The sequence below is a fragment of the Solanum stenotomum genome, chromosome 7 (genome assembly GCF_019186545.1).
Source record: "Solanum stenotomum isolate F172 chromosome 7, ASM1918654v1, whole genome shotgun sequence".
Lineage (NCBI taxonomy): Eukaryota > Viridiplantae > Streptophyta > Magnoliopsida > Solanales > Solanaceae > Solanum > Solanum stenotomum.
Genome location: NC_064288.1, coordinates 60,188,304 through 60,259,352, shown reverse-complemented (window position 1 = coordinate 60,259,352; position 71,049 = coordinate 60,188,304). Strand labels below are relative to the sequence as shown.

The following is a 71,049-nucleotide window of genomic DNA, read 5'->3' as shown; positions in this document are numbered from 1 at the left end:
AAGATCTTATACATAAAAAGTAAAAAGCACATACAAAATTGTTGGAAACTTTAGCTACAAGGTTAATGCTTCATTTCACAAATCTCCAATTCATTCAAAGGAAAATTGGGAGGGGAATTGGGGTACAGAGACAGCCCGTGAACCATCAAACATATTATCCCTCCTATTAAGAAAAAGGGCTTGGGGAACTAAGATATTTTCTTCAAAAGCCAAGTTGAGATGAAATGAGGAAGAACTATTAGTATATTTAGTGCACTAACGAAAGAAAGAAGGAAAACAATGCAGGACTTCAAAGAGAACTATAATTGACAGGGTCGGACAAATATCTCCTTTGCATCTTCTTAAAAGGAGTTTATAGTAGCAAATTGTTTTCCTCCATTTAATATGCAAGAGAATTCAGAACTGTTGTGGTATTTTCAGAGATTTAGGAAACCTTATTCAATAACTCAACTCTTATGAACTGATCAGATTCCTTTTCCATTTCATAACTACTCGTTATTACTTATTCCATTGAGAAGTATGAATTCATTGTTCTCTAATCATGAACCTGAGAGGAATCTATAAAGGTCAAAGAGAATTTCAAATTATTTTCTCCTCTCATCTTTCTTCTGTTTCAATTTGACAGGATCACTCAGAGTAAATTTAGCTATATATTCAACTGTGGAAAGCCAGTTGTGTTAACTGGACCTCAGCTTTGTAAATTTTCTCCACTTTGGTGATTAATACAAGTTCAATTACCAAAAAAAATTAGTTATAAATTGGAGAAGAATTGAGACATAGTTGATAAATTGATTAAATGATTGATAGAATGACAACGGAGCAGGGATAGCAAAATAGAAACCGCACCTTTGTGAATTGGTCGTGTTCCACTCTTTGCATTAGGGCCCTGACAGGTTCCTGAATAAGACCTGGGTAACATTTGCACTCTCTTAGTTATTCGGTGATTTGGAGATCCAAGAAAACAACAGATGGAAAAAACAGCACAGAGTATGCCCCAATAAGATGTAGAGGATGGCTTTATTACACAGAGAACAAAAATGATTTGGAGTAGTACTTTCACATTCATAAGTTGTTACAGTAGGTACTGAAATGCTTGATCAACTCCAGTATTTGCACTCATTACACAAGGACAAATATGAAGGAACCAGGTAAAAAGCTAAAAGTACGTAAAAGTAAGCACAAAGGGAGTATGTGAATGAAAATCAATCGATTTACACTTTATAAAGATATGGCCTGTAGGCCTTCCTCAACCCCAAAATCTTAACTCATGAGGGAGGATTGTCAAAGTTCATATAAGTAGACATCAATCCATTGCTCAACCAATGGGGAACTCTAACCCACTCTAACACCCCTTTCACACCCAAGCCAAACTGGAGCAGTCAAGAGCCCAAACAAGGATGAACTTGGATTTGATACCATGAAAGAAATGGCATTTGGGCATAACTCAACCCAAAAATGCTAGTTCATGAGGGGGATTGCCAAATTCCATTCCCAACCAAAATGGGACTCGAACACACTTCAATTCCCTTTTCTTCTCATAAAAATTCTAACCATAGTCAAATTCACTTATCCACACATTCTTTTGTGTTTGGCACTTACTCCTTCACAAACCTACAGCAGAAACTTCAACCCAAAATCTATGCCTCTTTAACCATTACACTAAGACTCAGACATCCAACAATCACCACACAAAGTGCATAGCTCATCACACATACTAAATATACGTGCATCCAATCCATTGGGGAAAAAAATGACTTGGCATATGCACTTGACATGATATAAAGAAAAATGCCACATTTTTAGATAACAATAGAAATTGAACTCACCAGTAGAATATCCCTTAACCTCTAGCTTCTTAACCCTTTCATCTTCAACTCTGCATATCTTAGCATAAACCCTCTCACCGTCCAAACCAGTCACCGGTGTACAATCCCCATCAATCTCCAAAGCATACTTAGCTAAAATCTTCTCTTCCGGTTCCTGTTCCAGTTCCTGCTCAACCACCATAGGTTCCTCCTCCTCAGGCTGCTTGGGAGGCGAATACCTAAGCCAATCCTCATCATTATCCTCAACTCTACTCCTCTTCTCCTCAGTGATGACTACTGCATTTCTATCATCCGACGACAACTCCGGATCATCGGGAAGGAATCGTTTCCTACTGTTGATCGGAAGTTGGGGCTTCGGTACTGAAGGTTTCGGGGGAAGTGAGAGAGTTGGTTTCGGGTCGGGTTGGGATGCAATTTGTTCGGATCCGGGTGGTGATGGAGGTTGTTGAAGAAAATCGTCTTCGAACTCGAGGTCATCTTCTTCTTCATCAGGATAAGTAGCGTTGGCTTCGAGCCATTCGAGCTCTGCTGCATCTGGAAACTCCATATCCATTGCTTCTCCGATCTCTCTCTCTCTCTCCCTTTCTCTCTCTAAAGTGTTCTTTGCTATATTTTTGGCGGGAAATGGGAAGGTGAAAGGGGCGGCAAAGAAGAATGTGAATTTCCATAATTACCCTTCTGCAAACATGCAACTTTTGTAATTTCTTTCTAGGGGTAAATAACAATTTTAGTCCTTGTATTATTTATTTAATTGAAATGTATGATATTGATCCTTCAAATTAACAAAAGTTAAATATTTAACAGAATGATTATTTAAAATAAATAAATTATGATGCTATGTCATGGAAATGTGATGAGACAAGATATGACGTAGCTTTAAATTATCGAAGATATGATTCTAGATATGAGGGTATGGAGAACTCGTATTAGGGTAGAATGGTAAAAGGTAATGTAGTATTATTTTGCTTAGGGTGGTTGGTATTTGTGACAACACTGGTTGTGCTATTATAGTTCCCTTTTTTTTATCATGGTTTATTATTACTATTCGTTAATAATAATCTACTCTAGTATGTTGTTTATGAAATTTCGATTGTCGCGTGATTTTATTGTTGATTTGGCTACTTTTGTGCTTTATTTTTGTTTCAATTTTCTCTTCATTGTATTCTTCTTTACACAGAAGTTTGTTACACTTGAGTCGAGGGTCTTTCAAAAACAATCTCTCTTCTTTATAAGGTGGTGATAAAATTTACGTACATTCTATATACGGCAGACCTCACATATGTAATTTCATTGAATATTATTATTGCTATTTTAATTCTACCAAAATAGCAGCTTCTCTGATGCATTGCCAATCAAAAAGTTTTTCAATAACGATGCCCCATTGCGAGGTTTTCGTGATGTTGGGTTCATTTCTCATGCCTAATGACATGTTAAAGGCCCAATAATGATATCGCTATAAGAGGTTTTTCGAGATGTCGAGTGCGATTCTAAAGCCAAGTAAGATGTCAAGGGGCATATGGATCTATGTAGGCAACACAGGTGTTCCACGTCCAGGGCAAGGCGGCATTAGCTAAGGCATGCATCCATCGGACAAACGACGTTGGCCAACGGCAGACTGCATCAGCCAAGGCTTGTACGGATGTGGCATGTGTGCATTGGTTTTGGAGGTCTTGTTTGCTATATCTAAAGATGAGCATAACTTTTCACTTTTTCACTTTTTGATGATGCTTTCTCAATTGTACATCCATATAAAAATGATTTATTAAGAATTATAATTTCTTTATTTAAATTTGTTTGTCTGATTTTTACTTGAAATGAAATTTTAAAAAAATAACTTTGAATTTTATGATTTTAAAAGGAAAAGTATATTTAATTGTATCAAATGCTACGTCGAAAGTTAAAATTAAAGAACTGTCAAAAATGAAAATAAACATTTAAAAAAAATGGACCTAAAAAACAAAGTAGTTAGACCAAATAAATTAAAACAAAATGGACATAAAAGAAACACTTAGAATATAATTGTCAGTCAATCGACATAAATAGTTTAGAACTAGTGGCTCCTTACCAACATAATTATTTTTGAAAATTGAAAATAGTTGTTTGATGAAAAAAAATAATTTGAAGCCACGTCAATAAAATGTATTGTATTGGAATGACTATATTGGGAGGGGGGAGGGAGGGTCCAAAAGTTAATCGCATTTAATATTTATATCAATTTAATAAATACATGTCATGATTTTATGTATATTAATTATGTCTCAAGTAAAATGTAGGATTTATTTGAAGGAAATTAAATAAGAAAAAAAGAAGAGGAAAATTCAATTTATGATTTTAGGCAAAATTGAAATATATTTTTTTTAAAGAAACAGAAAATAAGAAAGAGCAAAGAATCAAAGTCCTAAATTAAATCATTTACAAATAAGGAAAATTAAGAATAATTATTTTAATATATTTTTAATAATTGATTAAGAAGCATGAGGAGTCAAGTAAAATGTAGGATTTATTTGAAGGAAATTAATAAGAAAAAAAAAAAAGAGGAAAATTCAATTTATGATTTTAGGCTAAATTGAAATAATTTTTTTTTAAAAGGAACAGAAAAGAAGAAAGAGTAAAGAATCAAAGTCCTAAATTAAATCATTTACAAATAAGAAAAATTAAGAATAATTATTTTAATATATTTTTAATAAGTGATTCAGAAGTATGAGGACTGAGGAGTTAAGTTAAAACAAAGTAATTAGGCCAAATAAATAAAAACGAAACGGACATATAAGAAATACTTAGAATATAATTGTCAGTCAATCGACATAAATAGTTTAGAACTACTAGCTCCTTACCAACATAATTATTTTTGAAAATTAAAAACAGTTATCTGATGAAAAATATAATTTGAAGTCATGTCAATAAAATGTATTGTATTGGAATGACTATATTGGGAGGGGGTCCAAAAGTTTATCGCATTTAATATTTATATCAATTTAATAAATATATGACATGGTTTTATGTATATTAATTATGTATCAAGTAAAATTTGGGATTTATTTGAATGAAATTAAATAAGAAAAAAAGAAGAGGAAAATTCAATTTATGATTTTAGGCAAAATTGAAATAATTTTTTTTTTAAGAAAAAGGAACAGAAAAGAAGAAAGAGCAAAGAATCAAAGTCCTAAATTAAATATTTACAAATAAGGAAAATTAAGAATAATTATTTTAATATATTTTTAATAAATGATTAAGAAGCATGAGGAGTTAAGTTAAAACAAAGTAATTAGGCCAAATAAATTAAAATGAAATGGACATATAAGAAACACTTAGAATATAATTGTCAGTCAATCAGCTTAAATAGTTTAGAACCACTAGCTCCGTACCAACATAATTATTTTTGAAAATAAAAAATAGTTGTCTGATGAAAAAATAATTTGAAGCCACGTCAATAAAATGTATCGTATTGGAATGACTATATTGGGAGGGGGTAAAAGTTTATCACATTTAATATTTATATCAATTTAATAAATATATGACATGATTTTATGTATATTAATTATGTCTCAAGTAAAATGTAGGATTTATTTGAAGGAAATTAAACAAGAAAAAAAAGAAGAGGAAAATTCAATTTATGATATTAGGCAAAATTGAAATATTTTTTTTTTTAAAAAAAAGGAACAAAAAAGAAGAAAGGGCAAAGAATCAAAGTCCTAAATTAAAGTCATTTTACAAATAAGGAAAATTAGGAATAATTATTTTAATTTATTTTTAGTAAGTGATTAAGAAGTATGAGGAGTTAAGTTAAAAGGGAAGCACATAGCATCATCTCAAGTTACATTATTTGATATAATTTAATTTAACATAACTTATATACTTATAAGGTTTTTGATTTAGTAATTGTAATGAAAGTTAATATAGAATTTAATGGTTATTTTTTGTGTTTCATGTTGTAATAATGTAACTAAATTAATATTTTGAAAAATATTTTTGAGTAATAGTTAGTGTTTCACTAATTGCAATGGGAGAAAGGGCGAACACAACAAGAAATTTGGCAAAAGAACACAAAATAACGCGACGGTTATAGTCAAACGATGATTTTCTAGCAGGCAAAAGTAGGATACACGTGCTTAAACATAAGAACCTTCTACATGCAACCAGAAACATGTGAAATGACTATCACTATTCTCTTGAAAACACATATCAGACAAATTGGCTATTGCTTTACTAATTGCAATGGAAGAAAGGGCGAACACAACAAGAAATTTGGCAAAAAAACACAAAATAACGCGACGGTTACAGTTAAACGATGGTTTTCTAGCTGGCAAAATTAGGATACACGTGTTTAGACAGAAGAACCTTCTACATACAACCATAAGCGTGTGAAATGACTATCACTATTCTCGTGAAACAAATATATTGACAGAGAGAAGTTTAAATACTCCTCTTGCAGAATAACAAAAGCTCAAACTCAAAACACTATCCAGAACCTATCAGTTTCTCAATCCAAAAATCTTCAAAAAATGCCTAATGATATCATCCTTAACATTCTTCTAAGACTTCCTGTCAAATCGCTTTTACGATTCAAATGCGTCTGCAAATCATGGCGCTCTTTAATTGAAGATCCCCAATTCATTAAGCATCACTACGATATGTCTAAAAGTGATGTGAACCGTCATAAAATATTTCTAACAGGAGGTATATGTGACAACATGGACAATTATTTCTACTCTGTAGATGCTCCACTTCAATATGATTCTGTTGTCTCTGTTCTCGAGACTCCGATACCCGGAATCAATACCTTAAGTAGAGTAAGTTTTATTAGTTCTTCCAGTAATGGTATAATTCTTATAGTTTTTCCTTATGATTTAATCATTTTGTGGAACCCGGCCACCGGAGAATCAAGAAAAATTCCTAGCCCAATTCCTAAAAGGAAAAAGTTAGAAAGAAGACAATTTCCTGCTATTTATGGTTTTGGATATGTTTCATCTATCGATGATTATAAAATAGTTAGGGTAGGGGGAAAAGATAACTCACATGGACATTTTGAGATCGAATTGTTTTCGACGAAAAGTAACGCTTGGAAATTGCTTGGCAAGTTTCCTCCTAACAGCTTTTACTTCGAAGGGGGCATTGTTACCATCAATTGTATCGTTTATATGATAGAGATGGCGGATTTATCTAGAAATATTAATAGATCTACTATATTAAGTTTTTGCTTGGAAAACGAACAATTTCAGGATGTTTTGTTTCCGGATCAAATTCAAAAGTTCCAAGATCCTATTTTGTATGTTTTAGGAGAAAATATTTGTTTGACTAGGATGAAGGATCTAGCTAGAGGAGAATTTGAAGTTTGGCATATGATAGAAGATGGATCAATGAACAACATATGGAGTAAGATCTTGACGATTCCATCGATGCATTGTGGACGTTGCTTGAGGCCCGTGAGTTTAATGAAAATTAATGGATACATAATGCTTCTGAAGCATAAGGGTGATTTTGAGGTCTATAACTCAAATGGAGAGCAAATCGAAATAGTTGAAGTTCCTGGGCTTGAGTCATCACTTTTCTTCAATTGTATTGTACCGTATGTAGAAAGTTTGTTTTCTCCTAAACGGAAACGGATTTAAGATTTCAAGAAAATGGATGTAACGCAAGGAGAGACATTAGAGATGGGCATGGTCTAGTTAACTTTTGTCTAGTAATCAGTTACTTTATCTTTTGTATTGACATGATCAAATCGTCTTGTACTATTTTAACTTTCTTTTTTCGTTGATGTTTCTCAAAATTAAATTTGACAACTCTTGATGCAGATATATAAAAATATACTTTTCAATCTTCGCATCTTAGAATGGTCAAAATTATTGGGTTTCAGGGCATAGTCTGATGGAGTAGATGCTTCGATTTTGAGTTGTTTATTTAATAAAGAAGTGAATTCATTACACAAATTTTAATTTGACAATTGAAAAAAAAAATTAAAAAATTTAAAGGACCTAACATAATCTTTTTTTTACACATTTGTGACCATGGGTTAAATTAATTGTCATAACGTGTGTGAGCAACTGAGCATATACTTGTTTTTACTCATATAATAAAGTATGAGAAGGCGGACCAAATCATATTTGATACCTCTAGTTATGCCCAAATTTAGCTCAAAATTTTAGAAATAATAATAGTTTGAGGCCTTATTATCAAATATAGTTTACTTGATTACGATTCATAGCTATTATTTTGAAGTTATATATATATACAAAAAATTTAATCAAAGACTTTGTATTTTTATTTTATGAATGTGCTTTTTATTTTTATTTCTTACAGAAAACACTTGACCCTCATGAGTCTTGCACGGTGCAAAATAGAATTAATATGCCAGTTAATTCTAATATTTATGACTTAATTAGACACCCGATACTACGAGGGCAATCTTGTCATTTCATGTGCTTCACGAGGATAATGATCATCATTCACGAGTTTCGATTTAATTCTAATATTTATGACTTAATTAGACACCCTCGAAATCACCCTCATGCTTCAAAAACATTATGTATCCATTAATTTTCATTAAGCTCACTGGCCTCAAGCAACATCCGCAAAGCATCGATGAAATCGTCAAGAGCTTACTCCATATGTTGCTCATTGATCCATCTTTTTTTATATACCAAACTTCAAAATTTTGACTTGCTAAATCGCGTATCCTAGTCAAACAAAGATTTTCTCCTAAAATATACAAAATTGGATCTTGGAACTTTTGAATCTGATCTGGAAACAATATGTCATAAAATTATTCCTTTTCCAAGCAAAAACTTAATATAGTAAATTCATTCATACTTCTAGATAAATTTGTCATCACTATTACATAAATGATACCTTTAGTGGTAACAATGTCTCCTTCGGAGAAAAAGTTATATGGAGTAAAATTGCCAATCAATTTCCACGAGTTACTTTTCGTTGAAAACAGATCGATCTCAAAAAGGCCAATTGAGTTATGTTTTTTCCCTACTCTAACTATTTTATAATTCTTGATAGATGAAACATAGCCCAAATCATAAATAGTAGGAAATCATTTTCTCTCCAACTTTTTCTTTTTACGGATTAAGCTAGGATTTTTTTTCTTGATTGCCTGATGATTGGGTTCCACAAAATGATTAACTCATAAGAAAAAACTACAAAAATTATATCATCACCGGAAGAACTAATAAAATTTACTCTACTTAAATGATTGATTCCTCGTATCAGTGGCTTAAGAAGAGAGGCAACAAAATCATATTGAAGTGTAGCGTCTATAGAGTAGAAATAGTCATCCATGTTGTCACATAGATCAACAGTCATAAAGATTTTATGACGATTCACATCACTTTTAGAAATATTATAGTGATGTTTAATGAATTAGGGATCTTCAATTAAAGAATGCCATGATTTGCAAATGCATTTGAATCGTAAAAGTGATTTGACATGAAGCCTTAAAAGAATGTCATTAGGCATTTTGAAGATCTTTGGATTGAGAAATTGATTGGATGTGGGTAGTGTTTTGAGTTTGAGTTTTTCTTATTCTATAAGAGGGAGTATCTAAGCTCTTCTCTATCAACATATTTGCTTCATCACGAGGACAATCTTGTCATTTCATGTGCTTCACGAGGATGATCAGTATCCTCGTGAAGCACATGAAATGACAAGATTACCTTAGTGATGGAGCAAATATGTTGACAGTGAAGAGCTTAGATACTCTCTCTTATAGAATAAGATTAACTCAAACTCAAAACACTACCCAAAACCAAGTAATTGCTTAATCCAAAGATCTTCAAAATGCCTAATGATATTACCATTAATATTCTTCTAAGACTTTCAGTCTAATAGCTTTTACGATTCACGTTTGTAAAATCATGACGCTCATTAATTGAAGATCCCCAATTCATTAAGCAACACCAAGAAGTGATGTAAATCGTCATAAATTTTTTATGACTGGTGGTCTATTTGATAACAAGGACGACTATTTCTACTATATAAACGCTACACTTCAATATGATTCTGTTGCCTCTCTTGTTAAGCCTCTGATACCATGAATTAGAGCTGTCAAAACGAGCTTATCCCATGGGGACAATCCGATCCAACCCGTTATTGGGGTTGGGTTGGGATAGAATTATTCAAGCCCATTTAAAATTTAGGGCTTATAAGTCCGACTCATATAACCCCTTGACCCTTGAGGCTTGACGAGGGCCGAGTCGGAGTCGGCCAAAACTTTTTATTTAAGGGTAACTTACAATAATCTCACTAGTTTATAGTCTAATTACTTAAATACAACATATGTTTTTGATATTATGAATCTTATCAGATTTTGGTACGTCCAGATACATGTATCTCAGAATATATGGACTCAAAATTAGGTTAATTTGTTCTAGATACACTCTATCCAAGTAGATTCGCATGTATCCAGGATACATAGACAAATCTCGCGCCCTCGCTTCCCTCCCATCTTACTTGTCACTCTCTTATCTCGCTCGTGTATCTGGTATGCGAGATACATGCTAATTACACTAGATTTTTTTATAGTGTTATTGAAACAACACCATTGTCATGTCAAATTTGATTTGAAAATCTTCTCATTTTCTTGATATTATAGAATTATAAAAAATAAAAAAAAAAGGCTAGCCCGCCCTAACCCTCGGCCCTTCTGGGGTTGGGTTGGGTTAAGCATTTTCAGTCCCTTACAAATGAAGGGTCAACCCGCCCTAGCCCTTCAAATTCCTTGGCCGCGAGCTTGGGCCTGATGGGGCTGGTCCAGCCTGATGGGGCTTGTCGAGCCCTACCAAGAATCAATCATTTAAATAAAATAAGTTTTATTAGTTCTTCCGGTAATGGTATAATTCTTATAGTTTTTCCTTATGATTTAATCATTTTGTGGAACCCGACCATCAGAGAATCAAAAAAAAGCCTAACTCAATCCCTAAAAAGAAAAAAGTCAGAGAGAAAACGATTTCATACTATTCAGGAAGTATTGTTTCAAGATGAGATTCAAAGTTATGGTTTATTGAATTGTAAACCATAAATTCAATTCCATATCTTAACAACACCTAATCTCCATTTTTGGATCCAACAAAGTTCATAATAATTTGTATAGTTTATTAATTCAACCATAATCTTACTCCATGATGCATTCTTTTCCAAATACCAAACTTCAAAATATAAAACTGAGTTTTCGTGCAACTTAGTCAAACAAAGATTTTCTTCTACAACATACAGTTGTGGATCGTCCCCAAATTTAATTCTATCTAGAAATAACAATGTCTAAAGATTTTTAAAAAAAATTAGACTAAGGATTTTTTTTTTTTGATTCTCTAGTAGTTGGATTCCATAAAATAACTTCATCATAAAGGGAAAATTCATGTATACTTTACTTGGATCTGTTTTTATGCTATTAGTTATTCTGTTGATTCTTCTCCAAACAGGAACAACCGATTTACAAATCTCATTAACCACAAAATTTAGTGAGCGGCGCCAAATCTTTCTATGAAAAGTATTATGACATTGCAAGAAATTATACATACCCTACTAAATTGATCATAGTTGATTTCAGGGATTACCTCAACAAGAGAAACAACGGAATCACGTTGAAGTGGAGCATCTACGGAGGAGTAGTAGTAATGATCATCCTTCTTGCAAAACAAAGACACCAAGAATTTTCATCTATTTATATCACTTTTGCATAGATCGTGGCAAAGATTGATGAATTGGCCATCTTCAATTGAAGAACACCCTGATTTGCAAACGCGTTTGAACCTTAGAAGTGATTTCACAGGAAGTTTTAGTAGTACATCAGTGATGATATCAAGGGGAATGGTATTGTTTTATGCATTTTGATATGTATTGCGGCTGCTTGTTGCTAGGACTAGGGTTTTATATAAGATGGGGAAAAACAACTAGGGTTAGGGTTTAATATAAGATGGGCCATCAATTTTTGGACCATATTGACACCCCTTGTTGTGCCCAAACAAAGCCCAAATTTCATACACAACAATAATTTGAGGCCTAATTATCAAACATAACAATAGTTTGACTAATTACAATTCATAGCTATTATTTTAGAGTGATATATGTTTGCTCTATATTTGGTGTATCTATTCACCCAATCTCGTTATATTTACATATAAAATTTCACTAAATACATTGTGATTTGTTCGCTTGACCTAGTTATATCCACATTTACATAAACTAGAAATACAAACAAAAGAACAAATGAGTCAACATTTTCAAAAAGAATACATATATGTATCAAGAAGTTTACTTATAATACCTAAATTGAGTATTATAATAGAAGGAAGTAAGAAAGTGAGGGGAAAATCAAATTATACTGAAAAACAATGAAGAAATTGAAATAATTCATACTAGAAATTTATAGAATATATTTTGGTTGGGTTTTGTCACACTTAAATTTATAGGCATGGTTTATAGAATATATTACACTAGTATATAGTTTATAATAAAGAAGGCATTTGTGTATATAGTTTATAGAAACTAATCTAATATCATATATCTAATATAAATGCCAAAAATCTCATAACTCAATTTCTTCCCTCAAATGTATATAGACGAAATAAGAAAAACTAAAGAGAATCACACTAAATAGCAAGCTGAAACTATGAAGAAGAAAATAACTTGACATACACAAAAGATTACAACTTTATACCTTTTAAATTAATAACAAAATAAAAACATCATACCTGAAAATTCACCCACCCAAGAACATCATATATAATCATTGGAATTGAAACAAAAATTGATTCCGGACTTGATGAATTTTCAACGGTATCCTGATAATTTGTCAGTCATGCCGGCGCGGCATACACATTCTCAGTTGGTAGGGTGGTGTACATTGAAGTAGCTCAATGCATTACACACATTTTTATCCCTACATTATGTTGTTCAAAATCTTTGTAATTCAAATTCTCTGGTTTAATGTAAGTTGGTAAATGAAAATTAGATTGGTTACCGTAAATCTTTTCTTTTTTCTAAGGAGATGTTAATACACATCCCTTTAGCTCGTGCAGATTTTCCTATGGAGATGTTAATATAGATTTGTATATTTATATTAATTTTTATATAATTTTTAAATATAGAAATTTTGTTTCAAAAGCTAGTAGCCTAGTATTTCCAAATTCACGATCTAATTAAGTTTAAAAATTTGAATCTCGAAATTGTAAGTGTGCTACATAAATTGAAAAAGGAAAAACAATAAATTTAATTGAAACTTTAGTTTGGATATATATGTAAATATAAAATAATATTTTAAATGAGTTTCTACTAAAAGAATTAGAAAAGAAGGTTATATGCAATTACATTTCTCCATTTCCTCTAAGTAGGTCATCCGGAAGTTTGAAAAAATAATTCATAAGGGGTTAATTTTTTCATAGTTTCATAAGTGAATTTGGAGATTTGAAACTTTTGATTAGAATTTTCACACATTTTCTATTAAAATAAAAAAAATTTAATATACATACATTGAAATAAAAAAGTAGCAACACATTTTATATACCTTTATTTTATTTTTTTAAAAAGGAAATTACAAGTGGACAAGTTAAAGAAATAACATTCATATATACCAACAACTTTCCTTTAATTTATTTTTGCATGCATGCGAAATTATATTATCCCTATTTCTCTCATCTCCATTCTTCTCCTCTTTTCCCCTTCTTCTCTTTCTCTTTCTCTCTAGAATCCTCCCCCCCCCCCCCCCCCCCCCCCCCCCCCCCNNNCCCCCCCCCCCCCCCCCCTTCCATCAACACAAAGGATTCAAGAGAAATCGAAAGAGGGGAGAGATGGGGCAACAAACGTTGATCTACAGTTTTGTTGCCCGGGGAACGGTGATTTTGGCTGAATATACTGAGTTCACAGGAAATTTCAATATCATTGCCTCGCAATGCCTCCAGAAATTACCTGCATCCAACAATAGGTTCACCTACAATTGTGATGGACACACTTTCAATTTTCTCGCGGAGAATGGATTTAGTGAGTTTCCTAATTTCTTTCTCATTCATGATCATAGATTCTATAAATAAATGTTTTTTTTTTGTATTTTTAAAATGGAATGATATGAATAATGAAGATTCAAATTGTTGATCCCACCTTGTTTGTTTTTTGATCAATTGGATTTATTTATTTGTGAGGTGAACGCATCATGAACAATGAAGATTCATCAATCAGATCCATTTAGAGTTTTTTGTGTTTGTTGTAATTTTGCATGCTTGTGCTTATTAATTGATTGGTTATGAGGTGAACGCGACATGAACAATGAAAATTCATCAATTGGATCCATTTAGAATTTTTTATGTTTGTTGTAATTTTGCATGCTTGTGCTTATTGATAGATTGTTTGTAAATTTCATAATGGATAATATATTTGTACGTCCTATTTGTCATTTATAACCTGACTAAAAGAAAAGTTCGCTGATGTGACAGAAGTCATTTTTCATAAAGAAACTATATTCTGATGTTTGATTATTGAAAAATATATTTTTCATGAGAAAAACATGCTCTCGAACATTTTCTTGAAAAATGACTTCCGTCACAATAAATTGTTCAAGATTGTCTCGAAAGATTACTTGGTGGCGAATAAGAATATGTAAATAATATTGGTAAATTGAGTTTTGCGATATATATTACTATAGTTTTGGGTAATTTTTCGATATTTGTTTGATTTTTCTTATATGATCAACCAAATATTGTATAACTTATACGAAATTTTTGGCTATTATTGTAGCCTATTGTGTGGTTGCTACTGAATCAGCAGGCAGACAACTTCCCATTGCGTTTTTGGAACGTATTAAGGATGATTTTAGCAAGAAATATGGTGGAGGAAAAGCTACTACTGCTGCCCCTAAAAGTCTAAGCAAAGAATTTGGGTACCTACTAAATTGTCTTTTTATTACTTCGAGTTTAACTTATATATACTGATCGTATAAAGATACGTTAACAGTATCAAGTCATTTGAAATGTATCTATAAGAGTTTGACTTGTATATATTAACGACAATATAGATAATTTGTTTACTATTATATTATTTATATTTGTTATAGTAAATAATCTGACTTATTTTTAAGATTACAGATCACACGAATGTTGGGATTACCTCATAATTAATTAATTAATCTCATGTTGTTGTAGGCCAAAATTGAAAGAGCACATGAAATATTGTGTTGATAATCCTGAAGAAATTAACAAACTTGCTAAGGTGAAAGCTCAAGTTTCAGAAGTTAAGGGAGTGATGATGCAAAACATTGAAAAGGTAAGGATTTTTTTTAAATTTTTGTAAGTAAGGAGATTATAACAAGACAAATATACAAATTAGAAATAGTTTGAGTTGAACGGATTGAATTATGATTTATTTCATATTTAGTCTGAACCAAATAAATTTTGAATAAGTTCTGAGTTGAATTATGACGCACTCCTTTTAGCCCAAATTAACTCAAAACAAATTTGGATGGATTATAGCCTAAACTATTTATCAATTCAACATATTTTAACAAGGTCAAATTTAGTCCAGCTCGCCTATTTGAGCCAAACCACGACACAAAAAAATGTTACGCTTGAATCATTTTCCATCTTTATTTGGCGGTTCATATTTTTGTTTTGCGTGTTCTTTGGAAGGAACTCTTATTTTAGAATACTATCTTAGTAAGTATGGTAAGAGAGTCAAATAAGTCGGAAAGAAAAGACGATATAGAGCTTTTGATTACCCTATGAATAATGAATTTGCTTAAATCATGTTCATTTTTTTTTGCAGGTTCTTGATCGTGGTGAGAAGATTGAACTTCTAGTTGATAAAACAGAAAATCTTCGATCACAGGTTAGCTTAATGCAACAATACATATGTTTAATTTCTTCTATTATTGATCTTTTTGAGCTTAGAAATTTTCGGTGTTTGGTCCTATATTGGGTAATAGGGGTAAAGAAAATTTAACTATGAAGATATGATCCGCCTAATCCGTCCCAAGTAATTTTAACTCGTACAATTCAGATCATCAAAAAATTAAGCTGATATATATAGTTCAAATTGATGCATGAGTAATCTTGTCACGATATGTTATATATAGTGACGATAAAAGATAATTCTTTTATAAGTAATTAAACAAATGATAAGAAAATATTTTATTTTAAAAAAAGAAAACAAACTTGATAAGAGTTAGCTGGATTGGGTTTTGACATACTATTAAGCCCATTTATGACCCAACCTATTTCAATCCTTTTGGGCGGATTAATGACAAATCTATTTATTAGCTCAATATATATATATATCGATATATACAAATTCAGTCTAATTCGTCCATTTGATACCCGATAATTTATTAATTTTGTGTGATATTTTCAGGCTCAAGATTTTAGGCAACAGGGAACCAAGATAAGAAGGAAGTTATGGTATGAAAATATGAAGATTAAACTAATTGTGTTAGGGATTATCATAGCTTTAATTCTCATTATCATTTTATCAGTTTGCCCTGGCTTTAAATGCATGTCTTGAATAATTAATTTGCATCAAATTCAAAAAAATAATAATTTATTTTTACCTCAAAATCTACTACTTACCACTCAATTAATTGATTTTACTTTCATAATGGTATATTAGTACACAAGAGGAGCTGGAATTGGCCTATATTATGATGTAGATTGTATATTAATCAGGATTAGTTTGTCCTAATTACTTTTCTCCTTTTAGGGGAATTGTTTAAATTGTACTATGTTAAATTTCATTTAATGTTGTTTCTCTAAATGAGATTTCATAATTCTTATGCAACTATTTATTTTTCATGTTTGGAGATTATTTATATTATATTTTTTTCAAAACGAGATAAGTCAAAGAAAATACAAGAGATAAGTAATAAGATACAAGATCCTTTGATTTTTATTTATATTTGAGTTGTAAATGGACAGAAGAGATGATTAATGTTTGTGGACAAAAAATATTAATTATTCCAACTTATATGTTTGACAAAATAATAATAGGCGAAACCAACTCTCCTAAACATCGCTACTAGTTTAGTGTTAGCACCAAATTGTACCTTCTAGACATCGCTATTAATTGAGTGTTAGCACCTATCTGTGTTATCAATAATTTTTTTAAAAAGTAATTGCTACTAATTGAATGTCAACACCTACTTTTCGATTTTCCACACGGTATTAATAGTGATTTTAGAAATTATGTTCTTTTAAGTTTTTCGACATATGAAAATTGACTATAAACACTCATCAAAGAGGCAATTCATGTACTATAACTCATTATACAAGGAACATAATCACTCTTCAAAAGCATACTATGTGTCTCATACAACTGACACTAATTATGTGACGCTTCTTTTTGCCTCACGAAAAAGTGGACCCCATTGTCCGCTTTTTTGTGAGATAAAAATGAAGCCTTAGACAACTAATGAAAATTTCAACAAAAATATATGTGCATATGCTAACATTTTAACACACAAAAAAGCTAATACCTACACTAAAAGTGCCTATATTCTTCATTAACAAGTATGATTCTAATACTCAATAACTCAAACATGAAAGATCAACAAGCTAATTGATCTCTACATGGTGAAATTTCTTCAAAAATGGGAAGTCGTCTCGATCGAAACGGAGCATACTGGTTTATCAACTGATCAAGACCATCAAGAAATGCATCTTCTAAGTTCAGTTGAGGTGAAGGAGAAGTGTATCCAAATGAACCAAATGGTTCCAATTCTTTCAACAGTTCCTCTACGCGATTCTTTGATTTAGGATCATCTGAGCCAGAGATTTTACCTTGTAAAACGTCTTCAACGACTGATCTTGCTTCACTATATCGCGATTGTTTTTGTAGACATGTGCATAGATTGCACGCCTTATTGACATCAGGATCGATTTGTTGAGCCTTACGATAAACAACTTCAGCAGCTGCATAGTTGGATTGTTGCATATATGCCCAGCCCAGATTACCCTATACAATCATCCATGTAGAGAACTGTCAAAACACTCTAAACACAATGTCTTTTAACCGCGAAAAGTGCAAGTACCAACAAGGTCCTTATATACTTCGACAGTATAAAAAGAATAGCTACACTACAATGTAGCTTTCAACCAGTTATAGCAGGTAACATATCTTGTTTTCCACGTTATCAATTCAACCTTTGTATAGACGATTTAGATGAATTCGTTCATTCAAACACAATGTAAAAACTCATACGAAAACAATGAAAGTACCAGTATTCTTGAGGTTTCTTGCTTGATAGTAACTTGAAACTTCCTTCCATGGGAACGAGCCGTCTTTGTAGGTTTACCATTGAACACTTCTCCTTGGTAAATCATTCGTAACTTCTGCTTCAACAGTTCAATCTGCTCCTCTAATTTTCCGCATTTCTGCAACATTCATCATATCGAATTAATTTAGTGCATTGATCAAGAGAAAACACTCTGCCTTTAAACTAGCCGTTAACATATATACCACGAATAGGAAAAGAAATGCACTCGACTATTCTACTAAGTACCTACTATCTCTCATCAGCACAGATAATGGATAACTCTGTCCATCAAAACATAGACAAATACGAAAAAAACACCTAGATGTTCATATCCTCTTTAACACATTCAAAGCTAAAGGCAACTTCTCCATTGTGTTTTAACAACTTAAAACACAAAAACAACAACAATGTCTGAGTCTCAACAAGTTGAGGTCAGCTATATGAATCCTCACTTCTTCGTTTAACCTCAATTACTCATATCATTACGACATTAAAACAACAACTAATGCAAATCGATGTGTTTATGCACCTTGTATAAATCGATGAGGACATTGTCTAATGATTCTTGTGCTTGTTTAGAGCATCGATCTCTAAAGGACTTAATAGCTTCAATAGCCTCTTCAGCGCGATCTTGTTGTTTCATAACGACTGCCATGTCTTTCAACGCGCTATCCACTCTATCTCCTGCATTAATCGCCTTCCAAAACAGAACTATAGCTGCCTCTGCATCTTTCTCTACTAGCTACAAGTAACACGCGGATAAATTAGTCTCACCATATTTACTTATAGACTCATTTTTGCACTATCGATCAGTATAATTTAACTTGTTATAGTATGTCGTTCATCATTTTCACTAAGTTGCCAAAAAAAACAATACCTTATAAGTTCAACTTCAATATACTGACAATTCAAAAAAAATAAAAAAATAACAAAATTATTTTTCTTTATTTGTAAACAACAAAAAAAGTCAAACAACCATTGGAATCACTTTTTTTAAAAAAATTGTAAGAGAAAAATCATTTTGTTATATTATTACTATTATATCACATCAAATATATTATTAGCTACCAAGTATATTTTCGATAACGTGCCACACACTTTTTGAAGCAAAAAAAATAAAAATCAATCATTTTAACCAATTTNATTATTATTATTATTATTATTATTATATCACATCAAATATATTATAAGCTACCAAGTATATTTTCGATAACGTGCCACACACTTTTTGAAGCAAAAAAAATAAAAATCAATCATTTTAACCAATTTGCATACTATGCATCCCCCCTCCCACCCCCACCCCAACCCAAAACAAATCTGGTTCAATTTGTGGTAAATTATATAAATCTCTAATTTAACATCACAAGATCCAAAAGTTTTTCCGACTCTTAAGAGGTCAATTGAACATTCAAACCAAGACACAAAATAAAATATTGTCCCTGTTCCATTTTAAATGTCGCTTTAACTTTAAAAATTCATCCCAAATTAACTGTTATTTCAGAAATTCAAAACTTGAAATTGACAATTATGTTCAAATTTATACCTTAACATTAAACAATAATTCACAATATTTAAGATAAAACAATGAAAATCTACTTTGTAACTATATATCGTATTAAAAGAGCTAAAACGACAGTTAAAATGAGACGTAGAAATTACCTGAGCATATTTGGCTCTAACATAAGGACTATCACCAGGAGGAAGCTTATGAATAATATGATAATTACACTCTAATGGCTCCTTCTTTGTGCATCCATTATTATTGTTCTTCATAATTATAAATATATAAATGTATCAAATATAAAAAGTAAGAAAATTAATATAATTAAACACAAAAAAAATGGATCCTTTTTTTCTGGGTTTTATACAGAAAAAACTTGAAGATTTGTTCTGTAAATGGAGAAAAAATTGAGAAAAGTAAGAAGATTGAATAATTAAAATATAGTAATATAATTGGATTGTGTAGAAAATGAACCTGGCTTGGAATGTGTCTATGTTCATTTGTTTGTTGGCGTTCTAGACATGATTTTTCAATACGTATGTAATCTGGACACGTGTCAGTTTCTATTACCATTTTCCTATTAATTATAACTCTCTTCGTCTATTTTTATTTGTCTGATATTGACTTCACATAGGGGCGGAGCCACCTTGTGGTTAGGGGAATCATTTGAATCCTCTTTGACGAAAAATTATACTATCTATATAAGAAAAAAAAAATTATGTATATATAGTAAATATTGAACCTCTTTGGCTAGTTCGTGTGTCTACTTATTCAAATTTTGAACGTTCTTAGTGAAAAATTCTGGCTTCGCCACTGATTTCATACATTCGTTAAGAAATGATACTTTCTTTTTTTCCTTTTTAGCTTGTTTTAGAAAAATATCTCTAATTTTTTTTTTATAATTCCTTAATTTCAATTTTTCATGTAAGTTCATGATATATTTAAGACTACAAGATTAAAATATATTTTGATACTTTTTATATATCTTTAATTTAAGATAATCAGATTCAAAAGTATTGTTTTTACTTTTAAAAATTTCATGCCAATTTAAACCTGATACACAAATTGAAATGAAAGAAGTATGTACCGAATAATCGTAATAGTTTAATTGATTGATTAACTGAATTGTTACGTTGTCCCAAATTTTCCACCTTTTCCAATTTTTTCAAACTTTTACCTTTTCGTCTATTTAGGTTCTTAATTAGTTTTCTAAATTGCAAATTACGAAAATGAATTATGTTTTCTTTTTCTTATTAATGGGATTGAATTGACCTAAAGATTTATTGGACTTTAACACCTTCACATTTAATCTATAATATTAATTATTTTTTGGTGTTCTATCCGATGTTCAATGCTTGGAATTCTAACTAAATTTAGATTGCCAACGATGAAATAATCACATTACTGCACCACAAGTCCACAACACATATTAATATTATTATATTAATCATTAAACCAACATCTTCACAACAAAGAAAACTTTGCTTCTAATAAAGAGTTCAATATGTTTTCACTTTTTTCATTATTAATAAGAGATCTCGAATGTTAGTAGTTGAAAATAAAAAAAACATCATGTTGAAATATCATCCTCAAGAATAAATCTTACCGTGTGAATCTAAATTTCATTGAGTTCTAATATGAATACGAATATTAAAATAACAGTGGGAAACAGAGAAACATACTACTATTCCTATAGATACCATAATTTATCTTACACTATAGATATCAACTATGAGACAATTTTTTGTTGATTCAACTCAATCGTTATCGAAAATTCACAATCTCATGAACCTAAATTCATATCTATCGATAGACGAGAACAAACTGCTATTGACTATTTTTCACCTATCTATTTTATTATAACCGACTTGAAGACATCAAATGTAGACCATCATCTCCATCTGATCACAATCATAGCTTCTTTTATTCGTCTAACCTTAAGGATCACCATTAGCATTCACACAAAAGTAAAGTCGTCCTACCAAAAAATTCTCCATTCTCAAGGCTCAAACTCGAAATTACTACAATGAAAGGGAGGTGAACAGTCTATATACACTGAAAAAAAAATGAAAACTTATTACATAACATCAAAATAAATGAATCATATGAGAAAACAAGAACCGAAAAAATGGCTCTCCAACTAAGCAAAAGAAACCAACCAAAGTAACAAAACCTTTTGCCAAGTAACATCAAACAAAACTGCATGAAAATTCACTCAAAAGAGTTTCACACTATGCCAAAGGTTGTGCAATATTTCTAGCTATCAAGCTCTGACAGTAAACTCTTCTTGCCTATACTGGTTTCCACCACCCCTTCCTCCTCGACCACCCATCCGGCCTCGTCCACGACTATAACCTCTGCCACCACCCCAGCCTCCGCCTCTGCCCCTTCCGTATCCCGTGCCTGTTGAGAGTAAACAAAAAGGTCAAAAGTAAAGAGATGTAGAGCATATACTTTCAGTCCTCAAGCATAAATTCACACCAGTAAAGAAAGAAGTTAATTTTTTATTTTATAATGTAGGGATAAAGAAAGAAGTTAATTCTTCTTAGGCATAATATATAAACAGACACTCAAACTTGGGATCAACTAGAAAGTAAGCACATCACTCCAACTTTAAGAGTGCACATCTTAACACCTCATCTTGGTCTCAACTGACACTTAACATTCCAACTCATCCCCACTGTGTCTCGCGGAGACTCGACGCTGACGTGGCACATAAATTTTGGAGGTGTCTGGATAATCATTTTATAATCTAGAGTGTTCAACTGACACAGTACAGACGAGTTGAAGTGTCTAGATGTGCATTCTCAAAGTTGGAGTGCTTACTTGTCAACTAAGCCCAAGTTTGAGTGTGTGTTTATGTATTATAAGTTCTTTTGTTGGAGGCTATGTCAAGGTAATGTGTTTTTTCTGCAACTAGGAATAGAATCACTTGCTGACAAAAGATGGAGAACAGACATAAGAACTAAACAAAGAGACGTTACTTAGAGACGTTACTTTCATGTTGGCCTTGACTATGAAGGGAACAACTAAACTAACTTCTAACATGAACTGATATAACAAAGACGCCTAGAGATCTGTGTTGTGTAATCTTTCTGATTTCTCCTCCAGCCAATGTAGCTGACAAGCTTTGTTGTTTACAAAAAGTGCAAAATATTCAACATAATTTTCATAAGCCTCAAAAATCAGAATTTCACTGCAAGTTTGAACCACAATGTGACTTCTTTATAAAACAAAATATGAACTCTATTTTAACTTTTTTCCTTAATCTCAAGATAATATGGGAGCATAGAATATAAACTTACCACGGTATCCCCAACCTCTGCCTCGACCACCACCTTGACCTTGATTATAATATCCACCATTATCTGCAAACCCACTGCCTCGACCTTGATTATAATATCCATCATTATCTGCAAATCCGCCACCTCGACTTGGGTTGTAAAATGCACCATCATCTGCTAATCTACCACCTCGACCTGGGTTATTGTATCCACCATCATCTGCTAATAGCACGTATTAGTTAGAGTATTAGTCAGAGCACACGACTGGAAAAGAACCTAACATCAAAAATAAAATAAACATAGAATTGACTAAAACTTATATCCCGGTGGTACTGACTAAAACTTATATTCCGGTGGTACTGGTTGCATGGATACAAATTTCACTGTCTCCCTTCCCTTTTCTATTCACAGTCCCACTATGGCCAAAAATAAAAAAAGAATAAAAAGAGGATTGAAATTCTATGTTGCTCGGACTCTTCAAAAATGTCAAGGGATGCATGTTGGATTCGCCAAAAGTTCTGTATTTTTGGAGAATCGGACACGTATGCAACATCGAAAGTGTAGGGTCCGTGCAATTTAGTTGAAATCAGCTATGCAGAGAACTTATACAAATCAATACCTTGGTAGTAGTTTCCATAACCACCCCTGCCGCGTCCCCTTCCACGCCCTCTGCCTCTGCCCCTACCTCGGCCTCGACCACGGATACCATAAGAATCTGAATATCATGTTTTGTAAGAAAAAAAATAACATTGAAATGGCTGCAAAGTTTTGTTTGCAGTGTAGTGATGAAACGTAAACAAACACCAACAACTAAGCTTCAATCCCACTCATGAACATAAACGATGAACTTCACAATTGATATGGACCATGCTTGAAAATTTAATTGCTGAATGGCCAAATGGAATGCCAATTATCCATGTGTTAAATCTCAAGAACTTTTCAAAAACAATCAAAAAGAAAAATAGGGAAACAAGCAGCAAAATTATGGGTAGTATGTAGTCTAACTCAATATTAACAGATTCACCTTGATTAAAATCAGAAGGAACATAGGCTTGTTTTCCTTGCTGCAGTTGTTGATTCTCTGCTCCTGACTGATCAAAACGAGACGGAGCTTGGTAGCTAGATACACAGCACTTACCCCAGGTTAGAGAATATATATATTCAGATCTTTCCATTCTAAATAAGAATGAGAGTTGTTCAACTAGATGTGCTCCTTTGGTCGGGTTTGAGAGAGTTAAATGTTTCTCAAAAAAATGGAGGGAGGAACCATCCTTCAAAATAAACATATAATGTTTGCAGAGCTTACCCGGGAGAGCTTTGATTCAACTCAGCAGTCGACAAAGTAATTGTTATCAGCGAGACCTGGCGAGTCATCTCCAAGCTACTCAAGCATACATAAGAGGTAAATCAACTGCCTGACTGAAGCACATAAAAGGAGGACTGGAAGCAAGAACAACATGAACTTACGGTTGTAGACCCTCTTCAAGGGGCTCATATGCATCAGTTATGGTAGTTGAGCTGATAGATGTATCTTGATGCAACCCAGGAATTCTCTTCTGTTTTACACATGCAAATCGTGCAAATAAAATCAGCTGCCACTCCTTTGCTTAGCAAATTAAAATGGCATAACACTGATAATACCTTTATAATCTCTGCAATGGCAACTGTTTTACTGATAGCCTGTCCCATTGCCTTCAAAACAATTTCATTTGTTCGTTGGTCCTGAACATGACGGTAGTGGTATGTTAACAAATTTCATGCAATGCATAATAACATTTATTACATACCTCATAACATTGAGATAAGGCAAACACTTTCAGGCTTTCAGCAGCATTTAAATTTGAGGAGAGAGAAGGAAAAATAAGACACTTTCTGATCGAAACAAGAATGTATAACGAGAAAATTGCACAAACAGGCAGTGTACAAAAGTTTCATAATAAATATAATGTCTAGGTAGAGAACTAGGGACTTCTCTCCCCTTTACTGTCATTGTTTTTGAAACAAGACAATTGCCACATGATTACAATTGATGCAAACATAACTAAATGAAGAAATGTCATTTTAGCAGCCTACAAATAGATATTGATAATGAGCAGTTCCTCTGATAAACTCGACAAGGAGAACCTGACAAGCCAAGATTTAATTCACTTGACCAGCATCTGTGTGACTAAAAAAGTTTACAAGGGGATCAGGTTCACAAGAAGGCTATAGAGAATAATTTATGCAACCCATGCCCAATCCTAGCATTAGCATTCACGAACATGCAATTGAGAAGCCACATAGACAGATGAAAACAAACTTGTTTGATGAAAATCAGAGAATGGAATTCCACCACCTGCTTCAAGGCCTAATAATAACTTTCAATAGTTATTTTCCACAACTAGTTTTCAGTTCAAAGTTTCTTTTTATCATCTTCACCTCACTTGTGAAAAGGAATACGATGAGTCGATGAGTAATGAAACGACTACAAGCTCCCAAAAGAATTCATTACTTTTCCCCAATTTTCAGAGCAGATATAACATCCCACGGCGCCAGCCACAAAAACTGAAAGAAAACATCATCAATTTGAAATCTTTCCAAACCCCCAGATGAAGATATACTCAAAGCAAGCAAAAAAACAACAACTAGGCTCATATTCAATTAGCCACAAGCATAACCCCAAAAAATATTTTTTTATCTTCTTCACCTCATTTGTGAGAAGGAAAAAAGACAGTAATCATACCACTACAAATTCAATGTAAAACCTTTTCATTACTTGTCCCATTTTTTAGTGCAAAAACAACATCCCAAGAGCCAAAGGACTGAACAAAACATCATCAATTTGAAATCTTTTCAAAACCCCAGATGAAAACACACTCAAAACAAGATTAGCCACAAACATAGCCAAAAAAGAAGTTCCTTTTTATCTTCTTCACCTCAATTGTGAAAAGGAAGAAAGACCGAGCAACCATAACACTACAAACTCAAATACTAAAGAACTTCAATACTTTCCCCCAAATTTTGTAGCAAAAACAGTATCACCACAAACAAATCCCCCAAAACATCATCAAGCTTAAATCTTTCCACAACTCTACATGACAACACACACAAAACAAGCAAATAAACAACAAAACTAGGCTCATACTCAATTAACCACAAACATTTCAGAACAAACACAACATCACAACAAACAAACCCCCCAAAACCAAATCAAAACATCATCAAGATGAAATCTTTCCACAACCCCACATGAAAACACACTCAAAACAAGCAAAAAAAAAAAACCCATCAAAACTAGGCTCATACTCAATTAACCAAAACATAGCCAAATAAAATTTTCTTAGAATTTCATTACTTTCCCCTAAATTTCAGAACAAAAACAACATCACAACAAACAAACCCCCCAAAACCAAATCAAAACATCATCAAGATGAAATCTTTCCACAATCCCACATGAAAAACACACTCAAAACAAGCAAAAAAAAACATCAAAACTAGGCTCATACAGTCATACTCAATTAACCAAAACATAGCCAAACAAAACTCTTAGAATTTCATTACTTTCCCCCAAAATTTCAGAACAAAAACAACATCACGACAAACAAACCCCCCAAAACCAAACCAAAACATCATCAAGATGAAATCTTTCCACAACCCCACATAAAAACACACTCAAAACAAGTAAAAACACATAAGAAATGAAACAAAAAAACACAAAAAGATTATACAAATTACCTGAAGAAGAGTGGTGGCATAGCTAATGTAATTACGAATAAGACCTTGTGCAGTGACTCTGATCTCATTCTCCTTAATGGGTTCCTCTGGCCTTGGTTTCTCCACCTTCTGGTACCTATCCATTTTCTTCTTCTCAACAAAATCACTCACTCTCTCTAGACCTTTCTTTCTTTAGGGCCAAATGTTATACTGAAAAAAGAACAGAGACACATGGTGTAGAAATATAGGAATTTCAGAATTTATATTCAATAATATAATAAACTCCTGAAAAATAAAATGATTTAAAAAAAAAATAGGAATATTGGTAAATGCATGCATAAAAAGGTTGTACTATGTGCATCAAAGTTTTGTACTTTTGTGTTTATTTAGAAAAAAGCTAACCCTAAATTTATTTCTATTTAGAGCGGCATGACTTAGGTTATGCGTGAGAGTAGCTTAATAATTGGCATTAATTGGCAAATAAAAACAAAAGTTTGTACTTTTATATTTTTTTTAATTGGGATAAGGCCGTTATACACGGTGAACAAATTAGCAATTACACATTTAAATTATGTAAAGGTCTTATAATTTTCTGAACTTTTTTGTTTGTATTATTTATTCGATTCATAACATAGAATCAGTTGAAGCCCAACTCTTTTTTTGCCTTAATCCAAACTTTTAACTATGTGAGGTTTTACGATTTATAAATTACGACAGTTAATATATATAATAAAAAATATGATATATTTTAAGCGATCAGTGATTAAGAACACATATAAATTTTTTATCTAAAATATGATTAAATATTATTATTATTATTATTATTATTATTATTATAATCCCTAATATGAGTCTAAATAATTGAATGGTACTAACATTTGTAGACGTATTTCACTAGTCTCCACTTATCGATGGAAATAATAATAATAATAATAATAATAATTCTACTATATAATAAAAGGGGTTGATGATGGGACATTCTACTATTTACAAATGACTTAAAAATTATCTTAATAAATTATTTACAATTTACAAATTACTTAAAATATTTAAAAGATATATAATAAAATAGGTTGACTCTCATAATTCAATCAGGATCACATATATCGGGACAGAAAAAATAACATATATCATTTTAAAATTACCAAAAAAGTATTATAAATAATAATAATTAACAATTTAAAATATATGAAAGACATTTTAAAAGGGTTAATTTTTTATCCATATCACATAAATTATGACAAAGTGACCAGTAATGTAGGTTATTTGAAAGTTACATAAAAATATTATAAATCACAATAATTAATAACTTAAAACTTTTTTTAAAAAAAAATGAAAATTTTGATGACTCTCCAAATTTCATTTGTGTCACATAAATTCAGACAACAAAAATAACATATATTGGGTCCATTTTAATTTATTTGTCATAAATCATGATAATTGACAACATAAAATATGTTTTGAAAAAGATACAAAAAGTTCCACTGATTCTTGAAGTTAATCTATCGTAAAAATATTATAAATCATGATAATTGACAACATAAAATATTTCAAAAATAAATACATATAAAAAAATTCGATTGATTCTTGAAATTAATCTATCGTTTTCTATTCTACTATATAATAAAAGGGAGTTTATGATGAGACATTCTACTATTTACAAATGACTTAAAAATTATCTTAATAAATTATTTACAAATTACTTAAAATATTTAAAAGATATATAATAAAATAGGTTGACTCTCAGAATTCTATCAGGGTCACATAAATCGTGACAGAAAAAATAACATATATGATTTTAAAATTACCAAAAAAGTATTATAAATAATAATAATTAACAACATAAAATATCTTAAAGACATTTTAAAAGGGTTAATTTTGTAATTTTATCCATATCACATAAATTAGGACAAAGTGACCAGTAATGTAGGTTATTTGAAAGTTACATAAAATATTATAAATCACAATAATTAATAACTTGAAACATTTTTTTTAAAATGAAAATTTGGATGACTCTCCAAATTTCATTTGTGTCACATAAATTCAGACAACAAAAATAACATATATTGGGTCCATTTTAATTTATTTGTCATAAATCATGATAATTGACAACATAAAATATGTTTTGAAAAAGATACAAAAAGTTTCACTGATTCTTGAAGTTAATTTATCGTAAAAATATTATAAATCATGCTAATTGACAACATAAAATATTTCAAAAATAAATACATATAAAAAAATTCGATTGATTCTTGAAATTAATCTATCGTTAAAAATTATGTATAGAATACAATAAATCATGATAATTGACAACTTAAAATATTTATTAAAAAAACACAAAAAAATAAATTGACTGATCTATTTAGAAATGACTTAAAAAGATAAATCATTTACAAATGACTTCAAATATTTAAAAGATATATAATAAAATAGGTTGACTCTCAGAATTCTATCAAAGTCACATATATTGGGACAAAAAAAATAACATATATCATTTTAAAATTACCAAAAAAATATTATAAATAATAATAATTAACAACTTAAAATATCTGAAAGACATTTTAAAAGAGTTAATTTTGTAATTTTATCCATATCACATAAATTAGGACAAAATGACCAGTAATGTACGTAAATTTAAATAACTAACTATATTTTATCTGTGCCACATTCATTAGGACAAAAAATAACACACATTGGCGCACGGGCTCTTCGTCACTAGTAATAATAACATAGTTGTGTTTCTGTATTATTATTGCGTGATATAACTAACTCATAGAAGCAATTAGGTCTACAAAGTGTGTAACTAGCAAAAGTATGCGAGAAATACTAAAAAAATTATGTCATTTTATTGTTTTTCTATTCGTATTAAAGTCTAATTACATTTATGAAGAATCTCAAACACACCATCACAATTCATATGGATGTCGATCTATTATTATTCGATAAAATGATCAAACTTTCCACAATTGTGTATTGTAATATTGCTTCAAAAGTTTTTAAAAAGCAATTTCATTCATTCGACTAATCAGCATCTCATTTCATGTCATAATAACAACAACAACAACACATTCAATATAAATCCACATATAAGACATAAAAAGAATAATATATATACCAACCCTACTTTATAAATTCATAAAAAATGTTTTTTACATTATAAGTAAACCATAAATAATACTATTAAAATTTGATAACAATAACGTCCCACTTCCTTTTAGATAGTTTAATTATATCAATCATCTTTATCAAAAATGTTTTCAATACATCTTATCTATCACTAGAAATTCTCTAATATATTACAGCAAAACCTCTATAAATTAATACTCGGTAAATTAATAATCTCTCTAAAATAATATTTTTCTTTGGTCCCACGTCTTGGGTCAACGGAAAATATCACCAATTTCGATAAGATAATAAGATAATATATTTCCAAAAGACCCCTATATAAATATATGGTCCCATTAATATCATAAATTAATAATTCTTTAAAAGTACAAATATATCTAAGACAAATTAGTGAAATATAATTCTATTGTGTTTGTTTTTTCTTTAAATTTAAATCTAGTTGAAGCTCATCTCTAGTTTTTCTTATTGAATCCAAGAGCTCCGGTGTTGTCTTTTCGAACTACACCATAAAATCGTGAAGAGTTCTTGATGTGATAAGTGTTTACTTAGGCGTAATTGGTTCCAAAGGTATAATATCATTTTCAACTTCATCATCAACATTGCTTTTTCCGATGGTATCCACAATTTCTCCTAAGCTCTAGACCTCTGAACATGTATCACTTTCACCCCGATAATCCAACAGGTTATTGACATCTATTTTACCGTGGTAATCGAGATCATTAATCACAACCTCAAGTTCATGAATGACGTTTTCACAAGTGGGTTCATTCAAATTCTCTGAGATCGCATCCCCAGAATGAATTTTACAGTGTCGAAAATAATTTGCTATTGTCTCTTGTTGAACATTTGTTGTCCAATCAGGGATTGCAAAATTGATAGCATCCAAACATTAATCTTTGTTGGATCAGTTTGTCCCACTTCATAAACTTTTAATATCCTACGATAAAATTTGTTACGATAATACATCTTAAAAGTTCTTATTAACCCAGCATCACAAGGTTGAATTTTGAATGTCATGTTGGGTGGCAAGAAAAACAATTCAACATTTTGTAGTCCTTCAATATTTCTATTATGGGTTGGACAATTATCTACCATAAACAAAACTGGTCTACCATACATTTTGTAGTCAAACCAACAAATATATTCATCAAAAAGCATACTTATCATCCATTCTCTTTTGTTTGCACGATAGTGACAATTCAATAAATATGATACATAAATTAGTAAGATACAATGATTTTGATGTATCCGTTGTACTTTATGTATAATATTTTTTATGTGAAATCAATAAATATGATTCATAAATTAGTAAGATGCAATGATTTTGATATAATCAAAATTAACCTTCATTAAATCTCAAACCATTCATTAAATTAATAAATATTAATTTATCGATTAAATAATATCTCTATAAAATAATAAAATTTCATGGTCCACTTATATTAATTTATAGAGATTTTACTGTATACTAAATATTTTTGTAATACACATCTTATCTATGTCTCTTTAAAATAAATTCTTTCAATGCAATTTTAGGTCTTTCTTTATATATATCTTTTAAGCACACAAATATGGAGATTTTTTTTTCTTCTAATTTCTCATTTACTGTTTGACACATACATTAAAATCTCGATTAAATTTGAATTTGAATTCAAATTCAAGACTTTTGAATAAAAATGAAACGGTCTCATTACTCTACGATAATCTACGTTGGTCACCTATGGAGACATATAATTCTTTTATTTAAACAAAACAAATCATTTAAAGCCGTAAATTGTCGCTCACAAAAAAGTATATGGCACAAAAAGATCAGGGTACTAAAATAACAATCAAAATATAAAAAGGGACCAAAAAGCAAATTCACCAAAATAACGAACGGCACATAATTGTGTATAGATCCCGCCAAATAAAATTTCATTATAGTCCCTCAAGTCCAATAAATTTTACTTGTTCCACATTCTTCCACGTATCTTTTCAATTTCCATAATACTCCTTACAAACTTCATCTTCTTCTTCACTCTTCACTGCAACTCAAAAGCTTCACTCAAAAACCTATACATACATACAATTTTGTATATATATAAATTTTTTGAAGCTTTGATTTCGCTATAATGGATGCAGCTGCACAGTTGGTTTACTGTGGAATTGATCCTATGTGTCGCTCTTCATTGCCGTATCATGGTCTGTCTTCTTCTTGTTCTTCATCATCATCGTTGAAGAAATTGAGGATTCGGAGGAAAAACGGCGTCGTTCGGGCAATTGCGACTGAACCTAAGCCGTCGGAGTCAAATACAACTACTAAGCCGGTTAACGGCATTCCTAAACCAGTCAATGGTTCTTCTATGGTAGGTTATGCTAATTCAATTTTTGAAATTTTTAGTCAATTTTTGGGTGAATTGAATTGTGATACTAATTTGTGCTGCTGTTCGAAAAAAAGGGATGATTTTTAGAAATGTTTCTGAATTTTTATTGGTTAAAGGGAAAATAAGCTGCAAATTGGTTATTTGAATGGGTTTGTTGGTGTGATTAGTATACTGATGTTTGGATGATGGCTGATTGAGTTTTTGTATTTGTGGGTTTGCAGAGAATGCAGGATGTATCACAAGAGATCAAGAGAGTGAGAGCACAAATGGAAGAAAATGAGGACTTAGCTATACTCATGAGGGGGCTTCGAGGTCAAAACCTGAAAGATTCGTTGTTTGCTGATGATAACATTAAGCTTCGCCTAGTAGAGGTTCGTTTGTTTGACTTTCTTATCAAAGTATATCAAGAACTTTAGCTTTTGGCTTGGAAAAGTATAAATGGATATTCTGTTCTATCTAAAGATCTTTAGCTTTTGGTTGGCTTGGGAATAACTGTCCTTTGGCAATTACCATATATTTTAATGTTTCCTATCTTTGAATTCTTCAGGTTGATGAGAGCAGTGAGTTCTTGCCCTTAGTTTATGATCCTGCTAGCATTTCTGCATATTGGGGTAAACGGCCGCGTGCTGTTGCTACCCGTATAGTCCAGCTAACATCTGTTGCTGGAGGTTTTCTTTCACGTCTTGCCTGGGATGTGATAAATAAAAAGGTTAAAGAGGTAAGCTGCACTGGATGCTTATCCGCTTTTGCTGAAGTTAGTGAATTGCAAGTAGACCTACATACAATTAACTTTTGAAATCCTATGCCTATGGGTTCTGTGTGGTTTGCAGTCCTGTAAGATGGATATTTTGGCTTTCTGTAGTATTCCTGATTGAATGATCAATAATGAGCTATTATTTCGAACTGATTACCATTTTCTTCATTTCAAATTCAAGCATTTTAGGCTTCTTTATTGATCTCTTCTCTACAGAGCTTCATTCATTTGATACGTTACGGTAAAATTTCACTAACAGTACCTTACAAGAACAAGGATAAGTTGATACTGAGACAATGGAGTTGTGAGGCATGACATTCAATCAAGATGGAAGAGTAATAGGACAGAAAAAGTGACAGAGTAAATGAACTTCAAAATGAATTCTGAGGTTAAAGTTAAACTATAAAATATAGTTATTCAGAATTTTAACATGTCACAATGCCAGGGTGTAAAACACTAATTGATGAATTTTAAAACCAATAGTGCATAAAGTCTCTCCCTTTGAAATGGTTACTAAGCAGTAATTGTTTTGGTTGAGCTTTCCTAACTTCTAAAAGGGAATTAGAACAAGTGACATTAACAAATATGCTTGGTCTGCTTGAGTAACCCCCCCACCCCCACCTCACACAAATAAAAGAAAACCAGGAATCAAGATGTGTTGGAACCCTGTAAGCTTTTGTAGAACTAGTTAATTTCATGAAATTCCATTTGGAAACAGGTAATCATCTTTATGTCATAAAAGAGAATTCTATGAGTTGGAACAGTTGTGTGGTGAACATTGAAATAGAGCTTTGATGCATTCATTTATATACTCATATACCACACATCTTTAATTACTTTTTCATCCCATAACTTTTGATCTTTTCCAATCATTAGAATGAGGTTGCTCGAGCAATTGAGTTGAGGGAGATTGTAACATCACTGGGTCCAGCATACATAAAGCTAGGGCAAGCATTAAGCATCCGGCCAGATATACTATCACCTGTTGCGATGGTTGAGCTGCAGAAGCTTTGTGATAAGGTCAGATTGCAGTCAGCAGCATGACTTATTTCTTTAAGTCCAACTTTAATTTTCAGGAAACTATTATATCTACAAACTTAAATCATACAATTTATTGTAGTTTAATTTCATTGATACCTGAATGGTGGATTCTGCAAAATTCTCTTGTTGCTTTTTCCATAATCATATAGCTGTTTTGATGAGCTCCAATTCATTTTAATGCCATCTACCTTTCTATGTGGTTGTCCTTTAATTAGAGACTAATATTCTTTGTAGTGTACTGTATTGGAGATTGAGGAACTACTTTGTTAAAACTTCTTTCTTAGGCTAACCCTTTTCCCTATGATCTGGAATAAACCGTACCAATGGCACTTGTAATTTGGTTGGGAAGTCTTTCTGATTATCTGGATGAAATATAATGTCTATCCTTGTCACAGAATGCCAATGGAAAAGCCTGCTTCTAAAACCATTTTTATAATAAATGTTTCTGTAAAATTAAGCCATTGCTTTCATGTGAGAACTGGTGAATCTCTTTGCCTTGTAATGTTCATGTTTTAAAGCAGCTGAGGCATTGACAGGTTCACTCTTCGACTGTGAGAATTCTTTGAGCCCTTTTGAAGAGATGAGGCTCTTTTTTCTTTATGGAATACATTTAGAACATCTTTGCCAAGTCAGAACAGAAGAAACATTAAGAACTAGGTGCACGTCATGGGGCTAAGAGCTGCATGTGACGAAATTAGAAATAATATGAAACACTGAAAGGTGGAATATTGTGTAAGCTATGTACAATCTTTACTATTGGCAACATGTTACACTAATTAATGTGAACAGACTACAATCCTTACTATTGGAAACATGTTGCACTAATCAATGTAAGCAGAATGTTGGATTGTACAGCCTGCACTGGAGACCTTGTGACTGGTTCTGCCCAAGTAGTTTTTTTTTTGGGGAAGTTTTGGGGGAAGAGGCTAAGATTGACAAATGACAAATGACAAATGACAAAGTAGTGTAATTGAAAAAACTCGTTACTGTTGCCTTCTGAACTTTTAGCATTGCATGATTGCTTCAGGTACCGTCATTTCCAAATGATGTTGCTATGGCCCTTATAGAGGAGGAGTTGGGAGAACCATGGCCTAACATCTATTCTGAGCTTTCTCCGTCCCCAATTGCTGCTGGTAATCTTTCTCATCATCTCTAGAACTCTCTTTTTAAATAATATGCTGTAATTATTTCTTCATTTTCACTATGTATTTCCTTAACCATTCTCTTTTTGTTGGGTTAACTTAAATGTGAGTGCTTCTTTTTGCACATTTTTCTTCTGTAAAATGTAAAAAAATAGCTAATTTCTAAAGAACCTTTTTCTTCATCATGGCATTGGCAGCGTCCCTTGGGCAGGTGTATAAGGGCCGGCTGAAGGAGAATGGAGACTTGGTTGCTGTTAAAGTACAGAGGCCCTTTGTCCTTGAGACAGTGACAGTTGATCTATTTATCATACGGAACTTGGGGCTAGTTCTTCGCAAGTTTCCACAGGTATTGATTGTTCAGTTATATTTCCCCATTATTTTCCAATCATTGTTAGTCTGGAAGAAATAATGCTTGTTGCTTCTGTTTTTAAGATTTCCATTGATGTGGTTGGACTGGTGGATGAATGGGCTGCCCGCTTCTTCGAAGAACTTGATTATGTGAATGAGGGAGAAAATGGAACACTTTTTGCTGAGATGATGAAAAAAGACCTTCCTCAGGTATCAGCAATTCTGACGTCTACCTCACACCTCTGCCCCAAATGAATAAAACCCGGAAATGATTAGAATTAAATAAAGCGAGAAAGAGCACTTCTCCTTTTTTCCCCCAACCTCCAATCTCTCCATGTAATAAGAAAAAAGAATTTTGTCTCTAACCAGCAGTGCACCTTGCCTCAAAATAGGAGAAACCCTCCCTAGGGGGTGTCCTCCAGTTTAGACCTATGTTACTCGGACTCTTCAAAAATGTCAACAGGTGCGTGTCAGATTCGCCTAAAGTAGTGTATTTTTGGAGAATCCAACACGGGTGCGACATCAAAAGTGAAGAGTCCGCGCAACTAAGGTTTAGACAAGGACATAGAGATTTTGTTGCTGTAAGTTTATTTCCTTAAAAGCTGGCTGCGATAGGCTAAGCTGGATTCTGTAATTCTCTTCCTTAGTTATTGATGAAATTGGTTAATTCCAAAAAAGAAAAAGCAGTGTGCAATTTATTACCTTTTTAGGGAAAAAAGGATAAGGAGAAGTATGTGAACTTACTCACAGAAGAGTAGATATGTGCCTATATTCTTATAGATGTATTAAAAGTACAGATTTCTTAAACTGGAAAGTATGATGCTTGCTGTCTCTAACAGTGTTGTGATCTGTCTCGGGAAACCTTTTTCAGGTTGTTGTCCCTAAGACATATAGCAAATATACTTCAAGGAAGGTTCTTACAACAGGATGGATTGATGGAGAGAAGCTATCACAAAGCACCGCAAGTGATGTAGGTGATTTGGTAAATGTTGGAGTCATATGCTACCTTAAGCAGGTGCTATACTTAAACTCTTTACAAATTTTATGTTAATATATCAATTAAGCTTTTGAGTCTCATATCTTGTAAACATCATTAAGATCTTGTTTTCTTGATTTTTCTGTTGTATACTGCCTTATCCTTACTCCAGATCGATCAATGTGGTATTTTTTCTATGAATATCCTCTTGACAATTAAAATTTGTTCTCCATCTTATATTTTGTCTTTTTGGTATACAGTTGCTTGACACTGGTTTCTTCCATGCGGATCCACATCCAGGGAACTTAATACGTACACCAGATGGAAAGCTAGCTGTACTTGACTTTGGTAAGAAGCTTTCATTTGGTTTCCTCTTTTCCTGATAATTTATGGAATTGTTCATGAAAGTAACTCTATGGAGAGAAATGTTTCCGATGAAGAACTCTATTGACAAACTACCCCCCAGTTTACTTTTAACTTAATTTAATTTGTCCTTTAAGGTGCTTATTTCCTTTGTAATTGATCAGTTTATTACTCTTTGCTTGCCGTAAGTTGACTTGTGTTATTTTGCTTTGACAGGCTTGGTTACAAAATTAACAGATGATCAGAAATATGGCATGATCGAAGCCATAGCTCACCTTATTCATCGAGATTATGGTGCCATAGTCAAGGATTTTGTGAAATTAGGTTTCATTCCCGATGGAGTCAATTTGCAACCCATTTTGCCTGTACTTGCCAAGGTTTTTGACCAGGCACTTGAAGGTGGGGGAGCAAAAAATTTTAACTTCCAGGAGCTGGCATCAGATTTGGCACAAATAACATTTGATTATCCATTTAGAATACCACCCTATTTTGCTTTAATAATTCGAGCAATAGGCGTGCTGGAGGGGATTGCATTGGTGGGGAACTCTGATTTTGCCATAGTGGATGAAGCTTACCCATATATAGCACAGGTACACTCATATGGTACCACAGTTCATTTGTTCTCTATATTTTACATTTACATGGATCCAAATTGCTGTAATTGCGTGAAACAGCAATTGCCATCTCTGTGAGGGTACTTTGATGATCTATGTGACAACATTAGCAGATTGCCTTGTTTCACACTTCCAACCTACTAACCTCGGAGACTAAATATGGTTGTGCATTTGAGTCTTACTTGGGAGGCTGTCGAACACCATTGAGACATGTCTTTAACCAATTTATACATTTCCTGCTTAATGCAAAATAGTTTAAATTTGGATTGTAGAGCTCGTTTAAGTCTCTGGTACCAATATGAATAAGACACGCTTCTCAATATTGTACTCCTTTGGTCCTATATTAATTCGGCTCTATCCTCTTTGGTCCATAATAAGAATTGATCAGTTTCATTGATCAGAAAAACTTTACCCATTATTATTCTATGACATATAAGTTATACATGGGACCAAAATCAAAACTTCTCATGATAGCTTCCTTTTTTTATTCTCATAGCATGGAACTCTGTGGCTCTGTCTACTACACCACTTGTGATAAATGACATTCCTATAACTCATCTGAAAGCTTAAACTTCAGAGGGGATTTGATTCATTGATTTGGTTCTGCAAAACTTAGTTTGTCCATTGTCATCCTTCAGGTGTCACTTTTAGATAATTTGAATTCTCATTGTTTACACTATGTGCGTTTTCTTTTCTCAGAGACTGCTGACAGATGAATCTCCGCGGTTACGGAGTGCTTTACGTTACACAATATATGGGAAATCTGGTGTTTTTGATGCTGAAAGATTCATAGATGTTATGCAAGCATTTGAGAATTTTATAACTGCAGCTAAGAGTGGAGGTGGGGAGAGTTTGAATGGGAGAATGGCAGAGCTTGGCATTCTGCAGAGCCAAACAAATAGCATAATTCCTTTTCCCTCAAGTGCTTACCAAACAGAGCAGCCAATTCAAACCAGAGCAGCATTAGCATTTCTGCTCTCTGATAAAGGGAATTTTTTCCGTGAATTCCTTTTGGATGAGGTATGTGTACAGATTTGGGAACAGTCACTATTGTATTATCCTTGACACATGCTGTTCTTTCTAGTTGTATACTTGTTTCATATTCTATCATACTCCTCCTAACCCATTTCAAGTGTCCTAGTTTGACTATGCATGGGCGCACAACTTTTAGGGCAATAGTCAAAGTTTTGTTGTAGTATTTAATTAATAGTGATTCCACAACTAGAGATGAAATTTGCTTTTAGGAATTTGACACTGTTTTACATAAAAGTGAGTCCCGTGGACATTTTTTAGGAAAAAGTACTGAACAGTAAAAAGAAAAAAGTATTGAACGGTATGTGGAAAATTTTCCCTTTCAGTTGAGTGAGAACATCTTCAGGTTAGATAAGTACGATATAGATCATGACTGTCAGTTTTAATTAGCATAGATTAGAGTGCTATGAATAGCATGTGCTTTGCAAATGGACTTCAAATGATCACCTTTTTGTAATGTCTGGTATATGTCCTTGCTTTCTTGTCCTTTACGCCTGAGCCATTGTAAACTAAATATATTTCTAGTCTGCTTTTCATATAACATTTGATCTCATTCTCTCTCTCACACACACAATACGGAACCACTATTAGAAACCTCAGCTATCACAAGAATATAAGTATGTGCTGAATCCATTTGTTCTAATACGGTCATACGTACTGGACCATACATGTGGCATTTCAACAACATAATTCTCTTCTTAATGCAAGCAGATAGTGAAGGGCATTGATGCATTAACAAGGGAGCAGTTGGTTCAAATAATGGCATACCTTGGAATTGGAAATGCAATTCCAGTATTCAGTATGGTTCCTACTGCTTTTGTACCTATTAGACCGGCTGCACTTGTACCATATGTAACTGAGGAGGACAGAATCATATTGAACAATGTTCAAAAAATCATCCAATTCTTACTTGCTGGGACTGCATCTAACCAGGTATCCCAATTTTATATTATGGCAAGTTTATCTCCAAAGGAGATTTAAGTACTTCACTTTGCACGCAGCAAAAGAAAAGAGGTTGCTCCTCTGTTGCCTCTGCTCGCAAATAAGTTGCAATTGCTCCTGCGCTAGTAGGCTTAATTAAACATCAAATCATATTTTACCAATGTCTCGTTTCTAGATGTGTTTCCTGAAATCTTGAACTCCTCTGAGCGTGTGCTAGTGTCAAACTTCCCATGGACACGTTATCGGTAGAAATAACTGTGGGCTGTCATAATATTTCACAAGCAGGTTAAAGAAAAAGACATAGGAGTAATAATCTACATCTCAAAACACTTGCATGATTTTGTAAAATATACTCTTTAAGTGTCTGAATTCGAACATAAAGGGGACTTAGGTTCTGAGTAATTTGCCAGAAAATAACTTTTAAGTAAAAATAAGTGCATTTCCATTTTGCTATTCAAACACATCATAACTATATTTCATCCTCAGGGTTTGGAGGGAGCAAGTGTCCCTAGAGTGATCCAGGAGCTTCTTCCAGTGCTTCCAGGCCTCTCGGCTAAGGTTCTTCCCGAGATTCTTAGTCGACTTACTTCTCGTGTGATGGCACGCTTGATACGAGATGCACTGTTGTAATTCCAATCCTTCTAACCTTACAGTTTCCTCTTCTTGAATTGTGCATATATCATTCACAAACTTGAGAGTAAGTAGATATAGAAAAAGTATATTTATTGTACCCTCTTGTGAGGCTTTACCAATTATACTGACTAGTATAGTTTCTGTACTTTATCAGAACAGATGTAAACTTCTATATATCAAAAGAAAGATGATACTAACAGCAATTCCCTTACAATCTGTTCTACTTCTCTGGATCCACATATTGCAAGAAAATCATTTATTCATATCAATGAACAAAAGTTCCAAGACATTTCTACCAAGAGTATCATACAGAAAATCCAACGGTTACATCATGTGAAAAGAGGAAGCAACTTGTTGCCTGAGGCATATGAAATGATCATCCTTTTAAGTGGAGAAATGTATTGTGCCCCATTGAATGCAAGAGCCCTGAGTACATTTATTGGCATGAAGTCAATAGAATATGCCTTCTGAAAACCATCTAGGATTGCCATCATTGTAATGTTTGCAGCTTTCCTCTCTGATTCATATCTCTGTAAAAGAGTTATCTGCACAGAATAAGATTACCATTATAACCTGTAACTGAGAGGTAAAACGAGCCAGCAGTGTCGTAAAGGATACCCAAAAATTGTACGCCAATGACAATAATAACCATCAATATAAGACAGTGATTCTAGATTATACCAGAATAGAGAAGCTTCATGTCTTGCCATTTTCTGGCTATATCTACAGGGAAAGAAAGGATTAGGAACATACCTCCCCAATGTCAGATCCGACTGCAACACCTTCAGCAATAACTTTAGAAAGACACAATGCATCTGCAAATCCCATATTAACTCCTTGGCCAGCCAGTGGATGAACTGTATGTGCTGCATCACCAATAAGAACTAGACGTTTTGATGCATAACTATTAGCATGCATTAAAGACAAAGGGAAGGCCATTCTATGAGAGGCTAGCTTAGTAACTTTTGGTGGAACTTCAAAGCCCTCATGTGTTGATGATGTGCTGTCAGCTTTGAGCCATGAAAATACATTTCCACCCTCAAATGATTTGGATCGTGGATGAGGACCATACCCATCGTCCAGTGCGAGGTTCACTGCTTTTACAAAATCATCCTCTGACATTGAATTCCGGTCAACAACTTCCTTGGGGTCCATAGACCAGACAATATTGCTGAACTTTTCACCAATGGGCAGAAGTGCAATTGGACCATTAGGAAGAAATCTTTGCCAAGCACAGAAGTTCTCTACTGCATGTTCTACTGTACAGATGATTGCGCTTTGTGAGTACTTCCATCCGGTTGTTTGTATTCTTGCCAGCTCCCTAACACTTGATTTTGACCCATCAGCTCCAACCTGTAACATGTTATCTAACTCAGCATTTGTATTGAATAATCCTTCAGAACATTCACATTTGGTGAAACATAAAACAAGTTGAGTTTACCACTAACTTCGCATACATGCTGTTTCCATTATCCAGTTCCAACTTTGCTGAACTTCCACTAGCAGATGATGATGTGCCACTGGAGCTTGTCACTGATGACATTGCAGGAAAGGTTATTGAACTTAACCTGGACGAGTGTATTGTCTTCTGAAAATCCGTATTCTGTCCAAATTATCACCACCTCCAGTCAAACATATCACCAGGCAATCATTGACACAAATCCAAATGAGGAATCTCAGGAGTTCCAATTAAATACCAATAAGCACAAATTAGAACTAGAAACAAAAAGTTTTAGCTTTCCCTGTTACACCAATCTATTACTCAAAATTCTGAAGGTAAAAGTTATCACGGACACTTTTTCAAGTAACATCACAATTCAGTTGGAGCATCATTGTTGTTGGTCTTTTGGGCAGTAAGGGAGACAGAAATATCTAGATTGCTGAAGCATCTATACCAAAGCAGTTTGAGTCTCACAACAAAAGTGACATTAACATAGATACTTTTGATCTGAGATGCACATGTAAGGTAGGGAATTATGAACCTCGGCAATAAAAGAAAAATTGAAATAAAAAAGAAATGCTAATATTTATGATCTTGAGAACATTTGTTACAATATAAAATTACTTGTAAAAGCAACTTTAGGACCAATATGATTAGAGAAAGGTGTTGAATCAGACACTGAAACATCATCAACACTACCACATCCTTGAAACAGTTCGCTTTTCATTTTAGTTTTTTGACTGATGAAGTAATAACTGTTCACCCAAATGGGTTAAATTCTGTATACAGAGTTACAGAGCATAAGCAAGAACATGGCTCTCCACAAGAAGCAACAAGCATGGAATACAAAGATAGGGAGCCCCATCCTTGAAATGGATTTGTAGCAAGCTTCTTAACAACAACACCAGCTATGCTTCAATCCCAAGCTAGTTGAGTGGGTTAGATGAATCCTCACTATCCATTTCACTCCATTTGAGGGCATGTCACTTCAATACTTCAAAAAATTAGGTTCTCTCACACTTAAAGCTCTCTATATTTTCGACTGGCATACAAATCTCTTTTTTTAAAATAAGTAATTACTGACAGATAAGTCTCTATCAAGATTAAAAGGACGACTAGCAAACAGTAGACCTAATGCTTCCTAAGTCTTAGTCCCAGCTACTTGGTATCACCTCTGGATCTTTTTCTTTCCTAGTGTTCTATTTTTTTGCTAAGCCTATATACTCTGCAAGATATTGTAGCAAACTGCTTACAAGTAGATTTTTGAGGTAAGGGTAACTTTATATTCATAAAAAATCATCATCCAAGAGATGGAGTGGGTCCTATCTCCATAACTAGGGATTCAACATGCTTTTAACTGCATAATAAAAGTAGGTTCATATGCTCAAATACCTGTATGCATGATAGCAGGGATTTGTGTAGCACCTTATTCTCCACCACGCACCTAAAGACAAAACTCAAGCATCATCTGGAATCAAGAACATCATAACTATGAAAGCAAGTTGTTACCTCAATAAAAGGAATTCTTACCCGAGAACATCTGCATCAACATCTCTTGCATTGTACCTTGTATAGCCCAGACCAGTATAATCCCAAACCTATAAAGAAATAAATAGCTAATGGGTCAAAAGTGAAACTTTTCCACGATTGGATCCCATAAAAATGAGGTCATTTGGATGTCATGATGCAATTTGTATCAAGGCAACTTAGAGATTACAAGAATCTATAGTCCTATCAAAGACAAATGACAATTATCACAAGCAACAGCTTTCCAGATATTTTCTTGATAAATATATTGTTAGCAACAATGTTTGTCCAACCTTCTATTTCTGAAAACTAGGATATCTTGATGGTTGGAAGTGCATAGGCAACTGAGAAGTAAAGCATTTAAAGTTTAACAGGTTTAGCTAAGATGTGCTTTGCCAGTTACCTTTTAAGCCTCTCTTAGTTAAAAGCTATTGGTGTTACCATCTGCTCCCATTAACATGACAAGGATGAGTAGAGACAGAGATACTGAAATTCTGAAACAAACAAAGACAACCATTTCCTTAACATACATTTGGAACACAGATCCATACCCCACGTTTCCCCTTCTTTTCAATTGGAGAGGGGCTGAGGGTCCTCTGGAAACAGCCTCTCTACCTCCACTCTCTACCTCCACGAGGTAGTGGTAAGGTCTGCGTACACTCTACCCTCCCCAGACCCCACTTAGTGGGATTTCACTGGGTATGTTGTTGTTGTTGTACTCTTGGTCACTGATAAATATTTTTAGAGACCCTTCAGTCCCATTTTTTTTTTGAAACTGGTAACTTAAAAAAACAAGATGTCTAAAGGCTAAGTCCCATTGCACAGAGCTAAGTCTCCTTCGTGATCAAACTCTCTTCCTCCTTGCCAGGAAGGAGTTCCTTTCTTCTACATTGCTAAAGGCAAGATATCACACTGAACAGTAAACATAAATACTTAAATCTTACTTGCTATAATTTGAGAAAGTAGTCACTACAACTTGTACACATTGAAAAATTTGCTACTAGGTTCACATTGATTGAAATTTATTTGGCAAAAGACAAGATGTCTAAAAGCACAGTATGGTAAGCATTCTCCTTGTGCTTTAATAGATTTCAGATATGCAAGCATCCATGGACATAAATTACAGTACTCCAAAGAGAAGAGTTTGAGGAACACATAATATGGAATAACTATAGTTAGAGTTTGCAATAAATTGAACCTTTTCTCAACGCACATGATAAAGACAATGATTGTAGAGAGTTAAACTGGGCATTCAACACTACGTACCCCATTAAACTTATTCTTTTAACTATGTCCCCCAATATTGGCATTTATAGTAATTATATTCTCAACAGAGGATGGGCTTAAATTACTCCATAAGAAAACTTACAAGAATGAAAATGTAATTAGCAAAGTTACCTGCATTTTATCGAAGTAAGCATGACGGTGCTGCTGAACAAATTCCCATGCACCCATATCTGTAAACCAAACGTTTTCTCATGATAATCTCACATGCTTTCCATTAACAGGTGATGATGTTTTCAGCAAATCAAACATGTTCAAGCAGAAAGTAACAACTACTGGTACGTACAGAATACATCATATAATGTCCTTTTGATTCAAAAAGTAATAAACTTTCAACAGGTCTTTCATCTTTTTCTGACTGTTTTTCAATGGCTTTACCAATACAATGATTTGATCATGCATTTTCAGCATAGGAAAAAAAAAAACTTCTCTTTAGATGCAACCAGTTAATGGAATGGCAGAAACACAGATCAAACCATAATCAGTACAGACAGAAAACTCTACAGAAATATCAGAAAATAGAATAAGTTCGAGTCCTACCTTTGAAGAAAGAAATGGTGGCAGGTGTGACTGTACTGACCCGTGGATCTGGGGGGTCCTCTTTCTTGATGTGAAAGTTATTCATCAAAGCAGGATTACTGTCAATGATGGCAACACTTAGTTGCTTTGTCAATGGCATAGTTGCTGCAGAATAGTCAACAAGTTAGAAGAAGAGTTGTCATGTTGTTGACGAGTTTAATTTGGTACAGTATATATTCAAATGATTCGCATACAACAGTGTCCATCTTTTACCCCTTCTAGACTGCTGTTCCCAGAAGGTTGATAAACTTTTATAAACTAGTATTCAACTATTTTCCACAGGCTGATTATCATTGCAGGTAGTCACTACCAGGGATAAGCTTTTCAAGGAAAAACAGAGTACCAAGTGCAAATCGAGCAGATGACTGAAATTTCTAACAAAAAGAATTTCTAAATCATCTTAGTTTCAACTAGTAATTTAGAGGACACCTTTACCACTGTTCAAGCATCAAAATTCCAATTTAAGAAGGTTAAACAAAACATATTTACCTAAGGAGCACGCTAGAGCCATCCCAACCATACCACCTCCAACAATAGCAATATCATATTGCGGTATGTCATCTGTTAATCCAGGCTTTTCCAAAGGCTTCTATGCAGTTAAAAGAGAGGCAAATATAAGTGAAGACTGGAATTGATACAAAAAATAAAAAAGTAAAGAGATCAGAATGTACAAATGTTCAAATTGATAGTACTAGAATAATACCTTTTCACTGACCAAATCGGGATTTTTAACACCTGTATCACTGCATAAAGTCCTCTGTACAGATCTGAATCCATGAATATTCGACACAATTCTTCTGCTAACAGAAAGCCTAATGCGAGAATATATTAGATTACATTATCGTCACGAAATTAAAGATTAAAGGAATAATCAAATATGACAATATTTTATACTTCACTATCGGCACATATTATATGGTATCTGTTGCAATTTCCACAAGCACAACCACAATTTTAAATGAGACTGGAGTTAATCTACACACTAATAAAACAACACTGCCCTCTTGATGAGTATATTCTCAATCTCCTGTTTATCTAATGTACACAGGTAGGTTATTTCCATCAAAAGGAACCAAAAGCTTGCTGGTAAAACAAACAACGTTACTAGGATATCCAAGCAATCTATCTGCCTATTCCTACATGAAGTTTTTCTTCCAATAGATGTACACAATTTTCTAGGTAGTAATGCAGCCATAATCATAAGAAAGACAAATGCATTCAGTCAATTGTATTGTCTGTCTCTGACTCTCGGACAATGGAGGGCTGCTCCAGTGGTAGATCCCTGGGAGGTCAGGAGTTCGAGTTACAAAGGGAGAAAGTGGAAATTCTTCGCTGCTGATCTCTTCAGGGTGGGGCAAGAAAATAACTAGCCAAAAAATCAGCTCTGGAATTCCATTTTGTAGATCTGCATCTAAGTACAGAACTCCAAACCAGAAAGACCAAAGACACCTTTCAGATAAATAAGCACACATCTATTATCTAAACACAGGCATCATGCAGTCACATTTTCTTCCCTCTCAACATCAAATTTACTCTACTTTTAGTTATCACTATACTCTTAAAAATCTTAGTTCCTTTTGTACATTCGAGACTATGCAGCTCCAATTTCTAATTGACCAAAATTACTATCCCGGAAAGAAAACAAAACAAAAAGTAAGTGTCAACAAATATTCAGTGGATATTCAATTAGCTTTATGCCCAAAATAGTCCCTTAACTATGCCCTAAAATTTCACTTCATCATCATAAAAGTTAACTTCCATTCATGAAGTAAGAATTCGACAGAAAACTAGTCTAAAAACCTGTTCAAGATTAAATATATTAAGGAAACCAAGCACACTTTTTGCCAAGTGATCCAGCATTGCGGGAAGAAGAAAAAAGAAGATGACTAGTGAAAAAAAACAAAGCACAAACCACACAGGGGCCTAATTTGAATCCGATTCACACTCATTAATTCTCAAGTATAGAAATCAGCTAAGGCACTAAGAATGCAGGTATGGTATAACGAAAGTCATTTTCTAGTGTATAATGACCAAAAAAAATATTATTTTCCACCAAAGGGGGAACATGCCTTCTCTCATTTATGGACGGAGGTCATTTTCCTTACAACTATAACTTTCAATACCGGATCACTTACTCCAAACAACAGTAGACATTATTATCAATCTATACTAAATAAATCATCAGACACTATAAAATTGGCTAATATTATTATGCACTATTAATCTTTGACACATTTATTTGGAAAAATATTTTTCACTCACCAGAAAAAAACCATAAAACATTTGATAAGCCAAAGAAGTCATTTTTACCATTTTGATTGAAACCATAAACCAAAATTTCAAGGAAACCAAACACAACAAAATCACTTTGCATGATTAACACATTTTGTGTCATACCAAACACACTTAAGAAAAAAAAAAAACCACAAAATCACAAATTGCATACTCAATAACTTGAAATTAAACTTCCCCAATCCAAAGCACTGCCAAAAATTCTTACTTGGAAATACCTTACAATAATACACAAAAATGGAATAATTTTTTTTTTTGATAATTTCAAGAACACACACAGAATTAAAAGTATATATAATCAATAACACAAAATCGCATACATACCCATTTTAATATTCTGACAGTCATAAATTTCAGAAAAAAAAATAAAAAAAATCACCTAGTAACTTCAAATTCATATTACTATTTTTCAACTAACTGAAATGCAAATTGAAAAATTAAAGTAATAATTTCAAATTTTTAGATTTTTTTTTTAAAAATAGATCAAAGAACATTCGATACCTGTTCATGCTTGCTATGTTGCTACGTGGAGAAGAAGCAAAGAAGCAATTCCCTTGACACTCGTTTTGGAGACTTAAGAGTTGGGCAATTTTAGTTTTGGGCCTAATTTTATTGGAAATATTTACACAAGTAGCCTATTGTTTTTACATAGAACTATTTAAAGTGAAGCCGCAATTTTTTTTTTGTGTTCATTGCTAGTTATGCAGAAGTGAGTTTTGAATTTGGATTTGAACGACTAGTTATATAATTTACTTTTAGTTTGATATACTAGAAGAAGAAAAAGGAAGAAGCTATTTGTGTGCATAAAGTTCAATCATATATGCATGAGTTTCATGCAGAAATGCTTGAAATTCAGTCATATATGTCTAAATGTCGAAAGTTCGCTTATTTCTAAATCGTATGAAGTTTGGCTTACTAAGTTAGGCTTTAGCAAGCCAACTTCAGACGCGTATGTCTAAACTTCAGATCTATGCGCCTAAAGTCGATTTAAAGTGGCTAAAATTACAATGCTTTAAGCTTCAATTATGGTTTAAATGGAGGTTTTGATTTTAGGAAAATGCATAAGTACCCCCAATTTATGCCCGAAATCCCAGAGGCACTTATACTATACTAAGGTCCTATTATCCCCGAACTTTTTTTATAAATAATTTTCTACTCCTTTTCGGCCTACGTGGCACTATCAACCAGATAGCTTGAAAAAATTATTAGCACGCGTTGGGCCCAGAAGATAGTGCCACGTAGACCGAAAAGGAATAGAAAATTATTTATAAATAAGTTTGGGGATAATAGGACCTTAGTATAGTATGAGCGTATCTCTGAGATTTCGGGCATAGATTGGAGGTACTTATGCATTTTCCCTTTTGAAATCAGCTATTTATACACTTCTTCATCAGGAAATTAGAGACAAGTGCAAAAATAACCAGTTGGAGGAGGAGCACTGTTTAAAGTATAGCCAAAACTATAGAGCATTCAATATATAATAGCTTCATCATCAAATTCAGACATGCAAGACTGAAGCTGATATTTGTCAAAATTCAGTATATATTGGTATGTCAAAGCCAACAGGGAACAGAAATAAATCATGCAACTGTGGGAACATTCACCTGAAACAAAAACATTTGTTCCACACATTGATCACAAGAATTTGGAAGAATCGCGAATTTTAACTTTTATACCACCCACAATAATTTACTCAGATCTCGAAAAATACTAAAACAAGATCAGTCAATGAAGAATGTAACATGTTCTCATGTGAATCAAGTGCTTCAGCTACTGTTTCCTACTCTTTCCTTTCTTTGCCTTATCCTTTTCCTGCAGTTTCTTTCTCTTTGCTTCTGCTGATATCCATGTGTAATCTTGAGGGACTACAAAGGGATCTTGAATGTTTTCGATCCTATTACTTGGACTGCCTGTAGAAGAACCAGGACGTTGATATGGGGCTTTTATCCACTGAAACCATGATGAACTTGAAGGCTGTGCCCCTGATGGACTCTCCCTGCCCGAAGCAATAGGGCTGGAAGGAGGAGTTGCAAACTCATCTAGTGGCTGCAATTCTTCGAATTTAGTGAATGTCACCAATACTCTAATCGTTGGAACAACTGGAATTGCTACCTGAAACAGCAAAATAAATTCTTAGGCTACTGGAACTTAACATATAGGTAATTAGTATCATAGAATGCATGCTCCTTGTGCATGTGTATACTAAGACAACGACAACAACATACACGGTAATCCCACAAGTGGGGTCTAGGAGGGTAGAGTGTATGCAGACTTTACTCCTACCTTGGAAGGTGGGGAGGCTGTTTCGGACAGACCCTCGGCCATGTGTATATCTAAGACCTTTAAAAATTAGAGTAATTTCTACAGAGTTGACAATCATGTCAAACACATGTTGGGAGGTAAGGGATGTCAAGCATTAGATGAAGGAGACCAAAGGTACGAAATTTAGGTATCTAGTCCGAGAAATAACAAAATCCTATAGAAAATCTTTGATAATTTCAGTCAACATACTCACAAATAGGCAATAGCTAGTCTGAAGAATACCATGGTGAAAACGTTTCTATAATACTGACTAGTAAAAAAAAAAATCCACATCTGGGGAAATTCTACAGGATGAATGCATCTATCTAATGATTCATTTTCTAGAAATGATGTTCAGCTGGAAGTTCCACCTTCATTCCAAAGGGGATTAGGCCAGCCTTACTCCCATCTAGATTAAAACTCCTCTCTGCTACTGTACTCTTTTTGCCCCAAATACCATTGCAACTTACCTATGTAGAGCTACAGGGTCTCTTTTACTACACTTCAATTATCTAGTGACAGGATACACCATAATAATTCCTCGAAAAACTACATCATTTGTTCCCTCATTATAGCTAAAGAGCATCTGCAATATACAACCTTTAAGGTTCAAGTCTTAACAAAAAGTAGCTTCATACAGCTTAACCATGAAAAACATCAACATAAATTATGTCCATAACATTCAATTGCACTTGTCTTACTGTTCAGCTGCATTAATGATTTGGTACATGTCAAATAGTTAAAAAATCCAATCCTTAAATGCTATATCATGAGTACCCAGAGAGTTTCGCACTTGCGTTTAATGGTTGCACCCACAGTGAACTTACAACAGTTCAATTCTGCATTGATGCTTATTATAGTTCTATGGCATTGTGATCCTGTTTCTACACATTAGGTTTAATTGGTCTGTATTGGAAGTTTTCACTCCTATCCTTTCTTTTGCCAATCCTTCAACACTCGATCATGAGTACCTAGATTATTCAAATTTATGGGTCATGGTTGCACAGATAACATAAACTGATAGATAAGTAAAATTTGGTTGATGGACTGATGAGAGTTATCTAACAGCAGGCAACCACCACCTCAGTGATGCAGGACAGAGAGTAACTGTTTTGGACTAAAGCTGGTAAGATTTTAGTAGGAGTATAGTTGAATCCATCGTCCCCGGGATCTTACATCTTTATGGCTCATGGAAAGGGGGAAGGGGGGTAAGTGAATCTGAAGCTTCACGATCTACGATGGATCAAAAGTGATGCTGATTATACAGGCTTAGTTTTAAGAACTTAAGCCAAACATCCCAAAAGTACTGGTGGGTGGCACCAAAAGATGCAGTATCAAAAATGAAGTTAATTTGAGAGGCTGAAAAAGCAGAAAGCTGATGAAAATTATGGATTCTTGAGCATGACACTAATATCAAAGATGATGTCCATGAAAAGAGAAATGAATAGAAAAAAAGGTTTTCTCATTAACAAAATACAAGAGAGATCCTTAAAGTTTCATAATTAGAATATTCCTAATTGCTATGACGTAACATGACACGTTATTCATATATATTGTTTCATTTTCATCTACACATGTTGTTAATGAAGTCATTTGACTTTCACCATGCCTCCTCCAACTCAAAGTGGTTAAACACCTTGAGTTACAACACAATTGGAAAATCAAGTTGGGGCAATCATTAGAATAGTGTCACTGAAACAGTATGCTGGAAACAAAATTTGACTTCGCATTGCCATTGGAATGACTAGGCAATCGCACTAACTGCAATCCTTGAAACACCACTGAACTTGAGTACATGTATGATGTCAGTTTGATTTATAGGTTGTTGACCAAAACAAATACGTCGCCAGCGGACCACAATGTTGTCAACCTATGGCCCTGACTAACTGATTATTTGGTGATGACATGATGCTGATTGGGCATTGACATGTTTAAGATATGGCATTGATCGACCCAGTCTAAGATGTAAAGTACTGGACCTACTGGTTGGACAGTGCACTAACTAGAAATTTCAGCTAATATGGACTATTACTATATAGGACAGATAGACCACTAACTTTTTTTGGGGGGGGGAGGCTTGAACCTCGACTATTCCACTGGGTACTTGCCACCTTCCACATAGACTGCTAACTTGAGAGGTTATCTAACATAGACCAAAGAGTAACAAAAGTGGAGTGCTGATTTGACAGGTTAGCTGATGGAGTTGATCAATTAGCTTCTGACAAATTTGGACTGCAGACTGCTATATTTATGGATCAACTAACATGGACTGATGACAAATGGGGACTGTTGAAACTTAGCACAAGGGCCATGTGGAACAGATGAGCCACTGGATCCTAAACTGCATATCTGGAGGACTTCAAGGACTGTCCTCCTTTGCCTTCCCTGCTGACCCCATCACTTACAACACTTTCCTTTTCTTATATTAGGCATCACTACGGGGTTATGGTTTTGGAAATATTGGTCATTTTTTACTATCTTTGTTCCAGTCCAAATACAGGCTAGGAATAATATGACTGCATCCCATAGTTGCATTTCACTAGCCTTTGTTCAAGCATACTAGATGAGTATCAGGGGTTTAAGTTGGCATCCATTGTGGCTCTAGTCCACTTTGCAATATAAGGGGTACCTAGGTACTAACTAACATTGTGCCTTATAACCTCATCCCTGTGAATTCTTTTTCAAAAGGGTCTTTCCTTCTCTGAGAAGGCCTCGTCATCCCTTTTTCAAAGAACTACCTCGTCCCTTTGAATTCTTATACCAATAAAAGTTACAACTTTTTTTTATAAGGAAAAAAAAAGACGTTCTATAGATGGATATGATACTCTATGACAGACACACCCAACCTTCTATACAAAAATGGAACCTTATCGGTGCACCAAAAAGACATTAAAAATAGGAGGCTATCCCTCATATGTATAAAAAGCCATGTTCTTTCCCTTCAAAACTATCATTTATCCCTCTGTACTATTCACCTAAATGCTACTGGAGGAATATTCTACACCCAACATCTTCTCTTCCATCCTCTGAAAGGCCTAACTAAATATTGCTTCCTTTATAATACTCTGTGTGGAAATAGGTTGAAGTTATTTATCATCATACAATCTAAAATCTGCTCAAAAAATCAACTTTTTGCCTAATTTGACCCATATTTCTTATAGCATGCCAGAATATCACCTCTAGCCTTTTTCTCAGAGCCAAGTCAGCTAAGCCAATAAATCCGAAGGGTTAAAGGTCATCATGTCTAAAGTTTTCCTTTTTTAAAGAAAGTAACCATTATCCTATGGACAACATTTAGTTAAGCCAAACCTTAATCTCCATAACTGTGTGAACTATTTCCTCTATAACGGAAAGATGATTTTTCTTTGCAACTGCAAACTTTTATATCCAGTTTCCTGTTACATTTATATATATATTTCTTAAAGATTGGATGGCTAACCTTCAATAACCACAACGCGCTGGTTGTCGCAAATATTAGATATTAGACAAAAGAAGAAAGTATCTCTTTCCCATCAGTTTAGAGATCCTAGGAGCCATCTGGTTGTCTCCACTTACTGTTACCTTCCTAAAAATATGCTGTCTACAACTATCCTAATACAATCTTCCTTTAACATTCCCTTCCACCAGCAGTGGAGATTAATGTCTACAATATTTTATTTCTTTATCATGGTTCAGAGTTCAGACTCTATAACATTTTCTTCCCACAATTAAGATTTTCAAATAGTCCCTTAGTTCAATGACCTATATTCTCAACAAACTGTAAAAATGAATCCTACATTAGGACATTGACAGTTTACTAAATAGAAAAATATATAATTACGATTAGCAACTTCTAGTTCAAGAGCATGATCAAAATACAAAGTGGAACACAAAGAAAACCAAAATTTACTATTTTTAAGTTTTTAAAACTCTTTTGTTTCTTGCTCATGGAGAACATATATGTATCAGCTAGGACTATAATACAAACATATCACTGGTCAAACCTAACAATATTTCAAAATCACATGAGTGTTGGACTAGGAATCAAATTTAACCGCGAGTGCATGATGCATACCTTTACTGGGAAGGTTCCTTTTGGAAGTTTTGTTGTGAGAATTTCCCTCAACCGCCGGATAGCTTTAACTTTGTTAGCTAGAATGTCAAGCAAAGGAAGGAGCTCTTCGGTTCTCAACGGGAAATCTGGAGAAAGCCAAAGAACAGGCCTCAGTCCTTTCTTATACTCATTTTCTCGGCTTCCATCTTTACGCCGATTTCCATTTTCAGCATTGCTAGATGTAGAAGCCTTTGCATCCCTTCCTTGTCTAAGCTCATCCCTCGTCACCCTGACATCCACAGAATGCCTCCCTGGTCTAGTTTCATTTAAAGGTGAAGAACCCTCAAGATAATTGCCAACCTTCTCCTCAACACATATGGAACTTCTTGGTGGGACAACTCGTTTCTCCCCTTCTGGCTTAATATCCCGTTTCCTCCAGCTGTTAAACCACCTCTTCTTTTCCTGCTTATTATCGTCATTTCTGCAACCATTTAACTCCTCAATGGGAATATCTCTTTGTTCATAACAACTATGGCGATGTGGAATGATCCCATCTCCATTCTCATTGCTTAAATCTGAAGAGTCTGACTTGAGAGCAACCTCAAGCTGCCTTCTTTCTTCCTCTGTCAGGATATCATCAAACTCTTCACTCTCTGCTTCATTTTCATTGCAAGAATTGAAAAATTCATCATCCGTCATAGCTCCAGGAACCCTCCTTGATTTTATGCTCACAACCACATTATGCATATCATATACTTTAGCTTTCCAAGAACCTACCATCTCTGTTTTCTCCTGGCGCCTCCATGTCGTTTGTGGCAACAGAACTGCCTCAGTGACATCAATTCCAGGCCTGAATATGTTAGTTTGAGACATCGCAGCAACTTCTTGCTGAACTTCTGCGTCAGTCGCTGGAGCACCAGCACCGTCTAAAGCATTCATAATTTCCTTCTCTTTATGTGAGATCATGCAAAGTGATCCAGGAGCAACTTTACCATCCTCAGAACCATCACCAAGGAAAAGAATGCTCTGATCTGATCGCTGAATGCGGAAGCCATCAAAGCCAGCCAGTGTCATATCAGCCCTTAAATTAGCACCCCTCTTCCAAATCTTATATGTATCTGAAGGGGCAATCCTAGAAATGAAAGGTATAACAGAGCTCTCAAAGTGAAATGTTATTTCCATATAAAAATCCCTCATCCTCTTCATCGTCCCAATCAACCGGGGCAACCTTCTACACCATTTTGCCCAAGCCAAAGGCTGGTAGTGCCTAACTATGATCTTCGCAATCCTTTCTTCCCTATTACATATTGCCTCCTGCAAGGCACTCCATCCATGTTCATTCTGCAAGCTCCAATCAGCACCAGCAAGCATAAGCATCTCGGTTGCAGTCTCATCACCAAGTTTGACAGCCAAATGAAGAGGACTATCCCGGTTAGGGACATCCCGTCGATCAATCACTGCAGAAATAGCATCAGCCTTAGCTTCCTCGGCCAGCGATACTGCTTCAGTATGAATCTCAGCAGGATCACAAAGCCGAGGCAACGCAGCAATTATCTTCCTCAAAGAAGCATAATCTTTCAAGACTATACCTTTATGCACAGGGCTATGTGCATATTTCGAAACATCAATACCAGCCATACCTCAGAAGTAGAGTATTCAAAGGCAACACCCTACACTACAATTACACTGCCAAACCCAACTCAATCATCAAAAAACAGGAAGCAATCAACAAGCAAAAGCAGTAAACCAACAACCCTCCACCCAAAATCAAACCACTAAACAGAATCCCCTAAAAGACTCAATTTTTTCCACTTAAACAACAACATGTACCAATTTCTCCCAGCACCCTTAACACAAAACAAGACAATAACTCATACAAAGTCTTACCCCAAAATCATTCCAACCCAGTTCAAGTTACACCATTTAAAACCAAGAAACAATACAAAACTCAGAAAAGAATAGATTTTTACCACAAACAACAGGAGTATAGATTCTTTAAGAGGGACCCAAAGAGTAAAAGTCAAGAAATCACACCTTATTGTTCTCAAACAAGCACAGAAAAGACCCAAAATTGGTTAACCAAAAAGGCACACACACCCCTTAGCTCCTGAACCCACCAAATAACCCCCCTTTCTTTACACATAAATAAAAATGAGAGATCTTGGTGATCTGATCCAGATCAGACAAACCCCAAAAACATGCATGTGGGGTGGTGCAAGAATCTTGAAACAAAAAGGGAACACTTTTTTTTCCCTTTTTATTCTTTATCAAGAATTTTATAAAGAAATTATGAGTAATTTTTGGGAGAATCTTGATAAAGCAAAACCCAAAACTGAGTCAAGAATCAAAAAGGAAGAAAAATACACAAAAAATATTTAAAAGTATAGAAACCCCACTAGTCAAGCAAAGGGGGGACACAAATTGTTTCATGTAAAAAGGGAATAAAACCACACTATCTTTAGAGAAACAAAAAAAATGAGAAAAATGGAAAACAAAAAAATTTTAAAAATTAAAAAGACCCTTTTTTCCTCTTTGTTATTACCTCTAGAGTGAAAGAGAAATTGTGAAAAATGGGGAAATTTTGGAGTAACAAGAAATCAAAAAAAGGTTATTGAGGGTAACCATTTTTGTGTAAGGGGTGGGGAGTCTCAAAAAGGGAAAGTGTTGCATGTGAGCCTGAAAAGAGGGAACTATGCTTTCCTATTTCAATTTTTTTATTATTAAATGATATTTATTTTCAAATATTGACGATTATATATTCAGTGTCATTCCATGAACGTGTTATGATAATGATAGAGTGTACGTAGACCTTATTCTCAAGATAGTAACGTTATTTTCAATAATGCATCAACTTAAAATACAACTAAGTCAAAACTATTCGGAAAATTCAATATAATTCTACGAATGTGTTATGAGAATGATTGAGTGTACGTGCATAGACTTTAATCTAAAGATAATGAGGTTATTTTTCGATAGAACATCGACTTAAAATAAAGCAAAGTCCAAAACTATCCGAAAAAGAGAATACAAAATTGAAATTTTTCCATCTTTTGTTTACCTTTTTAACATGTTGAAGTTATTTATATAGCGCTATTTGATTAGATAAAAAAAAATGAAATTTATGTCTAAAGCAAATCTTAAATGTTTTTGTGACTCTTAAAATTGTAACGAGGTCAAAATTTTTACCAACAAAATTCAAAGTTGAAGAAAATAAACACATGAAAAAAATAAAAGAAATTTGATATATATATATATAACATTAAAAAGATAATGTGAAGGAATTTAGATGAACTCTTGAATCCCTCTTGTTCTACTTTTAGCTCTTAGTTATCTTATTAAGAGTATGTAAGCTTTTAGAAATAAAATTTATTTTAAATATAAACAAATATTCTTGATTTGAAACAAATTTTTAAAAAATGTATCACGATAAAAATATTATATTAATATATTTTTGAATGAGGAAAGAGTTGCCACATGCTTGGATGAGGGCTCAAGAAGAGTGGAGTAGGAGTAGGATAGGTCTATAGTCTTGCAGATGATTCAGATTCTTTTTGGAAATTTAAATTAATTTAATAAAAAAAAATAAGACAAGAAAAAATCTAAATTAAGTTTCTATTTTGGGTCATTTGAATCATAATATGATCTTTTTTACTCCTTTTATATACATAATAATAAAATATTCTAATAAGATAATATTTGTCATTGTTGTTTTTTTCTCATCTCTTCCTAATCAAATTTTTATTGAAAACAGTCTTTATATTACCACACTATAAGATTAAAATTTGCATATATGATTCTCTTCAAATCTTAGTTATGAAATTATTTATTTTTATTATTATTATTATACAATAAATATATATTAATGTTTTATAGGATATGGTTGGTAGATATAATGGGTGAAGAGTTTATCCACGATATCTACTGCATGGGAATTGGGAGGGCAGAAAATTCAATTATGAAGCAAGGATAGTGATTACAAATAGGCCAACGGGGGTAGAGTAATAAATTTTTATTAAATATTAACAGAAAAATAATTTTAATATATTATGATTATAAGTAATAAATAAAAATGTATAAATATTTATAGTTGTGTGTGATAAATGATAACAATGTATGTGAAGATAAAGCTGAATATAACATATTTATTACGAATTTAATTGAATTCAATTTTTTTATACGATTCAGGTATATTCATATGTTAGAATTATTATTAACATTTTAGCAAATATTCATGATTTTTAAAATCATAATTCTGAAAGTGAAATAAATTTGACAAATATTTGATGAAGATTGATTTGAGAACGCTTATGGTGTAATTAATTGAAAATTCTTCATGATTAAGGTCTAATTAGTCTTGACTCTGGAGGTATCATGATTTTGAAGGTATCCTCAATAAAGATGTGTCATTATTTCGAAACATCTTGTGATTAATGAACACCAAGAGAAGACAAAGAAGTAAATGAATATTTTTCAACATGAACGTCAAGTCAAGCCTTTTTTCAAGGAGTGAATCACACAAAAATCATTCCTTCTTAATTTACATCGAATAAGTTGTCTTCGAAACTGATCTATAAGAGTTGTTGTTCGTTGACTCTTCCTTCGAACATTGATCCGATTTTACTCTTTTCGATTGAATTGTATTTGATTTCTTTGATGTCTAACTACTACATTTTTTACTTTTGACGTATTTTCAATTAATTTAACAACGTATCTTGTTTATTTTTGCCCTATACAATAATATTCTTCCATACCAAAAATACCTTCAAAATGGAATATTAAAATAGTAAAACATGAAGACGACAATTCAAACTTTTGACCCTAAACTTTAGTTCTTTTTTTATGTGAAGCAAAACACTGTCTCAAGGTTGGCCTTCGTGTTTTTTATATGATAACTATGCAAACAGATAACTACTATCTGTACTTTAATAATTAGTTAATTAAGTAGCTTAATTACATTATAAATTAAATAATGTTTTTTACCAAAAAAATGTCAAAGAAGATAACAAGAGCATAATGTTTACACAAGGGATTATAATTTTATATCACTTTTTTTAATATCGATGCCGATATATTTTAATCATTTCGATCCTTATATTATTTACTTAAGTACATATTTTTTTATTAACTAAATGATATGTATGTTTTGAAAAGTATATTACTCTCGAATAGTGTTTTAAAAGGCGGGGCGTGAGACGAGGCGAGGCATTTTACTTAGTATAGAGCGAGGCATAAGCCTTGAAACGTGGGGTGTAAGCCCTATAGATCTTATAATTTTTAATTTACAATATAGTATAATAATATAATAACACAAAATTATAAAAATACATCAATATTACAAACATAATTAAGGAAACTCATAGAAAATAAAACTTCTAACATGATTATACTAGTATAAATAATCTAATATCTTAAACTTCTAATAATAAAAGAATCATTATTTCTAAAAATATTTTTTTTATTATACTATACAATTTACCCCCCCCCCTCCCCCCTCGCCCTGCCCTAAAAGAAAATAATCAATAAAACTTACTACTATTATAATAAAACATCACTCTATCATGAATAAAAATCAAATTAGTTTCAAATAGCGAAACAAAATGTGATAATTTTGAGACATATGACAAAACTATGAAGACCAATGATAAGTGAAAAAGTAAAATTTTGCTATGTATTTTTAAAAGAAATGTTACGTACTAAATAAGTACCTACACAATGTTACCAAAATAGTAAAGATACGATACTACAACTTATTATTTGAGTTACTCACAATCTTTTTATCTCTATAGATTAAAAAATTATTAAGTATCATTCAATTATTCAAAAATTATGAGGGTCAACAATGTTAACTAAAGATTTTAACACATAATTTGTGTAAGATCTATTAAGTGAGCCCCGAGCGTTGGACGTTGGATGTGCTTAGGGCGTATAATCGGGCGCTTAGGGATTAAGTCTTACAGAACTAAGTCCCACAGTTGAGTTTCAAGGAGTTTTGCTAGAGTCCCGCCCCAGGGCGCTCCACCGAGGCGAGTTCCAACATAGTTTTTTTAAACACCACAGTCTCGAATATGAAGTAAAATATAAAATTTGATATAATACGTTAATAGTTGAAAATTTTAGCACTTAAAACAAAAAATTAAGAAATAAAGTTTAGAATTAATATTAATTAAGTAACATCAAAGCGTATTCTAAGGATGATATCACGACAAATCAGGTCAAATCGAGAAGCTTATAATGTAGATAAATTTTCGATTCATAAACAGACTAAGTTAAGTCAATAATAAAAATATTTAAATAGTAATAAAAAGAAGCATGAAAATAAATAAAAATAAAATAAAAATATCACCCCATAACTAAAATACTTCGTCAGTCATAAGGATCAAAAGAGCACATATCAATTAGTCATATACAAAATGCACTTAATAAGATATTACAAAGATCAAAATTAAAATTTATCAATATTTCAAGAAACTATGAGTGCTAATTTCTCTTTATACAAAAAGGATTAATTAACTAATAATTATATCACATGATGGTCATTATTTTGTTTAGTCAAACTAATTAATCACCCTTTTTTGCCGACATAATTGTCTGAAAAGTCTCCACCTAAAGTTAATTAAATACTATATAACATAATAATATATCACATGATTCAGTGGATGTAAACAAAAAACGACAACACGGTTTATGCATCATCAACTTATTAGTACACAAACAGACAAAACATTTTTTAATAATATTTGTATAAAAAAGGACATTTTAGTATAAGATTAAATTTAATGATTATGCGAAAGATGCATGTGATTAGACATGTTACTGTTTGGATTATTAAGCATACAATAATAAAGAAAAGATAATTATTTTGTGTTGTGTAATTCCTTTGAAAAGTATATAAAATGTGTTGATAATTTATTTTATGAAGTTAAATGTTATTTGTTTTAGATACATTGTATTCAAGTGAATTCATATGTATAGAAGATACATTGACTCTCACGCTCGCCTCTCTCCCTTTTTCTCTCACAGTTCTTTCTATGTATCTATATTTTCAGAATGTATATAGTATATATATATCTTAGATACATGTATCTAGTATGTTTCACATGTATCTGAGATACACTAACTCTCTCACTCGTCTACCTCCTATCTTACTCGCCTATCTCCCTATGTATATGTATTTTAGAGTGTATTAAGTAGCAAACTATATCTATCTAGGTGTATTTGAGTTAAAATCTAATATAAAAATATTAATTAGTGAGACAATATATAATTATTTCAAACAAAAGGAGAATTAGTAAATATAATAGGAATATTTGTGTAATTAGGTAGCTTTTCCTTTTTAGGAAAAATTAATTAAATACACAACACTTCTTTACCTATTCTCAATATTTTCTTACTCTTTTACTAAAATATAAAAATCCCTTATTTTCCCCCAATTCAACTTAACCAAATACTTTATTAGTTTAAGTATCCGCCCGTTATTAATTCAAGCATCCGCGCTGCTATATTATGCATCCACCCGTTAATTTAAGTATCCACCCTTTATTAATTAAAGTATCCGTGCTGCTATATTATGTATTCGCCCGTTATTAATTAAAGTATTCACGTTGCTATTAATTTAATAATTTAAGTATTAAGTATCCACACTGCTATTAATTAAATAATTGATAACAACAACTTAATAATTTAAGTATCTGCCCGTTATTAATTAAAGTATCCGCGCTGCTATATTATGTATCCGAAAAACACTAAAAAAAGAGATTTTTGGTAATTAATGAAAGAGTAGGGAAAGGAAGTAATTTCTTTCTTATACTATGTCATTTGCCTAATTTTTACTTTTTTTTTTTTGTCAAAATAGCATATAAGATTCTTCATCTTTTGGTATAAAAGGCCCAAACCAAGATATGGATCCTTGGCCCAATGTATTCAACATATTATTGGGCCCAAACCCATATAGTTTTCCAACCCAACTAGTTGTTTGTTCCTTTTTAGATGGGTATAAAAGGCCCAAGAACAAGAGTTTACTCCCATTTTTAGAACCTCTATTTAGAAAATAGCCATTCTTTACAAAAAAAATAAGTTTAGCTGTTTCAAAATCAACTTCAAAGATGCGGATATGAAGTTGAATTCGCGTATCTGAAATTCGAAATAATTCAAACTGTCTAAGCATAAAAATTGTGAAATAATTGTTTGTCTGAATTTGAAACTTTGGCTTTTCAAACTTTCGAATATGTACAATAGTTAGACTTTGGCAAAACACAACATACATTAGTGTGGCAAGGAATTTTGTTGGAAGCCATGGTTTAGAAGAAATAATCTAAATAGTCGTCCACTCAAATGCTTAAATAAACGATAACCAATAAATATAAATGTACAATCATATATAATATAATAGATTCAAGGGAAAAAGGACAAATATATTCCTGAACTATCGTAAATGTATGCAGATACACTCCAACATACTTTTGGGACATTGGTGCCCCTGCCGTTCAAAAACTAGAGCGTATATGCCCTTCACTCTAACGGAAGACTAAATAGGGACACGTGACACAATCTTATCCATCGATCTGATGTCAGGTCAGTGGATAAAATTATGACACGTGTATGTCCGTTAGTATAAAGGGTATATATGCTCTAGTGTTTGGACGACAGGGGCAACAATGTCCCTAAAGTATGACGGAGGGTATCTGCATACCGTTTACGATAGTTCGGGGATATATTTGTCCTTTTTCCCTAGATTCAAAGCCTATCCTAATTCGTTATTTGTCAGTATTTTGCCCCTTTCTTATATTGAATCTCACATCCATAATAAATAGGGATATTGTGAACCTCTTTATAACGATTTTAAATACTTTTTTTGTCTCAATTTATGTGACATTTATTGTTTTTCTAGAGTCAAACAGTTTAAGTTTGACCGGATATTTGCGCATGAAATCTTCGATTTTTTCGAAATGAAATTTATATATTTATAAACTATGTAAAAAGTACTATAATTCACAATAATTGATAATTCAAAATGTTTAAAAAATCTATGAAAATTTTACTGTCAAAGATAGACTTGTTTGAATCTCAAAATTCGAAAAGTGCCACATAAAATGAGACGGAGGAAGTAATTCCTATCTTATGAATAAACTTTTGACTTTCGAAGTTAAATTACATCAGAAGGTCTATTTTTTTTTTTAGTTTCGATTCTCATTCAGTGTCCGTAACTCACTCAGACTATATCAGAATCCTACACTATAGGATCCATTCGAGACTGACGCTCCAAAAGTTCTTTTATCTTTAATTATTGGCCTCACTTTTATTATATTACTATGTAATAAGAATTTGTGCTTTAAAAAGATTCACATTTCAGTTATGCATCATTTTATTCCAAACATTAGGATTGGACTATAAAAATACTTTTCCTCCTCAAATTATTTATAGTATTTTTAAAATATTTTTTAAGAAAACACTGATTAGGTTTTCTTTTTCTTTCTATTCTGCCTTTATTTATGTTTTAAAGTATCTTTTTATTGAATATTTATAATAGGGAAAATAGTCAAAAATGTCCTTAGACTATGTGAAAGGAACAAAAATGCCCTTGCTATCAATACTTTTGTCCATAAATGCCTTTATAGTTACTAAATGGGCCAAAAATACTCTTTTTCGAATAAATATATATATTTTTTCTTTTTAAACATATCTTCCTCCTAATTAACATATTATTAAAGAACATTGTTCTTGTTTTCTTTCTTTTAAAATCACTTTAACAAATAAAAATGTAGGATTGTTTTTTTCTTTTTAATCTCATTTTATCAATTAAAATAGAATAACTTCATCTACCCTTTCGACAGATAATATATGTCATATATATAAGATCATAGTATATCCATCATAAAAAATAATTATAATAAAATAAGAAATATTTTCATTTTTTATTTTTTTCTGAATTGAAGTAAGATACATATTTGCTAATTTAAATGATATTATTAGAAAAAGAGTGTATTATAAAAGAAAATAAATAATATATTTTATTTGGAAAATAAGCATTTTTAACCCATGAAATAACAATAAGGACATTTTTGGACCAAAGTATTGACGACAAGGGCATTATTGGACCAAACTACAAATGAAGAACATTTTTATTCCTTTCGCATAGTTTAAATGTATTTTTATCATCTTGATATATTTATTATAATTTTCAAATATTTTTAAAAATTAAGACAAATAAGTCGAGATAGGAGAGTGATAATTCATTTTTTTTTAGTTCTTTTTGGGTAATGGCTTGGTGAGCATTTCAAGTAGGTGGTGTCAATTCTAGTCTAGACATATCACATAATGCAATCTTGACAGTATATATATTCTTATATCTATAGTCAATTAATAAAAGGCACCTTAAAAAAGAATTATTATTTTTTTACAAAGATGATATGTCATCTCTCTTTTAGAACTTGCAATAATAATGTTTTGTTTTAAACTATATATACAGTAGTATTAATATATTATTATTGCTAACTTTGAATATGTGGCGATGATAGCATTGTCAAAAGAGAAAAAGTGAATATTACAAATCATATATAGGAAGAGGAGGAATCAACATAGGTTGTCGGAATAATAATTTTAATACAGATATCAAACAACGAGCCGAGAAATCACATAAATAATGGTGGAGGAGTCTTTCAAGTTTCAATATTGGTAGTAGTTAGGCCTTAATTTGGATAATATTTGGTGAAAGTTAAGAAAATATTTAGAAATTAAAGTACTTGACGAACATGAATTTTACTTGAATTTTTTTAAGACTCGCGAATGAAAATCATTATTTTATTTGAAATCAACAAGGACTTGAATGAGAAGTTAAATTAAGGGCGCTTTTTGAATTTACAAATTTTAAATTTTAACTACATATATTCAAGTGTCATAATTTAAAGGGACTACAAAATATTCGTTATTAATGGTAAACATCAACAGATATATGATAATTTTTTCACTAAAAGGATTCAGTATTTATTACAATATATAATATAAAAAAGAATTGACCAAGTATTTATAGTGTGATATCCGATGTCCAAATTAATAGAATTCAGATAAACTCTTTTCCACCCCTCAACCTCTCTAGCTTTTCCCCTAACTAGTGGTAAGAGAGAAACATGAGATCGATGTTTGGGTTAAGCACAATTCACTCGTTCAAATATTGCTATGAACAACAATTTGATATATATTTAATTAGAAAAGGATAGAAAATAAGCTATTTATTTATCGAGTTTTGAACTTTGCATCATTGGATATAAATGGTTTCTTTAATATTGAGGAAAAAAACAAATAGTATATTAAAGTAAGGATACAAATGGTTTCTTTAGTGTAAAGGGGGAAACAAATTGAAAATAAAGACAAAACTGATTTAACCAAAGCAAATCTGAGATAAAAGCAATTACTAATAATGTAAGTATTGAACAGTTTAAAGTACATTACATGTCTAGTTTTAGTTCACTTCCCTCCGTTTCAAAATAGTTTGTCCCGTTTTGTTTCTCAAAAACTAATTTTGATTAATTTATAAGTTGAATTTAAATTAATTTAATATTTTAAATGAAACAAACTCGATTTCACAATAGAAACATTCAAATATTATAATCACTAAATTCAAAGTTATACATAAAATGAAACTAACGAAGAAAACTATTGTAGAAGATAATAGAAGGAGATGAGAGACAGACTCAGAGAAAGGGGATGAGAGGACTAGACAATTTTCTCAACAATTTGCATAAACCGTTCTTTCTCATCCGTCGTCCTTTTATTAGTTGTTAATTGGGCCTGGGTCCCAAATCAATCTTTGTGAAGGCCTTCTAATTTTGCTGCTTCTTTTTGGCCCAATACCTAGTTGTGTGGCATCCGTATAAGTTGGTTCATAACATTAAATTTAAATTTAAATAGTTAAAAACTATACAAAAATGTATCATAAGGCATAGCTCTTTTTATGTTAATATGGTTGAAAAACACGTTTTAAAATATTGATAAAAATTTAAGTGAATTTATCTTTAAAAAATTGAGACGTGACAACTATTTTGGAACGAAGAGAGTAGATTTAGGGCCCAATTGAAATGTTTCTAACATCTTTACTTTAGGGGTCATTGTTTTGTAATAAGCGTGATACAGTGAGATATTTCAAGATTATTAAGTTTGAAACAAATTTATATTGTGTTTGGTTGACATAAAAAATTATATTTATATTGTCAACCTAACACAATATAGTATTTCAAACTTAATCTCGAATATAATCTTACTTTATCTTATCAAACTTGATATCATTTTACCACACCTTTCAAATGATAAACTCAAAATAATTTAATCCGCATACCCATTTTTTTTTTTTGCTGTTCAATATGTTAGGTGACATGTTTTCCATTATTATATTGCTTTTCCTAACAACGTATCATGCTAAAAGTGGCTTATTAATCAAGTATGGAAAATAGCAAAAGACATTCCTTAAAAAGAAAAAAAGAAGCACACATCTGTACTTTTCTAAAATAATTGTTTTATTTAAAGATACATAAAAATATGAAACAACTTTTTAGAAAGTTGAAAAATCCAATTACAAAAAGCACTTTGTTTCACTTTATTCCCATTCCCCTCAATGATGGGACACAATTTTACATAAAGGGCAAAAGGCTAACTATATTTCTCAATTTTACGATTTAGAGTACATGTAGTTTTTGTTTTTTAAAAAAAGTTATGTATGTATATCATTATCGTCTAATAAATAATGTATATATACGGTATACCTATTTGTTGTCTAATAAATGGTGTAGACTTACTTTTTTGTTAATAGACTGAATAAAAAAGGGCAAATTACAGAAATCACATACTTTTAAGATAAAATTACAATTTATTCCTTAAAAGTTTATAATTACAAAATTTTCTCAAACGGATACAATAATATAAGCGTTGATACATTAATCTGATGTGCGAAATACATTAATCGTTAAGTAAGTTACATTACATTTTATACATGATACACTAATCTGATATACATTTTATACATGATACACTAATCTGATGCGCGAGATACATTAATCTGATGCGTGAAATACACTAATCTGATGCGCGAAAATGAGGAATTTTGGAGATTTGTAAAACTTATAGGAGATAATGATGATAAGTAAACTAAAATGTGGGATTTCTGTAATTTTTCCATAAAAAAAATGAAGTCTTAAAATTGATTTTTAAATTCTAAAATGCCACGTGGTTTTAAAAAATTACCTCATATATTTTTTATGCACTCAGACCCCCTCAATTAAGAAAAACAACTAATTATTCATCTATTCAGATCCGATCTCCTAACCCATTTTATTATTGGATAGAAGAGGAATTGATTTTTTTTTGTTTTTCATTAGGGGTAGGATCTAGGTGTAGAAAAGAGGTGAGATAATTTTTGAAAACCATGAGATATTCTTTAAATTAAAAAAATCAGTATTATAATTTTTTCAATTAAGTAAATATTAATAATTTGTTAATTTTTTTTTAAATATACACCATTTATTTGACGACAAAGAGATATATATGTTCTAAATTGCAAAGTTAAAACGTATATTTACCCTTTTCCTTGCATTAAATCATATCGACTTTATTATATTGGCATACATGGTTGTGTATTATGATTAAAAAATAGTCAATTATAATTAAATAAAAGAAATATATATGTATCTAAAAGCATATCATATTACATATTTATTAGTTTGATGTAAATATATATTGTCATTATAAGTTTTTCTCAAATATTCCTCTTTCAATTTCAAGTCAAATTGACCTTTATATTACACAAATACAATGGACGAAATCAAAATTTTTATTAAGAAAATTTAAAAAATAAATAAGTACTGACAAAGAAATCGAATGAATGCAATATATATATATATATATAATAATAATAATAATTTTAATCTTATATAATAAAAACAACACAATCATAATTTTTTTTCCATTAATCATGAGTACCAAATACACTGGGATATATTCCAAGATTTATTGGAGAGGCATAGTTAAAAGCACACTAGACAAAAACTACATAAATTAGCACTTACACCACACACATATAAAATGCTAAATAAACGAAGGAAGTTGGTTTTCATGGCGAATCTAAAATTTAAATTCAGTGAATTCTGAATAAAATTCATGACTTCACAAATTCACTAAATTTATTTTAGATTCGCCTTTAACATTAAGCGCTCTTACTTTTTCTTGGTCAAGGAGACTGTGACATTTATAAACTCAGTTTTCTCTTTAGCCATACACTTGGACACAATCTCTTCATACTTTTGGAACACTAAATCAATCAATTTTGGATCAAATTGGCTCACAAGCAAAGGCTCAGCCACAGCTCTCATGCACCTTGACACATTGTAACCATCATTGTTAATATTTTCAATATTATTAGAAGCATTATTCCAATGAACTCTTGTAGTTTCCAATTTATTTATAGTGAATGAACCTTCTTTTTCAACTATATACTTCACTTCTCCCTGTGATGGTGTATATTGAGGAATGTTAAATGAATCCACTTTCTCTTCTTCTATCAAACCCTGCATTAATTCATAAAGAATTTTTACATTATCAGAATAATTCAATCACGATTAAGAGTTAGCACTTGTTATTATATGTCAACTTAACATGATGGATGAACGTATACGTACAAAACATACCTCTAAAACCAATTCATTAAGAGCCATGGATAAAAGCTCCCAAATATAACAACATTCTTTGCTAGAAGGATCTTCACTTTCTCTTCCTAAAAATGTTAATACCATTTTTCCACCTTTCATCAATTCTTCTGAACGATATTTCAAAAAAATTGAAAAATCTTTTTGATATTGCTTATAATATGCTTTTATAACACTTGGTGGACTTGTACTTGCCATGTAAATATTCCCCTTGTTCTTTTCAATTAAATTAGGAACCTGATAATACATAAAATTAATTTTTTTTTAGAAAAAGATATACATAATAATTTATATCACAATGCAACTTAATTAGTATAAAATTAACTTACTTGAGATAGCCACATGAGACTATAAGAGGAGTGAACAAAATGCAAACTTTTTGAAGGAAAAAGTCTAGTATAAAATGAACCAGCCACACCACTAAAAAAACATGGACCAAGTCCTTCTCCAACTTGTTTTTTCAAATTTTGTTCAAATTCCCCTAACGATCGAAAAATCGCGTTAAAATCATTGCCAGGGAGATCATTGAAGCGAAAATAATACTCTGGTGATTGCAGATTATGTTTTTTTCGTTCTTTTTCAACGATTTTAACAAGCTCTGATACTACTAAGAAAGTGTTCGCTCCAGAAGAACAACCCAAATCAGCAATGCATAATGTTTCTGGGAAGACGCTACAATAGAGATCACTTATGGCTTGATCTATTATTGGCTTTGTCATGAGAATCACCTGTCTCTGTTCATAAAAGAATAAATATTATAAGGAACCATATATTATAATTCAAAGTTTAATTAACTTTCACATATATATAATATTGATAGGAGTTTTTTTATTTTTTTTTATTTTTATGTATATTAGGTTATCTAAAAGATAATTATAAGTTGCTCAAACGATATCCATGTACAAGCTTAAGTCTAAAAGTGGATTCAATATTTAAAATTTAGAAAACTGATTCTTGAACCCCTTTCACGCTCATGTCACGTCGAGGTACTGCAGAAAAAAAAACAGCAAAATCCGATCCAATTTATCGTAATCGATTAGTTAACATGTTGGTTAACCGTATTCTGAAACACGGAAAAAAATCATTGGCTTATCAAATTATCTATCGAGCCGTGAAAAAGATTCAACAAAAGACAGAAACAAATCCACTATCCGTTTTACGTCAAGCAATACGTGGAGTAACTCCCGATATACGATGACCTCGATATATATATAATTATATTTATGGTACCTGAACCAAGGAATTGTTTGCATAACTAATGTCTCCATCTCCTCCATTCATGTGAAGAACTTCAACAACCTTCATTTCTACTTTGTAATTATTATTTTTTCCTCCTTGATTTTTTTTAATGTGTTATATATATTACTCTTTGCTTGATAAAATCTAAATAATGTATCACCTATTTATAGGAGGATGATAGTGTAGTGTGTACATTATATTGAACAATTACAATATTGTCCCTGCTAGAGATAACTCAATTCATAAAATAAGTGGTCCAAAACAAAAATTTGCTTAAAATCTTGTCTGGGTGTACTGCTCCGAAATTGTGTCTTTCCCGCCCTCCAACACATGTCCCGTAGCGTTCATTCGCACCGCCCAACCCCACACTCATACCCGGCCCACTTTCATCCGATCTTATAGTATAACTAAAGTCTTTACCGGTATTAGTTAACTGTCATTGAATTTACTATCGCTATAATTTTAAGAGACATTTATAAAGAGTGCTAATTACTGCTAAAAATGCATATTAATTAGCGATCGTTAAGATATTATTGTTGATTAATTGTCGATAAAAGATCATTTTTGGTATAATGATAGTTATGTAATTATATATAAATATTTTAGAATAATATTTTTCGCGTATCTAACATAAAAAAACAAAAGAAATCTTTTTATTTTTCTAAAAAAATGTTTTTAATGAAAAACACACACTAGACCTCATATACTGTCTGTAGACGTTAATTCGTAATGATTCATTAGAATTGGAAAACATGTTTTTTTTTCTTCTATTAATATACGTAACAAAACATTTGACTTATCAAAACTTAGAGAACGCGGTTAGCGGTGACTATTGAACAAGTTTTTTTAATTTGAGTTAGGTTAAAAACATGGAATTATTTGCATCATCACAACCTTCAAATAAAGTATTTTTTTATGGTAGCACCATGAATGAATGACGTGTAACAAAGCAACACCCATACTGAAAATAAAATTATTTTTGAAAAAAAAAAACTCTTTATTCACAACGTAGGACTTTTCAAATTAATGAAGCACCACAACAACTATCGAATATCGAAAATTAACTGAGACCAACAAATTAAAATTTTCTATTGTTATAATAAAATCTTATAATTATAAAAAAAGAAAGATCTTTCCCCATATATTCTTAATTTATTTATCTTATTCTAACTTAACATCGCGTTTAAAAAAGAAGTATCAACTAGTTGCATTATTAATTGACAACGTTAAAAAGTCCGACGGTTGATTTTAGTACTTAAAATACACCCAATTTAGGCTTCCTAGACTTGTTGGAATTCTATTTGGGAAAGGAATTAGATGATTACCATTATCTTTAATATCAAATGATTTTTTAATCAAATTAGTTTCATTCTCAAACTATTGATCGTCTTAAAAGCACTCATTTACTTGACTAACTGAACTTAAATACATTCCGATCTTACAATATGAGTGAAATACACCTCTAAAATTTAGGGGCATTTTCAACACTTCTCTCGACTTTTATTAAGAGTTTCGTGCTCTATAAGAGTTTGAGACCACTTGCTATATCATGTGACAAATCGAGGGTATATCTAAGTTTAGTTAGTCATGTAGAGGAGTAATTTTTAAGACAGTCAATAGTACGGGATGAACCTAATAATTTATGTCAAGTTCAAAAGTATTTTCAATACTTATCTCATTATTAAATTTCACTTCGTTCATGTACCTAACATTTCTTTTGGTCCCTCTTTGTTTGGTAAATTTTAATTTACGTCATATTTGATTAAGCATATTTAATTTTCAATTTCTTAAAAT

General features: G+C 32.3%; 9 protein-coding genes and 1 pseudogene across 13 annotated transcripts in view; 3 read left to right on the top strand and 7 right to left on the bottom strand.

Annotated features, from left to right (window-relative positions):
- The window catches only part of LOC125870378 (uncharacterized), a 16,630-nt gene extending 14,202 nt beyond the window's left edge, over nt 1-2,428 (bottom strand). For all 3 annotated transcript variants that reach the window (XM_049550797.1, XM_049550796.1, XM_049550795.1), the window contains exons 1-2: nt 1,827-2,428; nt 847-908 (exon numbers count right to left, since the gene is read on the bottom strand). In XM_049550797.1, the coding sequence (XP_049406754.1) occupies nt 847-908; nt 1,827-2,379 (615 nt within the window). In that variant the 5' untranslated portion in view covers nt 2,380-2,428. The remainder of the gene's footprint in view (nt 1-846; nt 909-1,826) is intronic.
- Nucleotides 2,429-6,305: 3,877 nt separating this feature from the next.
- On the top strand, nt 6,306-7,435 carry LOC125870394 (F-box/kelch-repeat protein At3g06240-like). The gene has a single exon (XM_049550820.1). It carries the CDS (start codon nt 6,329-6,331, stop codon nt 7,433-7,435), a length of 1,107 nt encoding a protein of 368 aa, XP_049406777.1. The 5' UTR covers nt 6,306-6,328.
- An 872-nt stretch (nt 7,436-8,307) lies between these two features.
- On the bottom strand, nt 8,308-9,287 carry LOC125870113 (F-box/kelch-repeat protein At3g23880-like; annotated as a pseudogene).
- Nucleotides 9,288-13,572: 4,285 nt separating this feature from the next.
- Nucleotides 13,573-16,335, top strand: LOC125870409 (putative vesicle-associated membrane protein 726). The gene is made up of 5 exons (XM_049550840.1): nt 13,573-13,805; nt 14,556-14,697; nt 14,960-15,080; nt 15,579-15,641; nt 16,164-16,335. The coding sequence occupies exons 1-5, from the start codon at nt 13,616-13,618 to the stop codon at nt 16,311-16,313; spliced, it is 666 nt and encodes a 221-aa protein (XP_049406797.1). The 5' UTR covers nt 13,573-13,615; the 3' UTR covers nt 16,314-16,335.
- A 1,000-nt stretch (nt 16,336-17,335) lies between these two features.
- LOC125870402 (protein SULFUR DEFICIENCY-INDUCED 2) lies at nt 17,336-19,956 on the bottom strand. Its single transcript, XM_049550833.1, has 4 exons — nt 19,720-19,956; nt 18,590-18,802; nt 18,023-18,178; nt 17,336-17,759 (listed from the first exon to the last, which is right to left on the bottom strand). The coding sequence occupies exons 1-4, from the start codon at nt 19,831-19,833 to the stop codon at nt 17,352-17,354; spliced, it is 891 nt and encodes a 296-aa protein (XP_049406790.1). The 5' UTR covers nt 19,834-19,956; the 3' UTR covers nt 17,336-17,351.
- Nucleotides 19,957-21,612: 1,656 nt separating this feature from the next.
- LOC125870401 (protein argonaute 18-like) lies at nt 21,613-26,928 on the bottom strand. 2 transcript variants are annotated; one of them, XM_049550831.1, is made up of 8 exons: nt 26,560-26,928; nt 24,487-24,567; nt 24,313-24,401; nt 24,152-24,226; nt 23,870-23,964; nt 23,465-23,560; nt 22,867-23,064; nt 21,613-21,964 (listed from the first exon to the last, which is right to left on the bottom strand). In XM_049550831.1, the coding sequence occupies exons 1-8, from the start codon at nt 26,680-26,682 to the stop codon at nt 21,825-21,827; spliced, it is 897 nt and encodes a 298-aa protein (XP_049406788.1). In that variant the 5' UTR covers nt 26,683-26,928; the 3' UTR covers nt 21,613-21,824. The 2 variants fall into 2 exon arrangements, with proteins under 2 accessions (XP_049406788.1, XP_049406787.1); XM_049550830.1 differs by having other exon boundaries at nt 22,867-23,067; nt 26,560-26,768.
- Nucleotides 26,929-31,649: 4,721 nt separating this feature from the next.
- Nucleotides 31,650-39,969, top strand: LOC125870380 (uncharacterized). Its single transcript, XM_049550799.1, has 13 exons — nt 31,650-32,009; nt 32,249-32,398; nt 32,575-32,745; nt 33,658-33,801; nt 34,850-34,955; nt 35,162-35,310; nt 35,397-35,522; nt 36,184-36,327; nt 36,549-36,636; nt 36,868-37,241; nt 37,965-38,285; nt 39,009-39,230; nt 39,726-39,969. The coding sequence occupies exons 1-13, from the start codon at nt 31,776-31,778 to the stop codon at nt 39,867-39,869; spliced, it is 2,373 nt and encodes a 790-aa protein (XP_049406756.1). The 5' UTR covers nt 31,650-31,775; the 3' UTR covers nt 39,870-39,969.
- An 81-nt stretch (nt 39,970-40,050) lies between these two features.
- LOC125870386 (uncharacterized) lies at nt 40,051-47,559 on the bottom strand. 2 transcript variants are annotated; one of them, XM_049550809.1, is made up of 10 exons: nt 47,497-47,559; nt 45,407-45,515; nt 45,193-45,292; nt 44,665-44,808; nt 44,239-44,297; nt 42,844-42,911; nt 42,706-42,757; nt 41,314-41,475; nt 40,626-41,225; nt 40,051-40,417 (listed from the first exon to the last, which is right to left on the bottom strand). In XM_049550809.1, the coding sequence occupies exons 1-10, from the start codon at nt 47,502-47,504 to the stop codon at nt 40,202-40,204; spliced, it is 1,518 nt and encodes a 505-aa protein (XP_049406766.1). In that variant the 5' UTR covers nt 47,505-47,559; the 3' UTR covers nt 40,051-40,201. The 2 variants fall into 2 exon arrangements, with proteins under 2 accessions (XP_049406766.1, XP_049406767.1); XM_049550810.1 differs by having other exon boundaries at nt 45,193-45,289.
- A 960-nt stretch (nt 47,560-48,519) lies between these two features.
- On the bottom strand, nt 48,520-55,779 carry LOC125870546 (uncharacterized). Its single transcript, XM_049551001.1, has 2 exons — nt 53,351-55,779; nt 48,520-49,107 (listed from the first exon to the last, which is right to left on the bottom strand). The coding sequence occupies exons 1-2, from the start codon at nt 54,965-54,967 to the stop codon at nt 48,766-48,768; spliced, it is 1,959 nt and encodes a 652-aa protein (XP_049406958.1). The 5' UTR covers nt 54,968-55,779; the 3' UTR covers nt 48,520-48,765.
- An 11,455-nt stretch (nt 55,780-67,234) lies between these two features.
- LOC125870951 (S-adenosyl-L-methionine:benzoic acid/salicylic acid carboxyl methyltransferase 3-like) lies at nt 67,235-69,385 on the bottom strand. The gene is made up of 4 exons (XM_049551500.1): nt 69,247-69,385; nt 68,346-68,750; nt 67,999-68,253; nt 67,235-67,878 (listed from the first exon to the last, which is right to left on the bottom strand). The coding sequence occupies exons 1-4, from the start codon at nt 69,319-69,321 to the stop codon at nt 67,528-67,530; spliced, it is 1,086 nt and encodes a 361-aa protein (XP_049407457.1). The 5' UTR covers nt 69,322-69,385; the 3' UTR covers nt 67,235-67,527.
- Between the last annotated feature and the right edge of the window lie 1,664 nt (nt 69,386-71,049).

Excerpts from the sequence above, each read along its gene's own strand:
- LOC125870386 (XM_049550809.1), bottom strand. Across the intron at positions 44,809-45,192 it reads GGCTCTAGCGTGCTCCTTAG|CAACTATGCCATTGACAAAG; the intron begins GTAAATATGTTT and ends ACTATTCTGCAG. Across the intron at positions 41,226-41,313 it reads GCATGTATGCGAAGTTAGTG|GTTGGAGCTGATGGGTCAAA; the intron begins GTAAACTCAACT and ends AACATGTTACAG.
- LOC125870394 (XM_049550820.1), top strand. The coding sequence starts at position 6,329 with ATGCCTAATGATATCATCCTTAACATTCTTCTAAGACTTCCTGTCAAA.
- LOC125870401 (XM_049550830.1), bottom strand. The coding sequence starts at position 26,682 with ATGGATAGGTACCAGAAGGTGGAGAAACCAAGGCCAGAGGAACCCATT. Across the intron at positions 24,402-24,486 it reads CCATTGCAGAGATTATAAAG|AAGAGAATTCCTGGGTTGCA; the intron begins GTATTATCAGTG and ends TGTGTAAAACAG. Across the intron at positions 23,561-23,869 it reads TCCTTCTGATTTTAATCAAG|ATTCTTATGGTATCCGTGGT; the intron begins GTGAATCTGTTA and ends CATGATATTCAG.
- LOC125870380 (XM_049550799.1), top strand. The coding sequence starts at position 31,776 with ATGGATGCAGCTGCACAGTTGGTTTACTGTGGAATTGATCCTATGTGT. Across the intron at positions 37,242-37,964 it reads CTTACCCATATATAGCACAG|AGACTGCTGACAGATGAATC; the intron begins GTACACTCATAT and ends TTCTTTTCTCAG. Across the intron at positions 38,286-39,008 it reads GTGAATTCCTTTTGGATGAG|ATAGTGAAGGGCATTGATGC; the intron begins GTATGTGTACAG and ends TAATGCAAGCAG.
- LOC125870402 (XM_049550833.1), bottom strand. The coding sequence starts at position 19,833 with ATGAAGAACAATAATAATGGATGCACAAAGAAGGAGCCATTAGAGTGT. Across the intron at positions 18,803-19,719 it reads TTAGAGCCAAATATGCTCAG|CTAGTAGAGAAAGATGCAGA; the intron begins GTAATTTCTACG and ends TGTTACTTGTAG. Across the intron at positions 18,179-18,589 it reads TCCTCATCGATTTATACAAG|AAATGCGGAAAATTAGAGGA; the intron begins GTGCATAAACAC and ends TGAATGTTGCAG.
- LOC125870409 (XM_049550840.1), top strand. The coding sequence starts at position 13,616 with ATGGGGCAACAAACGTTGATCTACAGTTTTGTTGCCCGGGGAACGGTG. Across the intron at positions 13,806-14,555 it reads TCTCGCGGAGAATGGATTTA|CCTATTGTGTGGTTGCTACT; the intron begins GTGAGTTTCCTA and ends CTATTATTGTAG. Across the intron at positions 14,698-14,959 it reads AGTCTAAGCAAAGAATTTGG|GCCAAAATTGAAAGAGCACA; the intron begins GTACCTACTAAA and ends ATGTTGTTGTAG.
- LOC125870951 (XM_049551500.1), bottom strand. The coding sequence starts at position 69,321 with ATGAAGGTTGTTGAAGTTCTTCACATGAATGGAGGAGATGGAGACATT. Across the intron at positions 68,254-68,345 it reads GTCTCATGTGGCTATCTCAA|GTTCCTAATTTAATTGAAAA; the intron begins GTAAGTTAATTT and ends ATGTATTATCAG. Across the intron at positions 67,879-67,998 it reads TTAATGAATTGGTTTTAGAG|GGTTTGATAGAAGAAGAGAA; the intron begins GTATGTTTTGTA and ends GAATTAATGCAG.
- LOC125870546 (XM_049551001.1), bottom strand. The coding sequence starts at position 54,967 with ATGGCTGGTATTGATGTTTCGAAATATGCACATAGCCCTGTGCATAAA. Across the intron at positions 49,108-53,350 it reads AAGGAACCTTCCCAGTAAAG|GTAGCAATTCCAGTTGTTCC; the intron begins GTATGCATCATG and ends TTGCTGTTTCAG.